The sequence below is a fragment of the Elgaria multicarinata genome, chromosome 5 (genome assembly GCF_023053635.1).
Source record: "Elgaria multicarinata webbii isolate HBS135686 ecotype San Diego chromosome 5, rElgMul1.1.pri, whole genome shotgun sequence".
NCBI lineage: Eukaryota > Metazoa > Chordata > Lepidosauria > Squamata > Anguidae > Elgaria > Elgaria multicarinata.
This window is the reverse complement of record NC_086175.1, coordinates 8,706,179-8,778,267: the sequence shown is the minus strand read 5'-3', so window position 1 is coordinate 8,778,267 and position 72,089 is coordinate 8,706,179. Positions and strand designations below refer to the sequence as shown.

The 72,089-nt window shown below is 43.3% G+C and overlaps 1 protein-coding gene across 1 annotated transcript; it reads right to left on the bottom strand.

Moving 5' to 3' along the window:
• Positions 1-33,414: 33,414 nt before the first annotated feature.
• OLFM4 (olfactomedin 4) lies at positions 33,415-66,723 on the bottom strand. The gene is made up of 6 exons (XM_063127379.1): positions 66,619-66,723; positions 63,715-63,777; positions 58,888-59,040; positions 52,495-52,707; positions 51,091-51,244; positions 33,415-34,223 (listed from the first exon to the last, which is right to left on the bottom strand). Exons 1-6 carry the CDS (start codon positions 66,706-66,708, stop codon positions 33,415-33,417), a joined length of 1,482 nt encoding a protein of 493 aa, XP_062983449.1. The 5' UTR covers positions 66,709-66,723.
• Positions 66,724-72,089: the final 5,366 nt, after the last annotated feature.

Here is a 72,089-nt window from a genome sequence, read left to right as displayed (position 1 = left end):
TCAACTGAGCCTGAGGACTGAAACAGCTGCAGCCTGGTCTTCCAGTTTGAGTCCTTGGGCTCAGTTGAAGCCGCCGCTGGACTGCGACAGAGGCAGGTAAGCCCCCTCTCTCTGCCCCCTTACCTGGCTCTGCTGCCGTTGCTGCACAGACTGCAGCAGTGCCAGGTAAGCCCCCACTTACCTTTTTTTCGGAGCTCCAGATCAAGGCGAAGGATCCGCTTGGTCTCGATCCTCTTCGCCTCAATCCGCAGCTCCCCTGACCCGCTTCGTCTCCACCTTTGTCGGAGGCGAATCAGGCCGCCTCGCTATTGCTTCTACACTCCGATGCGAAGCGGAGCACAGCCCTACCTAAAAGCACTATTTAGGAGTGAGGTAACATTTGAACCAGGGACTCACATTTACTGCCTTGCAAAATATCCTTATTCACCTAGCAAAACAGATAGCTTTGGAAGTAAAGCCCACTGGATTTCAATGAAATGTGCTGTTGAGTAAGCACGCCTAGGGTCACAGCATAAATATGGATTGTAATGAAAAGTTTAATCTTGCACGCAGATCTTGTTTTCATCACTTTCTCTTCATTTACTTTCTTTTCTTTTTGCAATTGTGCCAAATATTAAATCACCATCTTGCTTATGACATCTTATGTATTCATTATTCATCACAGAATCCAGTTTACATTAGGCTAAGGTTTAGGGTCAGCCAGCAGACACATGGGTAGCCTTAATGCCACAAATGTAAGAGGAAGCGCCACTTGTGTCCCATAAACAGTATCAGCCGAAGCATCTAGCCACAAATTGAACCCACAGAAGCCAGCAGGGAGCTGTTCATTTAATAGCAGGGCCTCACAAGGCTTCAATTTCAGTAGATAAAGAAAAATCCCTAACCCTCTCTTCAATGCAGATGTTGAACTGGAATATTGGTTAATTGGTAATTAACAAAATAGCCAATTTATCTGCTGATGAAACAGCTAAGTTTGTATTTCAAGTGGATTAAAAGTAATTCAAATATAAATGTTTCATCAGCATGTGAAATTGTACTGCCAGAGTAATTCTCTATTAATTACTTGCAAATGAGTTATTTTTTCCCCATCTGAAACCTCAACAAATAGTTTTAATGAATTAACTTATAATGAATATCTTTCAAAAAGCAAATCAGATACCCATTTAACGTTCTTCAGCTGCTGGCCCCTGCAATCCGTTCCATTACCTGTTGAAGGGAAAGGCTGGGAACAGCGATTTCTCCCGACTTTTCCTGTGTCTCCTTCTCTTGCCATCAGTCCAAGCGAGGTAGATGAGTGATGTGTCTATATTGTTCAAAGGTGAGTAGTTTGCCATTGATTTCAGGGGGAGAATGAGAAGTTGAAATCAATAGAGACTATTTTCATTCCATCCTTCCTTCAGGAAGCCTACTTTATCTTCATAGGAAGAAAACCTTGCAAGCTCGGTTAAGCTGAGAGTGACTAGAGGAAAGACACATCGTGAGCTTAATGACTGAGCAGGTATCTGAACCCCAGTCCCCCCTATCCAAATACAATTTGCACTCTATATCATTCTACTGCTCTGGATTAAAATTGCTGGTTTTCGGATGGATTATGCTGTACGTAAGTACACGCTGGGTGATTCTCAGAACCATTCGATCCATTATTGCTTCACACCACTATAGGACTCTGGAGTATTTTTAATCCACTTAAAAATCTTTCAGAATTAAATTATATTAGGCTAATTACTAGGGGTGTGCAAAGTGGGTATTCTCTGCCTCGAAATTTCCGGGTGGAGCTTCATTGAGGCAATTCTCTGCCCCCAGTTTCTGGAGCGGGTCCCTCTCTCTCTACCCCGTTGAATTGAAGAACCGTTCTGTTTTGGGGTAACTGCTACATTATTGTCCTTGGGAATTAACAGAAATGCTTGCTTACAGCTCCCTCAGTTTTAAAGATAAACTCATTAGAATTGGCACCATGACAGCTCTTAAAGATGGCTTTAGGCATGCTAAGTTTGGAGCAGATCCCTGCATGCAGTGATTGATAGGGAATTTTTGAAGTCCAAACTCAGATGTCCTCTCAGGCACCTCTCTTGGCTTGATCTGTATGGTGAGGCAGAGGGAAATAAGGCAGTGGGATAAGCGCTTAGCGCAATAATGAATAAGTAAATATAAATTAAATGCCACAACAGCAGCATACAACTTGCCTATCCTCAGAGAGGACAGGAAGAGGCACCCTTCCCCCACTGTCAGTCGGGCACATTGGAGCGAGTTGAATCAAGACAACAAAGGCCTGAAGGAGGGGGAGGAGGAGAAGCCCTCCCTGCACTGGAAGCTCAGCCAACCAATAGGAGTAATAGTTTAACTGAAATAAAGAGGTGTAGAAGCTTACTCACTGATGATGCCACCCCAGCAGCACTTTCACACTGTGGATGACTTCTATGAGTCTGAGCAGAAACGTGCAACCAACCAGCCCTGCACTCCCCCTCTCCCCACATGGCTAGAACCAGCAGCAATAGTGTTTCCCATGCCTCATGGAATGTGATCAAAGTGTGCTTTATTAATTGTGTACTACTTGCATGCACTGCACAACCCTAAAACACACAAACATACAAGTACAAGAAGATTTTTTTAATGGGGGAAGTAAATCAAACAACAGTCACACAGACAGTGGGCTGGCTTGAAGGATTTCAATTGAAACGGCTTCTCGTTTTCTGATTTTTAAGTTAAAGAGCACAACAGACACATGCACACAGCTGCCTTGAATGGACCTAAAAGAATATTTGAAGGAACAATTCAAAGGAAAGGCTTTTTAAAAGGATTTTTAAAGATTTTTGGATGCGCACACACTGGGGGTGGGTCAGCAAAAACAGCCAAATGAAAAAAACAACAGATTCCCCCCTCTCTCTGTCTCTCCTAAATAAATTCAATTTGCAACAAAAGCTAAACAAATGGTATCTTTGCTATCTATCTATCTGACCAAATTGAACTCCACCAGACTGAGAATCCCAATGTGCATGGAAAAATGATTGGCGTTCCCTCCCCCAAACACTGTGATTTGAGGAGAACATGGACAGTGCTGTGGTAATTCCTAATTGGTTAGCCAATATCAATTATAAAAACTACCCCACCCCATCACCTCATGCTCCTTATTGGAAGGTTTTCAATTTAGACATTCCACACACACATTAAATGGTCAAATAATTTCAGAGACATTAGAAGCTCTGATTGGGCTCCACTCTGAAATTATTTGATGGGTTTAGAAGCAGCCAATCTCCACTTTGGAAGTTCAAATGCCCCATGGATATTTGAAGTTGCCAGAACTTTCCAGTGCGGAGCACATACCCCTACTAATTACTGATCGGAAGGATTTTACCGTTAGCTCCTGTTGGCCCTATTGATGGCACTCTAGTGTAAACAAAAGCTTGTGCAATCTAAGTAACACAATTCGCAAAACTGGTGATTTCCCCCTGAAATTCAGAGCCAGTGCTGAATTTTGCTGGCACCACTGAATGTTGGTGGTGAATAGAGCCTTTTTCCTGTTGCGCTAGTTATGTTGCACAAGCATTAGTTTACACCAGCACATAATTAATAGCACTAGCTGGAGTGTACTACTGGATCCTTCTCCAAAGATGCAACCTTCTTAAATTAAAATTAGTCAAATGCTAACCACTGCACCCTGAAATAGATGCCAAACAGATGTCATCTGACTTCAGACAACATGTATTTATCCAGAAGTGGAATTGTCAGTGGAACATCAAAAGGAAGGGCCTTTTCTTCTTCACCTGGATGAGTGTTGGTTCATATTTGTCAAACCTTGGGGGGCAAGTATAATATTCATTTGATTTAAGTGCCCAAGGAGGAGTTGGTGGTAGGCTGGTTTACCACCGCCTAGTTTTAAATTCTCTAAGGTCGCAAATTGGAACAGGGCTTTTTTTTAAAAAAAGGACAGCCTTTGTGCTCATAAAAAGGCCAAGTTAAATCTGTACAGTAACCTACGTTTGCACACAGAAATAAGCAACAATATTTTTCTTTAAGAAAAGTCAACACCAGTTGTCTCTGTTTCCTTTGCAGCTGCTTCAGATTGTGGTGTACCAAAGGCTATTTTAGTTTCCTCATTCTTTATTACAAATACATGAAAATTTGTCATAAAACTACTACTGGGGCCATAGCTAGACCTAAGGTTTATCCCTGGATCGTCAAGGGGTCAAACCTGTTCATCTAGGTGACACAGAGGGGATCCAGTGCTCAGGTAGGGGCGAACCCTGGATGATCCCAGGATAAACCTTAGGTCTAGCTGTGGCCTAAGTTTTACCTGGTATGCCTGCTTCATCTTATTGGCATCTGCTCTTGTAGTTAGGTCATTTAAAGCTTCTCCCATCTCCAGTGACTTCCATGAAGCTAAGAATATGTCTAAAGGGCACCCAGGTAAAAGGACAACTGTGAAAGAGATGGAAACATGGCATTCCAGGTAATGGGCAGTAACCAACGGTTTCATTCCACAAGCTCAAATAGTATTTTATTTATTTTATTTTATTTTTATTGAGATCCTAGTGATATAGGGCAAGATACAAATGTTTTAAATAAATAAATAAATAAATAATAGTTATTACATTTTTATACAGCTCAATAGACAAGGCGCTCTGGGCAGTTCACAATTAAAACCATAAAATACAAGTCACCAAAAGTTTCCTTTGCACAAGCACTTGCTCATTATCCTAGCTCAAGCAGTTGTTCAGGCAATGGTTGCACCTGTGCAAACATAACTTTAGTTGAATCCTCCCTTGCGCATGGTTCAAAACCTAATTTCCACTAGCATGAATTTGTGCTACTGGCATAACACATTTGGATGATGCGGAGGTGGAAGGTTCTAGGATTTTGAGAGGGGAGGGAGAGAGAGAGAGAGGGAGGTAGGCAGGCCATGACTAGGTCTATCTCACGAGCTTGTTCCCTGAGAGCCAGGAACTCATTACACTGAGCACACAACCATGTTTCTATCCAGCTGGCAGATTGTCATACATGTGGCACTAAATGCAATATATTGAATAACCCCCCACAACCCCTGCTGGCTTTCAGCCTTCATAACTGTTTCTTTTGTAGGGAGGGGGGTATACCTGGAAAGCTAAGTTATTTACAAGAAGGTGCAGAATTTATGTATAGTTATTTATTTATAGTTATTTATTGTTACTTACTGTGACAACCTGTTCATACGTCACGTTAACCCATAGTGGCTTATGCATAGTAGCTTATTTGGCAAATAACCTACAGTGCCCCAACAGACAATCGAACAAATCAGCTACACAGTGTAGTTTGGGGTTTTCTCCCCCCTTGCCCTTCCTCACCTGATAGTCCTCCCGCCCAGCCAGAGAGGTATCCTAGCTTTCTTTGTGGATTTTTAAGCCTTTGCCAGGTTCCCTTTCTCCAACTGTGTGTGAGGTTGTGGGCTCTCCCACACTAGAGGCCTTCAAGAGGCAGCTGGACAACCATCTGTCAGGGATGCTTTAGGGTGGATTCCTGCATTGAGCAGGGGGTTGGACTCGATGGCCTTGTAGGCCCCTTCCAACTCTGCTATTCTATGGTTCTATGAAAAAAGGGGGAGCTCTAACTCCCTGAAAGTTTGAAGAAATTGAATTAAATGAGCCACCACATGCACTACCAGATAAATGTGGGACTTTACATTTTCAGGGGGAAGTTTGGAAACCATGGGAGGTGAACTTGTTTGGACTCAGAGACACAGTTGAATGTGGCAAGAAAACAAGTTTGCTCAGATATCACTTGAAAGGAGTAGAGCATTGGCAGCTGAGTGGAGCTGTAGCCAGTCTCCTAACCCATGCTGGCATGACAGATGTCATGATACCCTACCATAGGTAAAGTAACCCTTACAGCAGACAGTGGGTTTTCAGGGTGGCTTATTTGGGGGAAAGAACCCACCATGAATGGAAAAAGAGCTCACAGATGACACGCTAAGCATTATGGTTTATTTAACCCATCATGGGTTTACGTGTCATCTGAACCCACTCCCAGAAGGCAAGGGAGAATCAACTGCCCTGGCCTCCGCACCATGTTGCTAAACTCTCATGGGTGCTTAACTAGCTTGTGTGCCGACGCTTTGTCACTGGGGCTGAATGCTTCGCCACTGGACCTTTATTGTTTGTTGTTCAAAGCCCATATGACTTCTGCTTTGACCTCAATTGTGCATTCCAAACAGCAGCAAGAAGTTATTTGCTAGTCGCAAGCAAATCAACCAGGGTTAAATGCAGCCTATCCTGCACATTTCATGGAGACTTGCAGGGCAACAACAAAAATGTCTTCACACCACACCATGAACCTCATCTAGTGGCCACCATCTTCTTTATTTCTTTGTATATTTCACTTTCTAATATAATCAGACATCCCAGTGACTCTCACAAGGCTTTCTTGAGGCCTATTACTATGCACACTTTTATGATCTGTGGGGGAAATTGCTATCACTGGTGTTGCTAAGAGAACATTTTATAGATTCTCAACATCCCTTTATTGCCTTAAACAATAATGTGTGTGCGTGTGTGTATGATTTTTTAAAAAAGAATTATGCAGCCACTATTTGCCTCAAAAGGACCCCAGGTACTATGTGAGAAATGAAAAGCACTGAATATGAGAAGCACTGAATTGCCAATAATGAACACTGAGTGCAAAAGCAAATTAAAAACCCTATGCTACGAGAGACCATTAGGAGCAATTTGGCATTTATTGAACAGCAGATGGTGATTAAAAGCATAAAACCTAGAGTGTCATGCTAAGAAGAAAAATAACGGACTCATTCCATTTTCAGAAGTCTAACATTTCAATTATCAACACCCCCAACACTAAGGATGGCTCTGGCTAGGACACAGTTGTGGAGAAAACAGGAAGCTCTCGTACTTCATGTTTCCTGTTCTTCTGTGACTGAGGCCACAGCTAGACCTAAGGTTTATCCTGGGATCATCCAGGGTTCGCCCCTGCCTGAGTACTGGATCCCCTGTGTGTCACCTAGATGAACAGGTTTGACCCCTGGACGATCCAGGGATAAACCTTAGGTCTAGCTATGGCCTATGTGAATGAAGGCAATTGTTTACCAAGCAGTAACTTATAAGGTTGATTCCAATATTTATAAGGATAGTAAATAACAAATATAGTAGTTGTATGTGTAGAGGAGTATGTAGAAATATGTTTTCTTCTCTCATGACAGTAGAACACAGGATCAACCAGTGGAATTCATTGGCAGTAGAGACAAATATTTCTTCATGCAAGGCATAATTAACTTCATAGAGTCATAGAATAGCATAGTTGGAAGGGGCCTCCAAGGCCATCGAGTCCCGCCCCCTGCTCAATGCAGGAATCCACCCTAAAGCATCCCCGACAGATGGTTGTCCAGCTGCCTCTTGAATGCCTCTAGTGTGGGAGAGCCCACAACCTCCCTAGGTAACTGATTCTATTGTCATACTGCTCTAACAGTCAGGAACTTTTTCCTGATGTCCAGCTGGAATCTGGCTTCCTTTAACTTGAGCACCCACTAGCTTGGATGACATTAAATGGGAACTACACGAGTTCCTGGAAGATTCATCAATGTAAGGCTTATTAGCCTGGAAAACTAGATGACACCTCCAGGTTTAGGTGCAGCAAACTTCTGAATACTGGTTGCTGAAGGATGAACAATGTGAGAAGGAAATTGCCTTCATGCCCTGGTTGTGGGCATACAAAGCACATCTTGGGGTCCATGGTGACATCTTGAATGCTGGACAGCTGGTTGGCCACTGTGTGAACAGAGTGCTGGACTAGACGGACCCTTGGTCTGATCCAACATGGCTATTCTTATGTTCTTATGACTAGAGGGAACAGGAATATGTGCTGTAGGACCACCTCCACCACCCATGGTCTTTCAGCGTTTCTGAAAGGTGCTGAAACAAATGTAACTGAGTTCAAGTGAATATGGTCATAGAGCTTTGGACAATGGGGAAGCCGGCATAATCAAGGTTCCCAGGTGCCCAAAGCTCTGTAACCATGTTCACTCAAATATGATCACAGACCTTCCAAGTAAACACAGGATGAGGGGGCAGCCCCATATCACATCTCCTTGCTCCCCTCCATGATTACACCTTTGGAGCAACTGAATAGGGTTTTAGAATTAATGAAATCTTAGCACAGGAGCTTGTTTTGAGTATCAGAATTCAAACAGTCTTTCCATACAAACCCCCAGTCCTGATTACCTCAAGCTTTGTTCATTTCAGCAGTATAATTTAGGATGCCAAGGGTGCGGGGAGTAGAGAGTCATTTTGATGCTATGGTTGTCAAACTGTATCTACTTTCAGTTTTGTTGCAGAATTGAGAACCAAGCACTACATGTGATGCTCTTTCTTTCCTGCTGTTCTGCCACATAACCTCTAGATGGCAGTGTGGTACAGTGGAATAGCACAATTACACAAGAGGAAATCACACTTTTTCATTTCACAATTAAATGCCTAATTTTCTCTGCTCTGAAATTATTTATTTATTTATTTATTTATTACATTTTTATACCGCCCAATAGCCGAAGCTCTCTTCGGCGAATAACCCTCCCCAAAAGTGCTGGTTAGACACAGAGAGGAAACTGGAGGGACACAATGTTGTCTAATGACCCCATAACCAACCATGAGTAGGAACTGATGCATGCATGATAAATGTCTCATGTAGAAAAACCCTGAAAGTCAGAAATCTTTGCTGTTCTATTGCAAACCTACCCAAAATCTAGATTTACCTTCTGGCCATCCCTGCTATACATGATCCTCCTTGCACAGTAACAAGCAAAAAAAAAAAAAAAGAGTCAGGCCCTTGCCTTGTGAGGCTGAGAAGTTCAGTTTAAGTACTCAGGAAGACAAAAGAAGGAGGGGGACAGAGTAGGGTGACCATATGAAAAGGAGGACAGGGCTCCTGTATCTTTAACAGTTGTATTGAAAAGGAAATTTCAGCAGGTGTCATTTGTATATATGGAGAACCTGGTGAAATTTCCTCTTCATCACAACAGTTAAAGCTGCAGGAGCTATACTAGAGTGACCAGATTTAAAAGAGGGCAGGGCACCTGCAGCTTTAACTGTTGTGATGAAGAGGGAATTTCACCAGGTTCTCCATATGTACAAATGACCCCTGCTGAAATTTCCTTTTCTATGCAACTGTTAAAGATACAGGAGCCCGGTCCTCCTTTTCGTATGGTCACCCTAGGACAGAGTGAAAGACCAGGATGACAAGAGAAATGAGGGTATGTCATAGCTCTTTTTCTTTCTCTCTGTCCCCTGGCTTGATGCAGCCTCTATAATGGAACAACACCCCTGAAAGTATCCTACTGTGTGCCAGCAAATGTTCTGGCAATGCTGTGACTGTTCCCACGAGGCACTCAGTCCAATATCAAGGTTGCACCAATCCAAGTAAGTCACACCATCACGGGAGTATTCTCAAGATGGAGACATGTAAAACCTCAGCAGCAATCTGCCAGCCTTAATCACTTCTTGAATCTGTGCAGAGTGGCTCTCAGGAAGTGCTGAGAGACCCACTTTCCAGGCACTTGTGCGTGACAATGGAAACTTTCATTGTTAGCATCCTAGTTTCAATTTTCTTAGTATTCCCATTTGTACGCAGGAGGTGCTGTTCCATGAGTGGCAACCCACTTAAAAGGCCAAAAGGAACAAAACTTCTTGCCAAAATTGGATAGAGTACAAGTAAGATGTGAACTGATTGTGCACTGGAATGAAACAACTGCTAAATTACATGTAATTAAATAAAAAAAAATGGCAATAAGGTAGACTGAAGTCAGAGGTTCTCTGAACAATGAAAAAAGCAACAGAAAAGTATTGCAGCATTAACATAGTTTTGTAAATCATTAAATTGTCATGTAAAGTAAACAAGTCTGCGATAAGCTGGTGCTGGTGACCAATGCAAACGGTGCATTATCAAGGGAAATAAAAAGCAACAGACCGCTGCCCCAGGGAAAACTCAGCAGAGTAGGAGATGTCAGAGGGAAAAACATAGAGAGGTCGACAGAAGCAAATATAACAAGGAGAGAATAATGGCAAATGCAGTTATATGCACTAAGTCTTAGAAGCAAACTACATACGATGGCCTTAGACCTTAAAGAATGGGGAAATGGAATCCTGTTGTAAGGGTAAATTAAGTATGTAAATAAGATAGGGAGACCATATGAAAAGGAGGGCAGGGCTCCTGCATCTTTAATTGTTGTGATAAAGAGGGAATTTCACCAGGTGCTGCATGCTTACAAACAACACTTGCTGAAATTCCCTTTTCCATGCAACTGTTAAAGATACAGGAGTGCTGTCCACCTTTCCATATGGTCACCCAAACACACACACACCTCCGATTCTGCGCAGGGGTGGATTAAGGTAGAATCAGAGGGGTGGGGGTGGGGGTGGGGGTGGGGGTGGGGGTGTTCAATAGAGCTTGTTTATTGCCCAGGTTTGATTCTCTTATGTTTACATCCTAGTCATACTAAAATCCCATGCATGCTTACCTTTGAGTAAACCCTGTTGAATAGAGAGAGACTTACTTCTGAGTAAACAGAAGTAAGACCTCAGAAGTAAGCATAGAGTTGCAGAGCACTTCTTTCCAGTTTGCTGTTTTACACTTTTTAAAAAAGTTTCTGAGTGACCACACTATTAAAAGTCAGTTCTATACATGTTTAAACAGAAGTAAGTCACTCTCAATATTTGGAAAAGGCTGAGTGGGATGAGGGGTAGCTTTGATATTGACATATGTGGCTGACCAAAATGCTTACATCTGCATAATTTTTAAAGATCATAGAGTCATAGAATAGTAGAGTTGGAAGGGACCTATAAGGCCATCAAGTCCAAGATAAAGAGATCAAACTTGGCACTGTGATAGCTCTTAAGAAGGGCTTTAGCCATGCCAAGTTTGAATGAGATCTGTTCATGCCTTGATTTTTAGGGGGGTTTTTTATTTCCCCCCCCCATAAAAAACCATTCTCCTAATACTCCACCAATGTGGAATTCCACCTGTTTGCATTTGTTGGAGGTTCAGTTTTCCTTTACTTTGATAATGCACAGCTATCCATTTCCAGTTCATAAAAATAGAGATCGGTCTAGGATCCTCAGGGATGTGGGCAATTTCCCCTCTTGCACTGGCTTTGTTGTCTAGCAATTTACTGATTTAACATTTCATCAGCTGGGCTCCATTACTGTGGGCAATGAGGGTGAGGTTGGAGCAGTAGAAAGTCCATTCAACAAAATAAGCACAAGTCCATTCGTTCAACATGGCGAGCTGGAGGAGGAGAACTGCCCCACCCTCTGCTTTCATCAGCAAGACTCCATTCAAAGCAAATGCCCCCAACAAAGGAAAAAAATGACAGGAAAGCAATACATGGAGTCTTAAGGGCACATTAAATCTGCTTGGGGAAAATAATCCATACTTTCCCTGCACCAAAATAATATGCAAAGCAAAGAAAAAGAGGCGAGATGGGTGCAGGACAGGGACAACGTTATATGAGTCCCACACTGCAATACCAGATACCAGATGAGTGAGAGTGAATTAAACTACTCGTGTGAAATGATACCTCCTGAAATTCTCTTTTCTATGCAACTGTTAAAGATACAGGAGCCCTGTCCTCCTTTCCATATGGTCACCCTAGTGTGTGTTAATGGGAAGGAATGACTGGGGGGTGGGGTTACGTAGGGTGACCATATGAAAAGGAGAACAGGGCTCCTGTATCTTTAACAGTTGTATTGAAAAGGGAATTTCAGCAGGTGCTATTTGTATATGTGCAGAACCTGGTGAAATTCCCTCTTCATCACAAAACTTAAGCTGCAGGTGCCCTGCCTTCTTTTAAATCTGGTCACTCTAGTATAGCTCCTGCACTTTAACTGTTGTGATGAAAAGGGAATTTCACCAGGTTCTCCATATATACAAATGACACCTGCTGAAATTCCCTTTTCTATGCAACTGTTAAAGATACAGGAGCCCTGTCCTCCTTTTCATAGGGTCACCCTAGGTTACGAATTCCTAAAAAAATCAAGAGATGAACCAATTTCATTGAAACTTGGCATGGCTAAAGCCCTACTTAAGAACTCTCACAGTCCCATATTTCATCTCTTTATCTTTAAAAATGAGGGAGCTGTAAGCATTTTAGTTAATTCTCATAGGAACTCTAATGAGCGAGTGGGGAAGGCTGCCACTTGATCACAATGTCCATCAATGAAAAGTACCAATGAACTGGAGGGGGAAAGAGAAGGGGCAGGGTGGGCACAGTAGCTGCGGGTGTGCAAACAAGTGAAAAGAGAGTTCACTGGTATAGCGACAATCGTGAAAGGGAGGAACGCTTGCCGCACTTATGGAACGGAAGGAAACCAGGGGGCGGAAATAGATGTGATGGCGCTCAAAGATACTGTAGCCCTGTCCTTCTTTTCATATGGTCACCCTATCTAGCAACCACCTCCACTCAAGCTTGGTCTTGAGATGGAGAAAGAGATTGGGGAGGCAATCAAGAGAAAAAATATGATAACAGGCATCTTCAATTATGGTCACATTGGCTGGGTTAACGTACACTCAGATAATAAGAAGAGGAAAAATTTATAGATATGATTAATGTTTGCATCTTAGAACAGTTAGCCATGGAGCCAATATGAGTGGAGGCAATCCTTGATTTAATACAGAGCAGTGCCCAGAACTTGGTTAGTGATCTAAGCATTGACAAATGGCTTAGGAATAGTGGCTGCAAGACTATCAGATTCAACATAGATGGGAAATGGCCTAGAAAATCCAACAAAGTCAGATTTAATTTCAGAAAGGGGAATTTCTCAATTGGTTAAAAGGATAAGGAAGATCCATTCCCTTCAGGGTGCTTGAAAGGTATTTACACACTATAACAGAGGCTCAAAGTAGAAAAAGTACAAACAAGTCCAAGATGATGCCAGCTAGTCAAATCACAGTGTCAGGGAAGCCATAAAAGGCTAGAACACTTCCTTTAAAAAGTGCAAGTTTTTCCCCAATGAAAGACAACAAACTCTAGCAAAACGTAAAGTGAATTGATGATAAGACAAGCAATTTGAGGTGGAAATTGCTGAAGGCATAAAACAAACAACAAACAGCCAGTGAGGTAGCAGGACATAGAATCATAGAATAGCAGAGTTGGAAGGGGCCTCCAAGGCCATCGAGTCCAACCCCCTGCTCAAGGCAGGAATCCTCCCTTAAGCATCCCTGACAGATGGCTGTCCAGCTGCCTCTTGAAGGCCTCTAGTGTGGGAGAGCCCACAACCTCCCTAGGTAACTGATTCCATTGTCGTACTGCTCTAACAGTCAGGAAGTTTTTCCTGATGTCCAGCCGGAATCTGGTTTCCTTTAACTTGAGCCCGTTATTCCGTGTCCTGCACTCTGGGAGGATCGAGAAGAGATCCTGGCCCTCCTCTGTGTGACAACCTTTTAAGTATTTGAAGAGTGCTCTCATGTCTCCCCTCAATCTTCTCCCGGCTAAACATGGCCAGTTCTTTCAGTCTCTCTTCATAGGGCTTTGTTTCCAGACCCCTGATCATTCTGGTTGCCCTCCTCTGAACACGCTCCAGCTTGTTCATGTTAAATGAGTGAATGATGTACAGAAGGACAGGGAGATTACAGAAAAGCTAAATATATTAATTGCATCAGTTTTCACTGTGGAAGATGTTGAAGATTTGGCATTTTTTTGCAGATGCATTAAATAGAGATGACAAACAAAAAACGTTTTAGAGCTACAAATTAAGCAAGTGGCACTGGATGGTACTATTTAGCAAAAAAATGTTAAAAGAACTCAAATGTGAAATTTTGGGACTTTAAAGAGAAATATGCAGAATTAGATCAGCCGGTGCTCAAGTTACAAGGGGACATGGCCCTCCTAGGTATTCTGACAGCCCCACCCTAAAAGGCTACAGAAGGCACGATTTGGCTAAATTTGCTGGATTCAAGGGATGGGGCTTGTGGATTTCATTAAGAGCTACTTCCCTGTGCCTGTTTGCATTCTCTTTCCCTCCTTATTGTTTACTACAACTCTATTAGATTGTAAGCCTATGCGGCAGGGTCTTGCTATTTACTGTGTTATCTGTACAGCACCATGTACATTGATGGTGCTATATAAATAAATAATAATAATAATAATACCTTTCCCTCATAATTCATATACTGTACTCAGCCTCTTTGCCAGAAGATCGGAAAGTAGCCAGTGTAGCCACATTTTTTTCCTATAGGAATCCAAAGGTAATTCTGGAAAATTACAAAGCTGACAACCTATCTTCTGTCCCAGGTAAATTAGTAAAAAGGATTGTAAAACTAGAAATGTTGAAAAATAGAGCAGAGGAAGCCTTGCTGAGAAATGAGCATGGCTTTTGCAAACAAATGTCCTGGCTCATTAACCCTTTAAAGCATTTTGACAGTGTCAGTGATATGTAGACAACGGCAATCTAGCAGATATTATGTACTTGCATTTCTAAGAAGCTTTTCAGAAAATCTCTTACAAATACTTCTGAGCAGACATGGGAGAAGAGGAGAAGCCCTGCTATGGATTAATAACTATTTTTAAAAAAGAGGAAGCAGTACGTAGGAATACATGGATAGTTCTGTTAGGGAAAGAACAACTTCAAAACCAGTCCAGACACAGAGACTCTTTATTTACTACGCGTGTAGGAGAAAGCAAATGGCGAAGACTCTCTGCCTATCATCCACATCAGCATACTTTTATACTCATCAAAGTTGCTCTGTTGAAGTTATACTTTTCCCTCCTCCCTCCTGTGACTGATCGCAAGTCCCATACATGTTCCATAAACAGAAACCCATTCTTACATAAACAATGCCATATTTTGGCAGCCTATGACCGGTACAAAATGTTGCATTCTGTTCTTTGATATGCACCTCAAGGAGAAGTAATAAGTCCAGAGTATGCTCTGACCCTTCAGAAATGCCTAGTGAGAAAGCTTTCGACGGTAAATAGATGACACGATGCACCTTTAAGTCTATGTTGCTCAGCCTGGTTCCTAAACACAAGCAGACATGTCTTTCGAAAAGTAACATGTAACCCTGGCAGATAAGGAGCCATGAGATCAAGGCAGCCTTGAGGCTTTCTGTGCCTCTCTGTTTTTAGAGGTACGAAGGTGGGAGCTAGAAGGAAAGTGTCAGGAGTGTGTTTGAGCAATTTATTCACATCAAATTGAGGGGCTTCAACAGGGGCATTTTCAGGTTTCCCTGTCAGTTCTCACAGTAGATAAACAGTAGATTCCTCCATTTTGACTAGTGAGTTAGCTTGCTTATTCATAAATCATGAATAATTATCATAAATAATTATTCATAAATTATTCATAAATTCATAATTTTTGTGAACCGCCCAGGGAGCTCCGGCTATCGGGCGGTATAGAAATGTAATAAATAAATAAATAATAAATAAATGGGGGGAGAAAAATAGAAGTCAATTTGCAGATGACTCTAAATTACTCAGAATGGTAAAATCCAAAGCAGACTTAAATAAGTCCAAACATATCTTGCTGGCTACTGATGTAAGCAACAAACTGGATGGGGCAACCCAGGGGATTCCTCTAGCAATTCAAGATGGCTCAGATGTTTAATAACACTGCGACACAGAAGCAGGACAGTGTGGAGGTATCTTTTTTGGTTCTAGTGCTCCATCCTCCCCATCTGGATATTAGACTGAAAGACACAGGGAAAGTCTTGGAAGGTAAATTGAAAGCAAGCACAACTTGTGACATTGTACAGAATCCTTGCGGGTGTTAGCAATGTCTGTTAGCTTCCAATTTCATGGCTTTGCAGAGCTTGAGCCAACATGAAACAGCCTTAGGAAAGGAAAGGAACCTCTCGTGCAAGCACTGAGTCATTACTGACTCTTGGAGGGACACCAGCTTTCGCTGACATTTTCTTGGCAGGCCTTATAGCAGGGTGGTCTGCCGTTGCCTTCCCCGGCCGTTATTCCCTTTCCCCCAGCTAACTGGGTACTCATTTTACCAACCTCGGGAGGATGGAAGGCTGAGTCGACCCGAGCCGGCTGCCTGAATCCAGCTTCCGCTGGGATCGAACTCAGGCCGTGGGGAGAGTTTCAGTTGCAGAAACTGCTGCTTTACCGCTCTGCGCCACACGAGGCTTAGCCTTAACTCAGGTCTTAAACCAGCCAGGGTTTTTTTTTATAGTTGAATTTCACTGGCTTTTTAAAGGGAAATGTATCATTACAGTGTTCTGAAGAGAACAAAACATACAAAGGAATAATTAACTGGTTAGATGTGTACAAATGTTCAAAAAGGCTTACTTCTGAATAAACTGCCCAAGATTACAGCATACCTTTTTCATTTCCCTCCCTCTCTTCATCAATGAACAGTGAAAAAGAGTGACTCCCTCAGTCCTTAAACAGTCAACTGAGAAACTATTTTCTCATTTAACCATTTCTTGCCTCCTAGAATGCTAATGGGCGAACTGCACATGATAAGAAAATTCCATTGACTTGAATGGATGGGGCCACATAACAACTAATAAAGCAGAAAACCTGAGTTAATCTAGCCTCTTTACTGGCTAAGCTCTATAACATTTATCTCCAAAACCCCAGACTTCAGCACACGCACACACAAAGAGCTTAGGGTTAAATACAACATTGGTCCTATTTTGATTAGACCTGTTAAAATGAATGGGACTTCAGTTTGATTAACATTGGACACAGCTCTTAGTATTTATTATGGAGAAACTCCTATGGCAATATACATTTGCCATACATGATGTTTTATTTATTGTCTTGCTAGTTACCAGAAGTGGAAGGAAGCAAAGCAACCTGTGTGGTTTGCTGCTTCTCTTGCTCTGTACATGCATTCTGATTTAATAGCTCCTTTTCAGAACACTGAGGAACTCTATTGGGCAACCTAGATTTTAAAGGAATAATTATGGACCAGGAGCTATTAAGTACAGGACAAAAACAAATGTGTCAAGTATGCAGACAATAAACTCATTCTAAAACTTATATTTTTATCCCACATTTCTTCCTCAAGGAAAACTCCTCAAGGCACCTTACATGATTCTCATCCTTTCCCTGTTTATCTTCACAATAACCCAGTGGTGTAGGAGAAGCTGATAGAACAGCGATGTTCATACATGCAATCATGGAATCATAGAATAGTAGAGTTGGAAGGCCATCGAGTCGAACCCCCTGCTCAATGCAGGGATCCACCTTAAAGCATCCCTGACAGATGGCTCTCCAGCTGCCTCTTGTGTGGAAGAGACCATGACCTCCCTATGTAACTGGTTCCATTGTCATACTGCTCTAACAGTCAGGAAGTTTTTCCTGATGTCCAGCTGGAATCTGGCTTCCTGTAACTTGAGCCCTTTATTCCGTGTTCCACACTCTGGGATTATCGAGAAGAGATCCTGGCCCTCCTCTATGTGACAACCTTTTAAGTATTTGAAGAGTGCTATAATGTCTCCCCTCAATCTCCTCTTCTCCAGGCTAAACATGCCCAGTTCTTTCAGTCTCTCTTCATAGGCCTTTGTTTCCAGGCCCTTGATCATCCAAGTTGCCCTCCTCTGAACATGCTCCAGCTTGTCTGCATCCTTCTTGAAGTGTGGTGCCCAAAACAGGATGCAATACTCAAGATGAGGCCTAACCACGGCCAAATAGAGGGGAACCAGTACCTCGTGCAATTTGGAAGCTCTACTTCTATTAATGCAGCCCAAAATAGCAGTTGCTTTTTTTGTAGCCACATCACACTGTTGGCTCAGATTCAGCTTGTGTTCTACAATGATTCCAAGTTCCTTCACATTTGTAGTATTGCTGAGCCAAGTATCCCCCATCTTGTAACTGTTCATTTTGTTTCTTTTTCCTAGATATAGAACTTGGCAATTTAATTTCATTCTGCTCTTAGGAAGGGCTTTAGTCATACCAAATTTGAAACAGATCCGTTCATCCATTGATTTTTTAGGATTTTTTTTAAAATTGAGGTTTTAAAATTATTATTTTTAAAATTGTCATTTTTAAAGATAAAGAGATGAAACTTTGCACCATGAAAGGATTTAGGTAGAGCTTTAGCCACACCAAATTTGAAACAGATCTGTTCATCCATTGATTTTTTTAGGAATTTTTTAGAAATTGATGTTTTAAAATTATTATTTTTAAAATTGTAATTTTTAAAGATAAGGAGATGAAACTTTGTACCCTGATAGGATTTTGGTAGAGCTTTAGCCACACCAAATTTGAAACAGATCCATTCATCCATTGATTTTTTAGGATTTTTTTTAAAAAAATGAGGTTTGAAAATTATTTTTTTAAACTGTCATTTTTAAAGATAAAGAGCTGAAAGTTGGCACCATGATAACTTTTAGGTAGAGCTTTAGCCATACCAAATTTGAAACAGATTTGGGGCCAGTAGCAAACCCTGTTAACAATAACAGCAGCTTGCAATGAGTGAAGATGCAGTCAGAAAAGATATTTGAGGGAAGGGGAGAATGTAACACACAGAGTATAGCAAAAGCTTCAAAGTACAGCAAAACCTACAAAAGTAGGAGTGAGTGAAGTTAATTTCAGATACACTGAATCTCTCACTTGTTCTTTATTTCAGTGATTTTAACATTAAGATGTTATGTAGAACAGATTTGTCTTAAATGTGTGCTGTAAAATCAGACATGTGTCCAAGGCTATGTTTGGGTGGGCACGCCCCCTTGGTGCTGGACATGCCCCCTTGGGGGCCGACCATGTTGTCCTCCTTTTTGGTTTCCAAAATATGGTCACCCTGGCTAAATAAATAAATAATAATAATAATAATAATAATAATAATAATAATAACAACAACAACAACAACAACAACAACAACAACAACAACAATAACCATGCAAGCTTCTTGATTAACAAACAATAGAAACAAGAAGTTTGGGGGTCTTGAGTAAATGGGTTACTTCTTTAATTCAAGTACTGCTAGTGGGGATTGTTGTTTAGTTGGGATTGCATTGGATTGTCTCCAATGGAAAAGTTACTAGTCCTGTCCAAACCATTATAAATATAAGTAATCCGGGGGCGGGGGGGTTGTGCATGTGTATAACATTTTTGTTTAACCACAAAAATCACCAATATGAAACTTTGAAAATTTAATTAAAAAATACTAAGGAAAAACTGATGAAATCCACAGTCACAGAATTTGACTGATGGCCACTACCTTAAATAGCTTTTCAAAAGAATTAGACTTAAAACAGTGGGAGTTTTAAGGGCGTGGAGACAGACAAATTAGTGGAGGACAGATCTGTCAAAGGATAGATCTATCACCAGCCATGATAACTTCCCAGTGAGACTTCTATGTTTGAAGGCAAAGTATCTCTGAATATCAGACACCAATGGAGGTGGGAGTTAAAAACTAAAAGCAAACCCCCTGTGTGTGGGAAGGTGCATGGAATTAATGTGGCATGTAGTTTGATCCTGACTGTATAATTCTGACAAGGAATATTCTACAGCTCGGGGAAAGTGAGGAGCACAGGATCTTGCTTTCATCACAATTCCCTCCACTCAGTGCCATAACTGTGATTCAACTCTCCATAAGCACACAGGACTCTTTCTCCTTCCTCTTCCATTGCCAGTTATAGAGCCCTGGAGCTTCAAAAACTATTCTCTGCACAGTTGGCAACCAAGTAGTTAATGCGATGAGGACTGGGAAATGGACTCGCACAGATCCCAACGAAAATTGCCATTTTGTACCTGACACTTTCACAATTCAGTGTTCATTTGTGGCCGCATTGTGCTATCAATCCGTGTGCATTCCGTGGAGTTTCAGCTGCATGACTCCTATTAATTTTAATAGAAGTCAGGAGAATAAAATGCTGAGCAAAGCACTTTGAAAATGTGCTCCCTTCTAGAGAATGTATTGCTCAGCTTTGTGCAGTGGGACATCTATAGAAAACAGAGCTGAATGCTGCATCATTTCAATAGCACAGGCTTTTTGTGCTGACTGTTAACAGTGTGGATCCCTGGCTAGTCTACACTACCATGGACAATAGTCCTCATTACTGAATAAATGACTTCAGAATTTATCGACCTGGAGCAGACAAAAATCAGGAGATAATCACGTTATAACATTTGCATGTGTATAGGTTATTCGGGGTGGGGGGAGTATATAGGAAAGTGGAAGTGTGACAATGTACTCCTGAGTAATCCTAAACATATCGGTACAATTTCTGTGATTTACCAAGTCTTGTAGACAGTGGCCACTGGGGCAATTCAGTGAACAAATCTCCTGTTGACTGGTAGGTATATGAGACAGAATTAAATTTGAACAGTCTGTCTTTAACCTGAAGGAGGCACCATGACATCAGTTGCTGGTCAACCCCACCAGCCCCTGAGCTAGTTCATATACGTACATACATGTGCATCCAAAACTGTGCTAAGTTGTCGTGAAGTCTGGGTTTCACTGCAAAAAGGGTGTGTGTGTGTTTTGCAAGGGGTAAAAACGTTCACCAATGACCATCTTCTCCTCCCAGCCATTTCAGCCCAGCACTACGTGCATCCCTTGATTTCACTACATTTGATTACTGTGCACTTGAACAGGCTTCACACATGTATGGGCATCACTTGATGACTGAAACATCAAGTGGTGATTTGCAGGTATGAATGGACCATCACAGACAGCAGACTGCACAGACACAACTTTTGTGTCTCATGGCAGAGCCGAGAAATCCTGTGATGGACATGTAGATGTGAACTAGGTTTTCATGAGCTATAGATGAATGTGAGAATGGAATCCTTTGAAAAGCATGACATATGACACAAAGTAACCATTATTTTTGTGGTCAAAGTCTACCTCATTGTTTCAACTCCCCAGATGCTTTGCCAGAGGGAAAGAAAACATGTCTGGGTTATGCAAAATAATAATTATAGATGCTCTCTAGCTTCTGTGTCATTCCTACAAAAACAGTGAGGGCTAACTCTAGTTGCAAGATTGTACCCTTCCGTTTGTACCTCAGAACAAGCTTACCTGGGAGGCAAAAGCATAACTCTAGAACTGATCTACAAGGAGAGGATCCAAGAGACAAGTATGGGATACTAGCAGGCACCCATAGGGTCAGGTATGAAGCTAATGACTTCGGTGGATGTACATGGCTATTGACATGTCACACTAGAATTCTCTCAGAGCAAATCAGACATTACTTTCAATGTGTATCTAGCAGCTGTGTCTTCTTTTCATTTTTAACCCAGATAGGATAAAAGCCCCCCAATCCCTGAAATAGGGATCCCATAAAGATCAGGGACCCTGCACCAACTCTAGAGTAAAAACGGGAAGGAGAAGAAAAACAGATGTAGCTGCAAGATATGAATTTAAAGTCAATAGTCTTTTAGTCCTTATGAGACTAATCCTTCTCACATGACCTCTTAGCAAGTGTGAGACATAGGGGGCCTCCCTAAATACTGTCTTTTATGTTTCTGTCTTTAGCTACATTTCCCTCAAACTGTGCTATCCACAGGGTGTAACTGAACCCTGCCAAGGCTCCCACTTACTATTTTATGCTGACTGCTTGTGCACTTCAAGTCTTACTCATACATTCAGACAAATGGGAGTCAGAGCAAATGCTCGGATGGCAGACTTTGCCACCATCCTGCTTCCTCTAAGCACGTCCTTTCTTCTCTTGCAAGGGTTAGGGTTAGGAGACCCAGCCCTCATCTATACGACAACAGGATTGCTCCTCATTAAATATAAACCCGAATTTTTGTTGATTCAAATGTAGGTAAAGAGCATCACACTGCAGCAGCCACATTCATTATTTATTATAATGAGTTATAAATGCGCACATGTGCATTATTGCATTACCACATATAGGAAGCTACAGAGGTGAGAGGAGAGAAGCTATAAATTTTATATGCGGAGCTCCGCAGATTCACAGAACACACAAACTGGGAGAGGAAGAGGGAGAAGGAACGAGGCTACAGAGGGAAAGGAACGAGGCAGCAGAACACGTCTCCTTCATCTGGGTGCCCATTTCCGCCTCTTTGTTTTTGTGAACCGCCCAGTGGTAGCCAATTGGTGGGAAATCAGCCAATCATGTTGTCCTACCCTCAAAGCTCCACCAACATGTCAAAATCCAATTTAACTCCCCCAAAGACAGATAGCCATAATGCGGTGCAAACTCAAATGTTGATCAAAAGTCACTGCAAATGGACGGCTGCATCATGTAACCTAAAATGCGGATGTGCGCATTTAGGTTGGGGTAAACAAACCGTATAGACATGCCCTCAGAAAGGGATAGAAATTACAAAAGGGTGATGTGCAGGGGTGCAGGGGCTGCTCAGACTTTGGTTTCCTTCAGGTTTTTCTGTACCTTACCAGTAAAAAACATGCTGCCCTAAACTATGGAAGAGGCTTTCCTTCTTTCTTTCCTTCTTACTTTCTTTCTTTCTTTCTTTCTTTCTTTCTTTCTTTCTTTCCTTCCTTCCTTCCTTCCTTCCTTCCTTCCTTCCTTCCTTCCTCCCTCCCTTCATCTCCCATCCCCTCTCATATATAATTAAATAAGTATTTATTGCATTTTATTGCATTTTTGTGAGAAGGTTCCACCCTTTAAAGATGGCCTAAAATTATTTGGAAATAAATATAAGTGTGTGTGTGTGTGTGTGTGTGTGTGTGTGTGTGTTTGTAAAATTTGGTTGCTCCTTAAAATGAGCATGGAGACAGAGCCTGGAAAGCATTTAGAATGCTAAGAATAACCCGTTCCCATGAGCCTCTCGCTCTTCCACCAGATAAACAATAATTCTTCACAATCACAATGCTTTCTGAGCATTCCATGCTCACATTTATTCACACTAACACATATGGTAGCTGCGCTATTGATAAAAATGTTTTTTTGTTTGTTTGTTTTTGTTTGTTTCCCGGCTTTATCTCGGGGATTTGGAGGAAATTGAGGCAATCTGCATTACAATGCATTGTTACTACAGCGAGGGATCACACAGATATTTTCTCACATTCAGTCTTTCTTAGCATAGCTCATGCAAGAGAGTCAACGTTTGAGCATCATTTGAGTTAATAGCACATTCTTCCTTCTGAATGTGTGTAGGGGGGACATGTTTGGGGGGCCAGGCCTATAGGCTGCAGTCAAGGCTCAAACCTGACCTTCAATTAAAGTCTGAAAACTCAGGTGACAACCTACTTTATTTCTTTTTTGCTTTTGCTTTTTTTAAATACATTTACATCCCACCTTTCCTCCAAGGAACATGAGTAGGATATATCCATCCCCCACCCCTAAGTTTTATCCTCACAAAAATCCTATAGGGTAGGATAGACTGAGAGACAGTGGCCATAGCTAGACCTAAGGTTTATCCCTGGATCATCCAGGGGTCAAACCTGTTCATCTAGGTGACACACAGGGGATCCAGTGTTCAGGCAGGGACGAACCCTGGATGATCCTAGGATAAACCTTAGGTCTAGCTGTGGCCAGTGACTGGTCCATGGTTGAGTGGGGATTTGAACCTGGTTCTCCCTAATCCAGCACTCTAGGCACCTGACCACATTCTTGACGTAACAGAAAATTGTCTTCGTCTAGTGGCACGTTCCACCCTGGATTATCTGGGAGGGCAGGGAGCCTGGGGGGTGCCAAGGGAGTGCCCTGTCTTGGACAGGCATCTTTTTAAGACTCAAACTATGCTATGCTTTTGCTATGATCCCCAGAATATTACCAAAAGGGAGAACCCCTTTTGTCACACAACTACCACCTCTATTTCAGCACTGCGTTACTCACCACATCAGACCTATTATGCTAATAGGCTATAGCTAGTGAGAATCAATTTCACAGGGCAGATATGAGCATCTTCTTTTTACTGCTGGTAATATTTGGCTGGGCATATGAGTCACAAATAAAGATGGTAAATTCAAGGTTTAAAAGGGAGGAGGAGGAGGAGGAGGAGGAGGAGGAGGAGGAGGAGGAGGAGGAAGTTCCTCTTTCAAGCAGGCATTACACACCATGGCTTTTTACAAAGAAGCCTTAGAAAGCACAAAGATAGGCTTGGTTTGTACCAATTCTACCCTGATGCACCACAAAGCTGGGTGCAGACGCTCTTCTTCTGTTGCATTAGTCTTCTGTGCTAAACTGCACTGTATGAAAGTCCTGTGGACTTAAGCCATGAAAAAGAAGAACAAAATCGATTATGTAGATGTGCTAGAAAAGACTTCTCATCTATATTTTAAATTTAAGGAATTTAAACCTCACATTATGCGACAATAACTATTGAAAATGCCATTTCCAGCAGAATGTTTACCCAGTTGTCTGTGAGCGTATTGTTTGCCCACCGTCCAAATAATTTTTCCCCATTCTACCCACGTAGCAGCAAGCAGAAAAATCCGCACAAAAACCACAGATGCCCCAAAACTCAGAGCCTGCTTCTGCTGTTGCTTGCTGTTTGATTTAAAAACAGGACTTGAGGGGTTCTATCTGAGGAGACCAGTTGTGATGGATGATAGGAACTGATAGAAAGCATGCAAACCCTACCATCATCGTGTGCTAAGGGATAAATATATTTAAGAGCTAATCAGAAATAATGAGAAGAGGAAGGAGGCTGGTAAAACTAATGGGAATATTACACATCAGCCTCGAAAATAGGACTGAATTCTATGGATCCATAGATCCACCAATTTCCATAAGACTGAGAGCTCAAATTATTATGGATTATCATTTCCATATACAGATGGAGAAAATGAAAGGAATCCATCCAAGTCCACATTGGGAGGATGGCCACTCATGGATCACCAAAAAAGAGGACCAAAATGGGCAGCAATTTGCATATGTGTATAGATGCTCATTTAGAAATAATTGTTATAATTTCATTAGAAATACACTACGTTTCACTATAGTATGGACAGCTGTGACCAGGTGGCCTTGGTGCCTATCTGTTCAGTCTGCTGTCCAGGTGCTAACTGTCGATGGGCAAGAGTGTTATCATTCTCTATTTTTTTTTAAATAATTTTTTATTTTCTACAATACTTAAACATACACATTACATTCACATAAAAAAAACAGCAACAACAACATACTACATAATGTTCAATTTTGAATACAAAATATCTTATCTTAATAACATAATCAAATAAAACCTACAAGTGCACCCCCCACCTCGGGATCTCATTCCTGATTCCAGAATCTCATACTTTCTTCTGCTGGTGGTTCCCCACTTCCCTTAGAAAACACAAACACTAGGAACTGTTTCCAAATTCCTTCAAAATCATTTGATTTAGCTATACCTCTTCTCCGTTTAATATTACTTGTTAATTTATCATTAATAGCTATATCCCATACTTCTTTATACCATTCTTCAATAAAATATTCCCCTTGAATCTTCCAGTTCCTAGCTACAATTAATCTTGCTGCAATCAACAAATTCGTTATCAGTTCCTTAATTTCCTTTTTACATTTAAAATCTTCTTCAAATAGTGATAGCAATGCAACTTTTGGTGTTCTTTCTATCTTCATTTCCACAATTTCTTCAATCTCCAAAAACACCATCTTCCACATCATTCTCTATTTTTAACCAGCCTTGGACTGGACAGCCCATCAAAACGAGGACACTTCCAAATCGAGAATGGTCCTGTGTTAGTCCAAACAGGAGATGGTCCACTGTAAAAGCGGGCATATGACTGTACTATCGAGAGAGCAGTGGACAGTAGGGGTGAGCAAGCCAACACCAAGGGCCTAACTCCCTCTCCAGCTGTATGGCTGTCTGCTGACAAAGTTCTCCCCCTCTCCCTTGTGATATGTAGAGACATTTACACCCATGTCATTTTGAGCTTCCACATCAGTGACAAAAAAAATCAAAATGTGTTAGCATTCCAGCTTACGTGTTATGGGGGGAAATGCAAGAAGACAACAGAAGTTGCCATTCTCAATGGAATCCCCCTGGTGAACATGAAATGTAGTTCCACTTTTAGAGGGCATTCCGTCCAAGGTGTCTTGTAGCAGATGGCTTAAAAACAATTGGATGATGTGATGCCCAACCCGTCAGGGTAGAGAAAAGCAGGTCTGATGCATAGAACACAGAACTTGTTCAGCCTCATAAGCTAGGAAAAGCTAGGAAAAGAAGGAAATCGATAAGGGCAGTAAGACTGGAAAGCAGCTAGGATCAGCAAACCAGTGCTGACATCATCAGACCATGCCTAGGCTATGGGCAACTCAGTGTATAAGGCTCCACTCTTGACTGTTGGTCAAGAAGCTCTGGAGACAGGAGTGGCAGGGAAGCGAGATAGAAGCAGCATCTTTTCACACACCTATCCTTCCAGTTTGAGGCACCTGCCCTGAAGCCTAAGCCCCTGTGAGTCAGAGGGAAGAGGTCAGCCAAGCTTCTGGCCTTTGGCTAAGTCTTTATTCCCTAGGTCAGGGGTGTGGAAGCTGTGGTCCTCCAAATCTTGTTAGACTACAACTCCCAATATCCCTGACCTTTGGTCAAACTAGCTGGTGCCTATGAGAGTTGAAAAGCAACTGGAGGGCCACAGGTTCCCTGCCTGGGTGTTCTCGTTAAACATATAAAATCCATAGATCCCTAATAATAGCCTTTCTTTAACCCAAAACAGGACCTTCCTTGTAACCTGGTTTGTCACAGGGCTCAGATTCACATCTACCACCACTCTAGAGCGGGAGACAAAGGCCACTATCCCCCTGGAACCAGCTTTTGGTTCCCTTTCCAAGGCTAGCAGTTGATGTGCTGAACCACAACCAGATGGCAGCCTCTAGTTTTCAACATTCTTCTTCCCCACTTGTCGATCTTATCTGAAACCATAGCTGCAGGATACTTTGCACTGTTGTAATGCACCATGCGTCATTCTAGATATTTGTCATGCAGAGTGTTTCTCTCTGGGCTTCAAGTTCACAAGAACATTCACATATTGCTAACTTTTCTGTTTGAGGGCTGACCCATGTAGCGGTGACTATATCCATGGAGGTCCTGGTTTCTTTATACACACACACACACACACACACAGGGCGTTGCTAGACCTACCGGGTGTTCCGTCGTTGAGGAGCGGTGAAAGCGGCTTTTCCCGTTCAGCCGTGACGCCTCATGCTCCACACCTGCCTTCGATTTGTGGCGGAAGTTTGCGCCGGTTGTGCTGCTGCCGCCGCGAGAACGGTTGCGCAGCCACACCGGCCTGATTGCCGCGGCTTTTTTTTTCGCTCGCTGCACGGTTTGCGCACGTCCGAAAGACCGCAAACTTGCGCAGCCGTCAGCGATGCCGCCGCCGGCCCTGGCGGCGGCAGCGGCGGCAGTGCCAGTGCCAGCTGAAGTGCTGCTGGTGCTGTTGAGGGTCAACATTGATGCGCTCACTTCCTGATGGGGGTCGTGGCGGGTGTCATATGACCCGAGGTCAATCGTCTGCATGGCCACTCTGTGCCTACATCTCCCATCATGCCTCTGAGGTGTCGGCGGCGATGATCGCCTCTGTGCCCTCTGCCCCATCCCAAGGAGCCAACCCACATCTGGCCGTAGCCATGGCAGCAGCCCACAAACAGCTCTGCCCTCTGCCAGCCTGGTACCCACACTAACAGGCAGCGTACAGCACCGCCATTATGCGGCCACGGTAGCTGCCCACCGCAAGGAGTCACCAGCCACTTTTCCGTTCCTCCGGTCCTGCGCAAACTGTCACTGGGGAAATAAAAAAAAAAAGCCGCTCCGCCGCGCTGCCCCAGCTGGCGGACTGCGCGCAAATGGCGGAGGCGGCTTGACCGAAGCCGCTGACCACTCCCCCTTAGCACGCCTTTTCCTGACCAGTGCCGACCGCAGTGACCTCACATCCTCCCACACGTACTCCGAATTACCGCGGGACAGCAGGAAAAGGCGCCCTAAAACTCACTTTTTTAAAGTCGGGAGAAAGAGGCTTCACCGCGGGATAACGGCGGATCCTCGTGAACGTCATCTGGAAGCCTCGACGTGACTGCGGAAGGTAACGCGCGCTAGAGCCTCGTCTAGTAACGCCCACACACACACATTCTAGGGACTCTCATGGAACATCACACAAAATCAAATTTGGCTGTGTGTAACCTGGCCCCTAGATGTGGTGCACAAGAATATAGTCACCTGGGAGTCATTCATCAGCGGACTCTTGTCTGCATATATTTGGCAAGTATAGCTGCTTCAGCTATGAGCAGGAAAGAAGATGTAATTTTCCTACGATTGGAATAGAAGATGCTGTTTTCCTATCATTAGTTTTCTTCCTGTGTGCTCAGAACCCAAAATAGAATGTGCATTATTTATTTATTTATTTATTTATTTATTGTATTTCTATACCGCCCAATAGCTGAAGCTCAGAACTCTACCTCACACAGTTTTGGAGAGGATAAAAGAGACCATTTATTTATGTAGCATTTATTTAAGCACATTTGGAGGATCCAGGGTACTTCACATACATTTATTTTATCTATTTTATTTATTTGTTCCATTTCTATACCACCCAATAACCAAAGCTCTCTTGGGGGGTTAACTACAATTCACAAGATAAACTATAGCATAAAAAAATTAAATATGCAACATTTAAAAACAGCTAAAAACAATTTAAATAAAATAATAGATCTGTTCAAACTGTTCATAAATGTCCCATCATATGCCATTAAATGCCCAGCGGTAGAGGACAATCTTAACCTGGCACCAACGCGAAGACAATGTAGGCTCCAGGCAAGCCTCAGAGGGGAGATCTTTTTATAATCGGAGGCCACCACTCACTGTAAAGGTCCTCTGCCTTGTCGCCACCTTGGAGGTGGCACTCAGGCAAAGGCTGCACGTGTTGATCATGGTGTCTTTCATACGCATTTGCCCTCTGCAGGCATTCAAAGAATTCACGTGAGCATAAAGCATGGAACAAGGGTGGAATGGGTATGCCAGCTGCACCCCAACATTTCTGCCTGTGCCAGAGCCACCTGCCTGAAGGGGGATTCTAAGCACTTCCGGGTGAAAATCTCACCTGTGGTTTTGGGAAGGTGGCAGGTGGACCCAGCAGGAATGGGAAGGTCGATTGATGTTATTGTCTCTGCACCCCTCTTTGCTTTACACCCACATGGATGCTCTTTGCATGCTTGCACAGAGCTATTCATGTGTTGCAGTCCTGTCAGGTGGGTCCCCTAATTGCAGAAGTGGGATTGAGGCTGAGGAGACAGCGGTTTGCCTAAAACCGCCTTAATGAATTTGCAATCCTTAGCTCCAGTATGATGCAGTACATAGAAGAGCTTTCCCCAACTTGGCACCCTCCAGATGTGTTGGAGACTCTAATGACTGGGGATGATGGGAGGTGCAGTCTTTGGAGGACAACAGATGAGGGAAGGATGGCGCAGAATGACTGACTAGAACCAGGAATCCCTGGGTTCATATCCCTGCTCCCCCAGGCCATTTCCTGTGTCACCATCTCTCATAACTCTCCCTCACACAGTTTTTGGGAGGATAAAAGAGACCATGGGTAAGGGGTTACACCATGGCCTCATCTACACCAAGCAGGATGTAGCGGTATGAAAGTGGTCTATGGTCTGTGTCAATGGGGCCCAACAGTTGTCAGTGGACCTCAATACCGCTATAAAGCAGTCATAGATCATAGAATCATAGAATAGCAGAGTTGGAAGGGGCCTACAAGGCCATCGAGTCCAACCCCCTGCTCAGTGCAGTAATCCACCCTAAAGCATCACTGACAGATGGTTGTCAAGCTGACTCTGGAAGGCCTCTAGTGTGGGGGAGCCCACAACCTCCCTAGGTAACTGGTTACATTGTCGTACTGCTCTAACAGTCAGGAAGTTTTTCCTGATGTCCAGCTGGAATCTGGCTTCCTTTAACTTGAGCCCGTTATTCCGTGTCCTGCCCTCTGGGAGGATCGAGAAGAGATCCTGGCCCTCCTCTGTGTGACAACCTTTTAAGTATTTGAAGAGTGCTATCATGTCTCCCCTCAATCTTCTCTTCTCCAGGCTAAACATGCCCAGTTCTTTCAGTCTCTCTTCATAGGGCAGTCGTGTGGCTCCTGCCTTTTATATACTGCTTTCATACCGCTTTCATAGTGCTAAATCCTGCTTGATGTAGATTAGGGCCCTTTCTGTAGAGGGAGGGAGGGAGGGGGGAGGATCGCGTACTGGCCTCCTTCCGCAATCCTCTCTGGGCATCCAAATGGACCCATGACGTCCCAGAAGGGAAGAGGGACGTCACGCCCATGATTTTTTTTAAAGAGGTAGCAGCCAGGAGCACAATTGCACTCCAACAAAACGTGAGTAAAAAAAGGGGGGCCTACCCTGCTCCCCACCTCACTCTTGATGCCCCTAGATTCCCCCCAGCCCGGCTCCTTCCCTCTGCTGAGCCCCGCTACTCGCAGGGAGGAGGGAAGAAGCCAGGACGTGCGCTCACACCGCCAGCAGTCCTCGGGATCGTCCCAGGACCACAGGTAAAATTGAGATAAATGAGGTCTCGGTTATCCCACGAAATGCACAGGGGATCCCGGGAGCAGACAGGGATGACCCCTCACTTGGATGCACAGGGACAACCCAGGGATGACTCCAGGGAAAATCCATGGTGTATAAAGGCCTAGACCTAGGTATGAAGGAAGGGCATTTTATTAATAATAAAAAGGTAACAATAGTTGAGAGACTTGAATCTTGAATTCGCACACGCTGTGTTCATAGCCGTAAGAACTATGATTTTCTTAAGAGCAGTCCTGAATGAAGCAAATGATACAACAGCCCATTTCAGATTAGTTCCATGGGTTTTTAGTAAATATACGATGAGGGTCAGTGCCTCCCTATCCATATTAAGCAAAGCTCTCACTGAGGTAAACCTGTGCCTAAGCTGTACCATTTCAGATCGAGCAGGTAGGGGCTCAGATAGATTAAATCATGCTGTTTCATGCAGAAATACTCCCTCATGATAAGAAGGTTAACCTAGAACTCTTCCCCCAACATCTAATTTGCAGTGTGGAAGAGGATTTTTGGATGGAAGAGCCCGTGAGCCTTCACCCTCAGTCCAGACACAGATTTACACCTCAGTGAGAGAACTTAGGCCCAAATTACCAGCTGAACAGGCCTTCCCAAGATGCCCATGCAGGATTCAGGTGGAACATATTCATCAAATTAGCTAACAGATTGCACTGTGTATGTGCTGACAGGTGGCTACACATCCATCTGTGGGTTGTTGTTTTTTTCCAGGAGTCACTTTAGCAGCTATGGCCAGAGGTGTGTAAGCATCAGTGCTTCAAACACAATTTGGCCAAGCTGGCTGCCTGTTATTTCCCAGACCAGCTGTCAGAAACAACTTCACCTGTTCAAGAATTCCATTTCACATTTTTTTTCCTTCTAAAAATAGTTTATTGCAAAACAGAGAAAGAAAAACCTGACCAGTAGTATAGCTATTCATTTCCTATAACACAGAAATCCACATTCAGTGCCAAATAAATACAAAAAACTGCATTCAACATGAATTATGCAAAGCATTACATTTTATGCAAATGCACTTACATTTCCCAAGCTGACACAACTTCTGTGTTATATTATGAATCCACTTTTGAATTTTGATTTATTTTTTATTTTTTAAAAAACCATTCAGTATTTGGAATATCTGTTAAACGGAAGTGTGCTGGAAGGAGCAATGGAAGGGAGGAAAGAGAGGTAATGGTGGTGTATTAAATAAAGGCATATAACCAGAGGTCATCCAGAAAGGACAGGTGGCCATTCAGGGATGCAGTCTACCCACAAAACAGTAGAAACTTTTGCAAACTCTGTGTGTACCTGTACAAAAATATCTCTACAGAAATGAAAGGTCAGAATGCACTGGTTTGAAAAAGAAAGCAGAGTACAACTAGAGTACAATCTCTGTGCTAGGTAACTGCTTTTGTGCAAAATTCCAAGCCCTGTTCAACACTGGTGGTATTCTTGGGTAGTTCCCATTTGTTTAATTGGGACTTTCACAGGAAAACTTCCAGGACTGAGTCTGAAGTGAACTGGCAAAGCAACATGCCCTAACTGCATGTTTCCTTTGTGATCCTTCCACAAAGTTCTGAGCACTACTGCCACACATCCTATTTCCAAAGGATGTGGGAGTGCTGCCCTGGTCCAGGCCTTGTTGCCTGTGCCCTCTCTTACATCTCAAATAAAAGGAGGGGCGGGCTCCAGGGCTGGAGAGAGGTAGTGTAAAGGCCTTTTCACAACACCATGAGGAAGGTTTGTAAGTTTCATTCTTTACTATACAAACCAGTTCAAGGGAAGTGAAATTGACATGCTCAAAAGAAGCCTACCATACCATACACACAAAAATTCTCTCTCTCTCTCTCTCTCTCTCTCACACACACACACACACACTTGAGGTAAAACCACATTTCCCAGCAATGAATTATTGAAATTTGAATGTTGGGGAAATGCAATAATAGGTGATGCCTTAACAGAAGTTTTAAACCTGTACAGCAAATTTGCATTTTTTGTGCCCCATTCCACCGAAAATGGACAGAAACCTCCTTAGGGAGATATGAATGTATTTTTTTCTTTTTTCCAATACTTCTGGACTAGTAATAAATGTACACCCCAGATACAGAAAGAACATTGATCTAGATCAGGGTTTGACAACCTTTTTGGACCCATGGGCACATTTGAAAATGTGAGGAGCTGTTGTGGGCACCACCACAAAATGGCTCCCATGGGGAAACATCAAGGCTGCCACGGGGGCATGGCTCGTCAAAAGTGAACTAAAGGGGTGGGGAGAATTTGAGGCTAGGGGTTGAGAGGGAGGAGGCATAGCAAGATGGAGTAGAGGGGTGAGAAAGAGGGAGGATAGAGGCGCGGAGGGGAGACCAGGTGAAGAGGTGTAGAGAGGGAGTGGGAAAGTGCAAGGCAAGAAGGAAGGCTGCCCTAGCATTTTTCAAGGAGGGAAGAGCTCATGAGCACCACTTGAGGTCCCCTGCAGGCACTACATTGGGGATCCCTGATCTAGGCAGACAATTGGTCTGATGCAATGAGCCATGCTGATGGGTACAATCTAGCCAGACTTAAGCACTTTCAAGTCTTATTGGTTTCAATGAAGGAGTTAAAACATAGGTGTAATTATCTATTATTACAACCACTGGAATTTAAAAATGCTTAATTTTGCTTGTTACTCCAAGTCTTCAAAAGTGATTAGCAAGGATAGAACCTGCATCATGTAATTAATGCTAAATCTCCCCAAAATGCGCCATTAGAGAACCCTTACAGTCAGACACATTGGGCCTGTTCAGATATGCCACTAACCCTTTTGCAGCAAATGGTTAGTGGGTGTGTTTGAACCATGATTATGGATCCAGCATGGTTAGGAATGGTTCGCATGGCCCACTAAGCCATAATGTTTAGATAAAAATGCTTAAATATTGTGGCTTAGCTTGGCATCTGAACATGGTCTACACTATGATTTATAGATGGATCGGCTCTCTGCTTGCCTGCCTCCCTGTGTCCCAACATCCCAGTCTGGTGGTTTCAAAACACCAGGGAAAACTATACTTGTGGGGAAAGAGGCTTGAAAGTCAGATCATATCGAAGAAGGTAGCCATCATTGTACACATACAATTTCCGGTCAATGGGGCAGTAGTTGATACTCTGAACGGTTTCGAGCATTTTGTCCATAATGATGCTTATTCTGCCTGCCTTTCCAGTGTTTGTGTCAAAAATGTAGAAGATTTCCTCTTTCCGTGTATTGACAGGCCTTGTGGCATACAGCACCCCACATACGATGAAAGCATTGGACACGGATGGCTTGTACTGCCGTGTTTCCCATGTACTGAGCACCTCGAGAGATGTTTCATTAAGTTTGCTGATCACTATGTTCCCTGTGCTGGCTTCTGTGGAGTAAATGACCCACATCCCACTCTCATCCACCGCAAAATCAAAATCCTGCCATGATATACCCGCATATGAGAAGCGATTGTTGAAAACGGCGCCTGAGAGAGTTTTCCTCAGAACCATTTGGTTTGTGCTTAAATCTATCTTACCCATATCTCTCGAACTATATACATTATAATACATGTAGTTGTTGTAAACAACGGTGCCGCTGCCCTCACCGTATTGAATTCTATACTCCTTTGAGTACTTGAAGAGTAATAAATCATCATAGGAGCCATGAAGTCTATAATATTCCAAGAATCTTCCTTCAGGATTCAGTGGTGCAACCCAGTAGAGCTCCTTTTCAGGGGCAAGGGGAGAGGAATATCTTCCCCAGGCACCATATTTGTAGGAAAATCCTCTCCAGTTCAGCTGAATCATGTAGGGCTGACTGATGTTCGCAATTTCACCATGACCACAGTAACCTGTAATCAACCAAAATAGAGTGTTTACATGTATTCAGGAGGCACTCAAAGATTATAAATATCTCAGGAAAAGAAAGAACTGTTGCCTCCAAAACATTCACCACTCACTAAACTTCTCTTCAGTCTTGAGACCTCAGTCACTCACCACTTCTTCACCCTTTTCCCCAACACTCCTCCAAATATTGGCTAGCTCCTCCTGCCAGTCCTCATAGGACCTTCTCTTTAGACCAGGTATCTGGCTAACGCATCAGCCTGCTTGTATTGAGAGAAGCTATTGCAAGACGGTTTTCTTTTCCACAGATTAAATTAGTAATTCTAAGTGAAACTCACAAAGAGTGTCACGTCCAGAATAGAAATCGATGTAGAAGAATCTCTATTGTCCTTTTTGTGTCATCCAGTAGATTGGCTAATAAAGGAAGAATTTCTTTATTAGCCAACGTTGTTATCTTTTCGGTGCCAGGTCAAGACTTTTCTCTTCTCCCAGGCATTTTAACAGCATTTAACAACGTTAAGTTTGTTTTTAATGGACCCCAGAATTGTTGTTTTTAACTGGATACTGTTGTTTTTATACTGTTTTTATATTTTTTAAATTTTTGTATACTTTTAATGTTTACTATTTTTAATTGTTGTAAACTGCCCAGAGAGCTTCGGCTGTGGGGTGGTATATAAATATAATTAAATAATAAATAAATAAATAAATAAATAAATAAATAAATAAAATATGGCTATCGTTTCATAACTCTTCTTGTGACCTGTTCATAAGGCGAATTTCTGACACAAGATGAATATGAAACAAATGTGCCTTGGTTTTAAAATCAGGACAGTACTTATTGCACAGTTTGATTTGTTTGAGTGTTTGTTTTGAGGATTTATAGCCTCCTTTTCTGTGAAATAGTTAGAAGTCCACACCTTCTTCCAAGAGCGTCATCACACAGGGAAAAATCGTGTTTCCTTACCGTTGCTTCCTCTATCAAAAGAGGAAGTAAACAACATGCAGGTGGCCCATTCAGTGGGGCATTTTCATCACGCTGCTTCTCCTGCACACAACAGGAGATAGCAGCAACACCCATCTCGAAAAATAAGTCAGACTTACTGGGATGTTTTTGTTGTTGTTGTGCAAAGAAGGCTAGAAGGGGAGGAAGGCACCTGGGAGGCAGACGACGTCGTGACAGGGACCTGCAAAAATCTGTGAGTGCCCAGCAACGAGCACGCAATAAAACGCTTGCTTGTCTGATGATGCCCCAAGTCACAGTATTGCTCATTCTAGCCCCCTGGTCAGCAACCAACTCTAACAGAAAGCCACTTGAAATGGAGAGTTGTGAGTTAAGCTCCAAAGTAGAAGGGCCATGGCTCAAAAGTACAGCATTCAGTCCTCAGCATCTCCAGGTAGGGCAGGAAAAAACCCTGCCTGAAACCCTGGATATCATTTGCCAGTCGGTGACCAGGTTTGCATGATTGGCAGGTAATTAACAAGCCGCAGTAACTCCGGTGGTCACATGTCGGGGGAACTTGCATAATTTCTCTCGGCAGCATTGCTTGTCATGTCATACAAACCTGGCCAGGGTTGCTTGTTGCCATTGGTTCTGGGTGGCTTGTTACCCATGGCAACAAGCCCCCTGACTGGGTTTGCATGACACAGCAAGCCATGCTGCTGAGGGTAATTATGCAAATCCTCCCCCAGCATACAACTGGCATGTGCAGTGTAGTAAATGCCTGCCAATCATGTGAACCAGCTCAGTGACAACAATACTGGGCTGGATGGATCAAGGGTCTGACTGAGTATGAGGCAGCTTCCTATGTCCCTAGTCGGCTGGCAAATCCTTTGACTGCAACTAGCACTCCATCTAGATAAACCTCTTTCTTCTGGGTTGACATTTGACAGAGAAATAGATGAAGAAATAAACCTCAGAAAGCTAAATGCTCAAGGCCTACCAGTGGCCTAGCCCTATTCTAGCCCAATAGTATCAACTCCAACTGGCACCAGGTCTCAAATTCAGTTGTCCGAGTCTCAAAGAGAACTACATTTTCAGGCCTGCTACCTAAGATCCCTCAACTGGGAATGCTGGAGTTCAAGTCTAGGACTTCATATCTGGCATCCATGTACTCTTCTCCTGAGCTGCAACCTTACCCTAATATCAAGGGGAAAGCACAACTGTATGGCTGCTCTTTATCCGTGATCACCTGGGCTCATTCAGGATGTCAAATTGCTTAAAGCCACAGATATCCAAAACTGAGCCTGAACTGGAGTGGACTTTCACCCATCTGTGCAGCCGAGGAGGCTAAAAGCAAGCATATTGAAATGGTCCTGGTACAGTGCTGGGATAGAGTTCTCCTGTGCCACAAGTTATCGCAATTTCTAGGCAACTTGCCCCATACATTAAAATGCCTGTCAGGAGAAGAAGCTCTCAGATAGATGTTCTCTGGCACTACAGAAGGAAACATGGGCAGCTTTGACTTACATATCAAAATGACAAGTACATTGTTGGCATTTTATTGTTTTTGCATACATCATAAATAAGACTGTCAATTTTTATCCTCAAGGTTTGCAAGTTTGAGGTTCTACGGCAATTAAGAAACAGACTTTTTGCATTGATCAGAACTGACCCCTAGGAAGAATGGAAGTTAAAAGCACACACCCAGTCAATGGGTTTTGTAGTAAGTTGCTTTTGAAGTAAGCAACTGAACAGCAATTTCTGAACAGCAATGAAAGCTGGGCTGGGCTGCATTGTAGGTACAGAAGCCAACAGGTACATTCCAGAATTACTGGCATGGAAAAGTCATCAATGAATTATTGAGGAATTAGCTGAAGGGTTTTCTCCATTTCTAGTAAGTATCAGGTCAGTTTATCATACTATGTTTAACAGATATCTATCTTAGCTTAAAGGGTTAGGAAACCAAATGCAAACGCACTTTCAGAAAGGTTTATGTCTCTGTACTCAGAACAGGGAGACAGATATATAATCTAAACTATGTTGCATTCTGAGGGTCAAATTACACGTGATATTTAATATGTAGCCTGCAGCTATGTCTCCACTGTTTCTGTATTTAACTAGATATGTGGTATGGCCAAGGCCATAGCTAGACCTAAGGTTTATCCCTGGATCGTCCAGGGGTCAAACCTGTTCATCTAGTTGACACACAGGGGATCCAGTGCTCAGGCAGGGGCGGACCCTGGATGATGCCAGGATAAGCCTTAGGTCTAGCTGTGGCCCTAGTCTTATCTACAACACAAGAGGCAGGAAGGGAAAGCTTATCCTTGCCTCCCCAACTTCTTGGCCCCAAAATCCCCCCATGCATGTTAGAACTATTTCTCCCATCAGCATGCCTCATTTTTCCTAACATATTAGCTAAATAAAAAGTGGAGATGTGCTGCAAGTGTGGAGTTTATCCTTGAGTCTCCCCTTCTTGTCATTGTGAACAGTCAAGAGACACAATTTGACAGAACCCAATTTTTAATTTTCTCTCAGGGCCCTATTGAAAGCAAGGGGAAAGGCCAGATATATACAGCAAGCTAACTTGTTTTGTTTTCCATGTTTCTGTGTTAGTTTGCTTTGTTCAATGTATGTTTGTTATGTAGTTATCACTTTCTTTCCTGACTTCCATCTTTGGTATCAATCCCACACCAGCATTTATCATGAATGATTTGCCAGTCTGGGGAGAGGAAGCATCTTGTGTCAATTCAGCTCCACTCTTTACTCCTATTAATCATTAAAATGGGTAAGAAAGAGCATGTTGGTTGGCAGCTATAGGCCTGGTAATCTGGAACTCATATTCATCACACTCTGCCCTTCATCATAAACTGGAGGTCAATTTCAACAATGGTCCCAAGCTAGGGTGACCACATGAAAAGGAGGATAGGGCTCCTGTATCTTTAACAGTTGCATAGAAAAGAGAATTTCAGCAGGTGTCATTTGTATATATGGAGAACCTGGTGAAATTCCCTCTTCATCACAACAGTTAAAGATGCAGGAGCTATACTAGACTGACAAGATTTAAAAGAGGGCAGGGCACCTGCAGCTTTAACTATTGTTCTGAAGAGGGAATTTCACCAGGTTCTCCATAAATACAAATGACACCTGCTGAAATTCCCTTTTCAATACAACTATTAAAGATACAGGAGCCCTGTCCTCCTTGTCATACGGTTACCCTATTTTCACCCCACAATGCTTAATATGGTCACCCTATCCCAAGCAAGCAATTTGCAGACAAGGACACATTGCTAGAGGAGGAAACTCCTTCCTAGATGAAGCACACTATGGCCCTTTCTACACCTAAAAGTTATCCCAGGAAAATGGAGGGATCATCCCTGCCTGCTCCTGGGATCCCCTGTGTGGCATTTGGATCCACAGGAACAATCCAGGGATGATCTTGGGGGGAAAGGCAGATGTAGAAATGGCCAATGAAGCAATGGCTATTAACACAACTACTACAACAATGTTCATTTCTATAGCACTCTTAACAAAATATCATCATGTACCACAACTGTTTCCAGACTAGATTATACTTTTTCAGACTTCATTTGAAGGAACTGCATCATGATTGATTGCGCTACCACAAAAGGGAAGAAAGAGAGAGAGAGAGAGAGAGAGAGAGAGAGAGAGAGAGAGAGAGAGAGAGAGAGAGAGAGAGAGAGAGAGAGAGAGAGAAGAGGGAAACTAGCATGTCAGGTAGAAAGCTAGATTAGAACCCTTCTCCTTGATATATAGGGAAACATTTAATATGCAGTCCTACACCTGCAGTATGGCGTTGTACCATTCAACCACACAATTATCTGATGGTCTAGAGAGCCTGTAAGAATGTACAAAGTGCTTAATGTCCATTGTCCCAGTCATCGTTACAACAGCCCTGAAAGTCAGGACAGTTTTAATTGTTCCCATATTACTGATGGGAGGCCAAGGCCTCAGCTAGACAAGGGGATCAGAGGGAGGCGATCTCGTGATTTTATGATTGCGAGATCGTCACCCTGGTTGACACACGGCACACAACATTGCGTCCGCCATTTTTTGTTTGTTTGTTACAGGAGAAAGAGCGCACGAGTGCTCGGGCACAAATGACGAGGTGTTGTTGTTGTTGTTTTAAAAAACCAACAACCTCGCCCTCCCCCCCCCACTCCTGAGGAGCTCTGTGCCCCGTGCCTGGCTCCCAGCTCCCGGTTACTCACGAGGAGCTGGGACAAACCACGACACCCACTCACACGTTCCATGATCAGCCCGAGACCGCAGAAAAAGTGGGGTAGAAATGTAGGGCAAGATCCCGGGGAAAGTGAGGGATCATCCCTCCCTGCTCCTGGGATCCCCTGTGCATCATGTGAACACACAGGGACAATCCCGGGGTGATCCCCAGGATATCGCCCCATCTAGCTATGGCCTAAGAGAATAGTGGTTTCCTAAGGCCACCCAGTGAGTTCATGGATAGATCTGATCTGGGGCCTTCCCAATCCCAGCTGACACTCCGAATCACTATCCAATCGACATTATTTCAGCTTTTGGCATACATACACTTCAGTACTTAGAGTTACATATACATCTATAAGCACAACACAAGAAAGCCAATACTGATTACAATGGTTTTATGAGCCAGGTTTACTACTAAATGCCTTGCAGCTTATCAGCTCTCTAAATCAATGGGAGCTCTTTACACAGTGGGGATGTAAGGTAATGTTGCACTGTAATTTATTGTTTGTCCTTAACTGTCAACACATTGACTGAGTTAGTACACCTAAATCAGTAATGTTAGCTTCAAATTAAATGCTTATTAATGGCTTGCATAAATCTGCCATTTATTTATTTATTTATTTTAAAAACTGTAACAAACTATAAAGGTATAAAAGTGTCACAGCAAGTCACATAGATTTAGCCTGAAATAATTTGTCATGTTATTACGCCAAGCACCGATCTAGCTCCATTTTAATAATAAATGCATTGTTTCATAATTTTTTTAAAAAAAACAATCATGTATTCAGCCAAGAGGGTTTTTTTTATTGTACAAAAGAAATAAGAAATTCATATATTTTTTCCCTTAAAAAAATCTTTCTCCTGAACACTTGTTTGTTTTTTATTTATGAAGTAATCCATGAATTATTAAAGTTAGAAGTGGGTTTGGCTAATAATATCAAAAAAACATTTGAGGTTCAATATCCCATATAGGCTTTTTTTTTATAAAGGAAAATTAAAAATATCTCTATGAAATACAGTTTTTAACATACACAAAACAACAGAACAGTACTCAGGGTGGATTATCCGTTTCCTGTAGAAGTTCTAAAGATTGTACTAACGTTGGGTTTGTTTAATGTAAACGTGCTGACTGAAAGATGGCGGGGTGGAGGGGAATAAAAGGAAACGAAGCATTGTCTCATTTTGTAAACATCAGAAGGCACATAGAATAAATGTACTTATTCGGGCTGTTACTTCTTATCACTATGTAAGCCCCTGCTTTTTGTAGCTCCACCCTTGATAGCATGCTCTGCCAGGCTCAAAGCTTGATTATGAGATTGCTTGAATGTTAATACAGGGGTGTAAGGAATCTTCATACACCAGAGGAAGTAGCAGTCAGTGCCTCTGTACTATATACTTAAGAACATAAGAAGAGCCATGTTGGATCAGACCAAGGGTCCATCTCGTCCAGCATTCTATACACAGAGAGGCCAACCAGCTGTCAATCAGGAACCCACATGCAGGACATGAATGCAACAGCACCCTCCCAGCCATGTTCCCCAACAACTGCTATACGAAGGCATACTGCCTCTGATAATGGAGGAAGCATATAGCCATGATCAGGAGTAGGGATGGTGTTCCCTTTTACCCTGCTTCACTGCCCCCTACAGGTTAGAGGGCCAAGGTCTGAAGCAGGAAGCCCTGCTCTGTGTGTAGAGGCTCCCAAGTGATTTAGAACCCTGTGCAACCAACGTGTGTCAAGTGGCACACACGAACCACCATCGCTGTACATTTTCACCCTCCCATGCATGGAGGAGGTTGGGGAGGATGGCAGGATCAATGTGCCTGTCCTCACACCCCCTGTTGCCACCAACTCCCTGCTGTCACCATGGGACTTTTCCCCGGAGCTGCAAATTTAAAAACTTGGGGGACTTACTCAGACTTTGTTGTGGACTCTCCCACACTAGAGGCCTTCAAGAGGAAGCTGGACAACCACCTGTCAGGGATGCTCTAAGGTGGATTCCTGCACTGAGTGAGGGATTGGACTCTTATAGGCCCCTTCCAACTCTACTCTTCTATGATTCTTTTGCTTTGAAGCGAGGTCACCACAGTCCTTCCACCAGGTGACCTCACTTCAGCGTTGAGCTAGGGGCTTTCCAGGGCAGATGGCGACCACCGATAGCTCGGGCAAGGGGCAGGCCCAACGAGCTGAATGGCCGCCAAAACACCTGTGCTTCATGGAGATTTTCCACCCCCACCCCACAGCAGCGATACCGTGGGGTTTCAAGAGGAAGGAATGGCAAAGCAGCACCATGAAAACTCCCTCCTTAAGGCTGGGGGCAGTCTGATCTAGGAAGGGGCTTTCACTACAGCCTGACTAAAGAAATCTATGAAGACCCAGAGGCAAAGACAGAGGAGTGGAGACCAGCCTGTCAGATGCCACTAGCGTATTCTACCACCTTATGCAACAGCTTTCGAGAAATAGGGCAGAGACTACCCCTGTAGTAAAGGCATAGGACAGGACCATTCTGATCCCCGCTGAGCCTCAAAGCTCACTGGCTGATCTTGGGAAATTCACAGGTAAGCATCAATAAAATAAGCATCGTTTAATATTGGAAAATGTTTTTTAGATTAGAAAATGCTATAGATAAACAAACAACCCAAAACCCATAGCAGCCCTCAGCTTACCCTGCAACCTTATCTAGGGCTAAGTTTGCCTGTGCAAACTAGCACCAACGTGGGTCTGCAGGACCCTCCCCTTTCTCCAGTTGGTACACTTGTCTGTGGCATTGTCATTGTGTTTATTCAGTGCAGATGCTAGAGGTCAAATGCAGATCAAATCTGCCTCTATTTAGCACTGGTCTCCAATGAAGTAATTATAGAGACAAGGCAAAAGATTATTTGGAGGCAAGGGGAGGCTGGGTGAATGGTTAAACAGATGGAAACAATATCAATGGGTTGCCAAAAGGTTCTTCAGAAAATGAGAATGCAATTCGGTGTGTGCCAAATGCTTTTTCCACCTCAGAATGAACACTGAGCTAGAAATTTGCAGGCAAAATGGAGGACGTATTTTTGCTTGAACGTTGCTGCAAACTAGGCTAATCCACGCTATTGAGCACAGCCACAGGAGAAGCTTTACAACAGAGCATCTCACGATGTGACTTTCTAAAGCTCTGCCGTAGCTGTTAACTTTATATATTCTCATTAGATTCATAAGCTTAGACAGCCCTGGGATTTCCTTGGCACTCTTCACGCCCACCACAAAATTTCAAGGAAAGAAAGAGAGAAAGCGAGGAGCAAAAGAAGAGTCTGGAAACAGGACAAAAAAGAAAGGGGAAAAAGAAAAAGAAAAACCACCCCGAGTTTAATACAAACATTATAAATATAATATGAACCCAAAGCAAATGGAAGCCAAATGGGCTGGCAAGAGTGCAGGTGCAGCTATGGCTGTTGGGAGAATGTACTTAACTTTCTGCTCACCTGCTTAAATGAACATTAAGGATCTGTAAGCTGTCCAAAGCACCTACTTAGATATTCAGGAGCAATCCCTCCACATCCCTTTCTCTACTCACACTAAAAAAAAAGATACTAATTCAGTGGTGATTGTTGAAAGGAACTTTAGGCAACAGAAGGGAATAAATATGCTGAATATTTTACTTGGACTCTCTGGTATGGTGCTGGAATGAGCAAGCTAGTATACCATACCTTCTCTGCGCAATCTAGCCATGACATGGAATGTGGGGGTGGGGGGAGTCAACAATTCAGAGCAATGAAAATAGATGAGTAGGTGGGTTCACACCAACCAACCCCCCATGCTGAAAGAATACACAAGGGGTGTGTGCAAGCCAACACTTCCACCATCACCCACAGAGGAAATTCTTTGCAGCAGTCTCTACTTTTGGCAATCATTGGAAAAGGCTCTCCACATGGGCTGATGTACGTCCATAGAGCATCTCAACATGAGGAGAGACTCTGGCCTAATCAGGATCCTTCTTCCCATGGAGTTGCTCTACATGCATATATTACTATGTGGGGAGAGTCCTCGCCTATGCCGATCCGAATGCATTAGTCACTAATGCATTCAGTCGGCATGGACAAAGATTAGTGGAAGAGAAGCATTTCCATTCAGGACAGTGGGGAGCAGAGGTGGGACTAGTCTGTGCACCCCCACATCCCCTCACACATAGTTTCAATTCAGGGGGTGTTCATGTGAACCCCCCATGTCTTCAACAAACAATAGGAACCCCCGTGCCCATGCAGAACACAGCAGGGAGTTAGAACGAGCACCCAAAAGTGCAAGGCTGTGCATGCATGTATATTTAGCCTTGGTCATGCCACCAGGGAAGACCAACCACACCCATAACCTATCCTTGCCAGGTTTAGATGAAATGATCATCCATGGCAACCGCTCACTGTGGCTTGAATATTCAAAATGGCCACCAGCACTCACCACAACCCACTGTGGCACCCTCACCTCACACAAATACACGACTCGCAAAACCGCAGCCTGCTAAAGCTGCTTTTCATTCACCTGTTAGGGATTCATTGCGTTCATTTTCATGTAACGTCTAGTTTATCCAAGAGAAACTAGCTTGACAAGTCCTGCTTCTCTCTCACCATCATCATTTCTGAAGAACTAATTGCTAATATTAATGTTGAAGTACTTTTGAAACTGAAAGAGATGCTTCAGAAGAAATAGGAGGTCTCTTTTGGCACTCTGTCACCCCCAATAAATCAAAAGATGGCTTTCAAATACTTCTTAGCTATTCCTGAAAGAGTGCAATGCCCTTTCTAAGGTTGAGAGGTGTTGTTTCTGGTCTCGAGCTCTTCTTTTTAAAGTCTCTTCCCCCCGCCCCCATTTGACCAGACAGACAAAAGGTTTCTTATTCTTCAGAGAAAAAATACAACAGCTGTCTGCATGGCAAGAAAGTTCAAGGAGCTGTTTGAACAAGGAAACTTTGTCTTCCACCATTTCATTTATCCTTTTAGTAAAGAACCTGAAGTCACTGAAAAGAAGGTTGTGACAAATAGATGCTGGCAGATAATAGAATCTAGGGGGGGATCCGCACGTCGCTCCCAGAGCGCTTCTATGCGATCCCAGTGCACCCCGAAAACGATAGTCTGACTTCCCTGTAAAAGAAACGAGGAAGAGCCGTCCATGCCGCCGCCACCGACGAGGAGAGCTCTCCCCCGGCAAGGAGAGCTCGGCAAAAGAAGGAGAGGTGAAGAGCGGAAGAAGCCTCCTCGTCGTCATCCGCGACATGCGGATCCCCCCCTAGATTCTATTATCTGCCAGCATCTATTTGTCACAACCTTCTTTTCAGTGACTTCAGATTCTTTACTAAAAGGATAAATGAAATGGTGGAAGACAAAGTTTCCTTGTTCAAACAGCTCCTTGAACTTTCTTGCCATGCAGCGCCGATGACGACGAGGAGAGCTTCTTCCGCTCTTCACCTCTCCTTCTTTTGCCGAGCTCTCCTCGCCGGGGGAGAGCTCTCCTCGTCGGTGGCGGCGGCATGGACGGCTCTTCCTCGTTTCTTTTACAGGGAAGTCAGACTATCGTTTTCGGGGTGCACTGGGATCGCATAGAAGCGCTCTGGGAGCGATGTCACCATAGAATCATAGAATAGCAGAGTTGGAAGGGGCCTACAAGGCCATCAAGTCCAACCCCCTGCTCAATGCAGGAATCCACCCTAAAGCATCCCTGACAGATGCCCGTCCAGCTGCCTCTTGAAGGCCTCTAGTGTGGGAGAGCCCACAACCTCCCTAGGTAACTGGTTCCACCATCGCACTGCTCTGACAGTCAGGAAGTTTTTCCTGATGTCCAGCTGGAATCTGGCTTCCTTTAACTTGAGTCCATTATTCCGTGTCCTGCACTCTGGGAGGATCGAGAAGAGATCCTGGCCCTCCTCTGTGTGACAACCTTTTAAGTATTTGATGATTGCTATCATGTCTCCCCTCAATCTTCTCTTCTCCAGGCTAAACATGCCCAGTTCTTTCAGTCTCTCTTCATAGGGCTTTGTTTCCAGACCCCTGATCATCCTGGTTGCCCTCCTCTGAACACGCTCCAGCTTGTCTGCGTCCTTCTTGGATTGTGGAGCCCAGAACTGGACGCAATACTCTAGATGAGGCCTAACCAGGGCCGAATAGAGAGGAACCAGTACCTCACGTGATTTGGAAGCTATACTTCTATTAATGCAGCCCAAAATAGCATTTGCCTTTCTTGCAGCCAAATCGCACTGTTGGCTCATATTCAGCTTGCGATCTACAACAATTCCAAGATCCTTCTCGTTTGTAGTATTGCTGAGCCAAGTATCCCCCATCTTGTAACTGTGCCTTTGGTTTCTATTTCCTAAATGTAGTTTTTATTTCCTAAATACTTCCTAGGTAAATACTCTTTCATACTATGGTTTCTCCAAAACATGTCCATTTTGTTCTGACTCACCTCTTAACTTATAAACATCTAATTACCAGAGGTAGCCCCATCATAATGGCAACAGCCATGTCAGGCAGCAGAGTTTGAGCCTTACAAGGGGCAGCAGAGTAGGAGACATACTGATCAGGCCCATGATATGAAGTGTTTCAAGACGTTATCCTAAACCAGCCCCACTGAAATGAAGAGAATCACAGAAAAGCATAGTAGGAGGTATCTACACTACATGGTGGATTAGGTTCAAGTGCAAGGGAGGCACCATTTTGATTTTCCATCCCTGACATTGAAATGTTTGCTGTTGTCCCTCATGATTATGCAAGACTGCTTTCTAAAATTTCCCCTATGACCTAAAATTTCCTCTGTGACCCATATCTTCAGCATACCATAAACATACTGATTGTACAGGATAGCTTCCACAAAGGTAATCCGTGTCTCCCTTATATTTTAGAGTTCTTTGATAATATCACTAAACATATGGACAAGGGTGATCTGGTAGACATTGTTTATTTGGACTTTAAGCAAATTTAGCAGACATGGGAGGAGAGGAGAGGTCCTTTTATAGATTGGTAACTGGATAAAGAACAGGAAGAATAGATTAGGAGTAAATAGACAGTTCCCTCAATGGGGAGAAAATGTAAACAGTGCAGCCACCCAATGATCTGCAGTTAGGCATGAGCAGTAAAGTGGCCAGATTTGTGTTTAGAGCCTTGTGTGGCGCAGAGCAGTAAAGCAGCAGTTACTGCAGCTGAAACTCTCCCCATGGCCTGAGTTCGATCCCAGCGGAAGCTGGTTCTCAGGCAGCCGGCTCGGGTCGACTCAGCCTTCCATCCTCTCAAGGTCGGTAAAATGAGTACCCAGTTAGCTGGGGGAAAGGCAATCACGGCCAGGGAAGGCAACAGCAAACCACCCCGCTACAAGGCCTGCCAATAAAATGTCAGCGAAAGCTGGCATCCCTCCAAGAGTTAGTAATGACTCAGTGCTTGCACGAGAGGTTCCTTTCCTTTCCTTAAATTATTTAGGGTGGTTAAAACAAAAAGGGACACTGAAGAGCTCCAAAGGGATCGCCCCAAACTGAGGAAACAGGCCCCAAAATGGCAAATGTGGTTTAATATATGTGTAAGGTGATGAAACAGTTGACCCCATGTGCAGCTATTGTGAAAAGGCAAATCCATGTTGGGAATCCTTAGAAAGTAAATAGAAAACAAAACTGCCAATATCGTAATGCCTATGCAACAAATATACACTGCGATCACACTTGAAATGCTATGCCATTTCTGGCTGCCACTCTTGAAAAGGAGCATGGTAGGTCTGGAAAAGGTACAGAATTATCAAGGGGGTGGAGCAACTCCCCTATGAGGAGCAGTTACAATATTGGGGGCTTTCTAGCTTAGGGGCGGGGAAAGGCAAGTAAGGAGGGACATGATAGAATTGTATAAAATTACACATGGTGTGGAGAAGATGGAGAGGCCTTTCCTCTTGTCTCATAATACTAGAAGCCAAAGTCATCCAGTGAAGCTACTGTAAATGGTTGGAGAAGAAAGTACTTCTTCACACAGCACATCCTTAAATTATGGAATTCACTTTCACAAGATGTGGTGATAGCCACCAACTGGGATGTCTTTATACAGACAAATTCATGGAGGATAAGGCTATTAATGCCTGGTAGACGTGATGGTTGTATATTAACTCTAGTATGCATTTCCTAGTAGGTATTGCCTCCAGGAAGAAGGATGTATATCAATACCGGTTGCTGGGGAACATGAATGGGAAAGTGCTTTTGCAGGAGCTTGTGAGCTTCCCATAGGCATATGGATGGCAATTATGGGAACAGAATGCTGGACTAGATAGACTCTTGGTCTGATCCAACAGGATTCCTGTTACGTTCTTATCGCTAGTTTCAGGAGGATCAGGTTGAAGGATCTGTGATTTCTTTCATTATGTTAAAGGGTTATAATTTGAATGTGTTAAAGCAGTACAACAATGGAACTAATCACGTAGGGAAGTCGTGGGCTCTCCCACACTAGAGGCCTTCAAGAGGCAGCTGGACAACCACCTGTCAGGGATGCTTTAGGGTGGATTCCTGCATTGAGCAGGGGGTTGGACTCGATGGCCTTGTAGGCCCCTTCCAACTCTACTACTCTATGATTCTATGATTCTGACATCAATCAAACACTGCAGCGAGACATTACTAATCATTGGCTCTTATAACTCCTAACAAATGTGTCCAACAACATCCTCCCAAATTAGGAGCCAAGCAGGAAGATTTGGATAATTTTAACACAGGGAATGTCTATACCATACCTTATCACAGGGATTGCCCCAGGATCATATCTGTGCATCTACATGACGCACAGGGGATCCCAGGGGCAGGAAGGGATGATCCTTCCATTTCCCTGGGATAACAGGGATAGCTTTTAGCCCAGTTTTTCCCACGGTCTTGGGATGGTCCCGAGACCATGGGATGTGTGGGCGGTCGTCCCAGCATCTCGCAAGTAAATGCAAGGAGCAGGGAACCAGGCACAGGACATGGAGCTCTTCAAGCACTCTGCGCCCATCAGGGGTTGGGAGGGGAGCAGGGTTGGGGCTTTAAAAAAAAACAACCTTACTTTTGCACTGGAGCGTAGGCGCGCTCCAGTGCAAAAGTACTTTAAAAAAATGGAGGGCACAACGTCCTCCTTCCTCCATGGACGTCGTGCGTCGCATGTGAATGCAGGGGGAGGATCTCGTGATCAGCATATCGCGATATCCTCCCCCCTCGGCCAAGAGGTGTAGCCATGCCAAAAGACTGAAGCTTCCCCTGCAGAGAACTTCATTGGGGTATGGAAAGGAGTCTCCATCAGGAACCAAGGGAACTGTCTGGCAATCTGTTTTACCAGAAAGTATTTGGTTTTCTTATGGAAGATGTACTCCTAAAAGCCATCAGATGGAGTTGGATACATGTCAGGTGCTGTATAAGGACTAGAAAGTCCCAGCAATTAGATGACTGGCAAGGCATGTCTCCAATCCTCTGAGACATCAGCCCTAGCCATGCTGGTACTGGTGTCTGCCTTTTATAACTACTGGTTACTAGCCAGACTTACATTCTGCCTATATCTCTAGTTACTGCTCTTTCCTATTGCCCATTTGACAGATCTGGGCCCTTGGTAATGGGCCATGCAAAGCACTTTATCATTTGATAGTTGCTCTGTTGTCTCCCCTACGCAGATTTGATTCAGCTGAGCATGCTCAGAAATCACTTGTGTTCAATACACAGAAGGCAGAGTTCTGGAAAATTATTTGTCCTTTTGTAGAGCAGGGGAATTGTTTTGTCCTAACATATTTTCTGCACATTTTACATTCTGCACAGTTCCATTTAAATCCCAAGCCAAGTCTCAGTGAACTTGATGAGTGTTTTAGCATTGTGTTCACACTCAGCCTGGCAAGTTCAGTGATGTTTGTATTCCAGAAATGGCATCTAACACTAGTTCCAAGCATTCCGGAGGAACATTGTGGATATTTCTTAGATTTAAAATAGTCATTTCTTTACTTCCACGAAGAAATAAAGATTGTCTGTTCCCATATGAACCTGCTTGTTTATTAAGGTCTTTAACTCCTCTAGATGCCCCCCAGCTTCTGAGGGACAGAGCGTTCTCAGTGGGAGCATCCAGGTTGTACGACACTCACCCCAGGTATATTTGCCAGGTTCTGTCACTATTGTCTTTCAGGCACTGGCTAGAAAGACAGTAGAACTTAGGAGAAACAGTTTTGTTAAAAGGTTCTTCTCCCAACTTTGGTTCTCCAAATCATTACACTAATTTTGGGTCACGCTCTGCTGAACTTAATGAGGCTTACTTCGGATTAGTTGTGCATGGAATTTCACACTCCCCCTTTCCTGCAAAAACATTGCATGTGACACCTTTTAAACCTTTGGGTCTGTTTTTGAATAAAGGATATTGGGAGTTTTGCAAGACATTCTTATTTTTTAAAAAGAGACAAAACGTTAAAAAAAGTTTTTCCTAGTATTTCAGGCTTAAAAATAGCGTAGTGTGGAATGGCATACTGTGACTTTATATTTTTAACAAGACTGCTTCAATCACAGGCCTTTCTTTGGAGGGATATTTAACACAGCACTTCTCACAAAACATGAGCTGCTGGAGAATGATCCGACCACTATGAAAAAATATGTGCTTTTCTGTAGATATTCAACTCCTCTGCACTATAATTGTGTCCCCCAGTGAGTGGCAAAGGAAGCAACCATTTTTAACGGTAGCAGCCATTTTGAATTTCCCAAAGTTCAAAAGAGCACCTCAGAACAGGGATTTCTGTTGAAAATAAAATGGTGGCCATTCCAGTTCTGACTGAAGACTTGTTTGTTTGTTCAGCCTTTTGATAACACTTTATGCGTGACGATTTGTTATATTGTGTTTGCTATATTGTTTTAGTGGTTTTGATTATTTTTTTTAAGATATTGTGGTTTTTGGTAGTATTGTATGCTGATTTGGGGGTCATTCTTTTATTGAAAGGTGAGAGATAAATCTTTTAAAGGAATAAAAATAGTAGTATTCTGATCCTTTACGCTCGTTTTCTCATTCACTTCAAACAAGTATAGAGAGGGCCACAGCGAGACATGTTAAGGGAATAGGAGAGGTTAATAATATAGATCATTTCTGCATGTATATATAAAACAATGCAAAGCAGTTCTTAGGAAGAAGCATTAGATCTATTTACTCTGCACTCTAAGAAAGGGAAAACATTAAGCTGTGATTTCCCCCACTCACTCACTCACTGCTACATACATAGGGTGACCATATGAAAAGGAGGACAGGGCTCCAGTATCTTTAACAGTTGTGTTGAAAAGGAAATTTCAGCAGGTTTCACTTGTATATATGGGGAACCTGGTGAAATTTCCTCTTCATCACAACAGTTAAAGCTGCAGGTGCCCTGCCCTCTTTTAAATCTGGTCACTCTAGTATAGCTCCTGCAGCTTTAACTGTTGTGATGAAGAGGCAGCTGGACAGCCATCTGTCAGGGATGCTTTAGGGTGGATTCCTGCATTGAGCAGGGGTTTGGACTCGATGGCCTTGTAGGCCCCTTCCAACTCTGCTATTCTATAATTCTATAAGATTCTATGATTCTGCTATTCTATGATTCTATAAATTACACCAGGTTCTCCTTATATACAAATGACACCTGCTGAAATTCCCTTTTCTATGCAACTGTTAAAGATACAGGAGCCCTGTCCTCCTTTTCATAGCGTCACCTTAACATACATTTCCACTTAACTAATAAAAGAAGTGCTTACCAGGTGGGAAGTAGTGGCTGGTGGCACTCTGGTTTCTATTTGCTTCACACTCCTGCAATTTACTCTGTAGAGCCACAATTTCTCGGCGGACTGCAAGGACATTATGCTTGTCCAGAGATTCCAGTTCATTCACCATGAGACTCAGATTCTTAATCTAGGAAAACAAAATGGTACAACTGATGCTTGGTTACATTCAAGTTGGTTTTGCAAACTCATGTTTGCTGAGTTTTTCATTTTAGCCAAGAAGGCTACCAAGAGTACAGTGTGCTTTTTGAAATAGTGAATTTCTAAGAATACGTTTCCTGCCATCACCATCTATGTGGAGAGAGGTCTGGCAGTGCTCCGTGTCGCAGAGGCATAACTGGGTTGGCAATGGCTATTGTTATTAATAGGATGGTGTTTACTGGTTTTTAAAGTGTGGTTTTATTGTTTTACTAATCTCTTGTGTTCAGATTGTGATGTGCCTTGAATACGGATGGAAGAATCAGTCTATTTCTGGTCTATGTCAGTGTTGGACATGTTCATTTATAAGTCCATTCTGTACCATTTCCACACCAATTTGAGAATTCCAAAAATGCATGAAAATTGCACTATTGCACTTTTGCATTTTTATATGCACGTTGGTGCATTTCTTAAGCTGAGAATGGTATCACAAAATTCAGAGAAGTGCAAAAAATGAATGATAACTGGAATCCAATCTGAGTATTAGTCCAGGAAATGCAAACCAGTTTGCTTCACTTAAAAACGCAAACTGAACAAAACCCTCAAGCATTCCTAGGCCAGATCTACACCAAGCAGGATATGACACTTTGAAAACGGTTTGAAAACTGTATATGTTGTGTGTCCTGGGCCCCAACAGTTGTCACTTCTGTTATAAACCATTTTAAAGCAGTAGTGTAGATCCTGCCTAAGTCTTGAACAAATTGTATAAGATGGGATATAAATTTATGGGGTTTAATATATACATTTTTCCCTTTCCAGGAGCAGTTACTGATTTCCTGCACAGTAGCCCACTAATGGAGCTTTTGATTGGCCCAAGATGGCCTCTGATCCATTTGGTAATGACGTCATAGCATTGGGGTATGGCTTCTGACACACTGTTTGTAAAAAATGAAAGTCCTTAATCCTGCTTCCTGCTTTTGGATTTGGAGCCAGCTCCTAGCGCATGACCCAGTTATTAATTCCCGCCCCATTGTTCCATTCCTCTATTCCTCTTTTCACTGCCTTTACCCAGGCATGTTATCCACAGCCTTTATCTTCACTGAGGCCAGTACAGACAGAAAGAAAAGAAAGGGCTCAGTTCTCTCCTTGGTTACGTTTGAGCCATTTTAGGGCAAACACATTAAAGCTACTGGAGATTTGGATCAGGGAGAACTACACAACTGAACAATTTTTTTACCATACCTCTTCATACAACTGTTCAACAACCACATTGCTTCCAGTTAGTGTCAACTTCAACTGAGTGACCAGTTTCTCCATTTCACTGATTTCCAGTCTCATCAGCTGGAAGTCCAGTTCAGTGTAAGATACACTGGTCTTCTCCATGTGCTCAATCTTGATGCTTAGGTTCAGAATCCTTTTTTCATACGCATCAATTTCTTTGGTGTACTGGCTAACCTATAAATATACAGAAGAATGCATTCCGTTTTAGCAAGTGCATTTAAGATACCTTTTTCAAAGATAAGTTTTGCCTCATTGCACCTCTGCAATCTCACTGAGATCAAAATATGTTTACGTGGCTACAACTGAGCGCAGAAGCTTATCTAACTTTGTCTTTATTTTTAGACCAGAATACATAGCAAAGATTACAGATAAATGACATAGATAAAGTGAAATGTCTCCAGGATAGGAAAAGTGTAATCGCTGATCAGCTATATTCTTCTCAATGGTTTTTTTATTGAGTTCAACAGAAAAGTGCATCAGACTGCAGCAGAAGGACACAGAGGATCCTTATCCATACTTTTTTTTAAAAAAAAAATCTGATTAAATCTTCCCAGAATTATTCTTAATGAAGTGCAATGAATTAGGAGAGCTTTTACTCAGAACTACATCTGCATAGTAACCTCACCAGATATGTGGCCATGGTGTCTAGAGTTCTGCAGGTCAGGGTCCTTGAGGTCAGTGGCTTGATCTGTACAGCAAGAGACTGCTGTGTTGACCAAGCAAAAGCAAAAAAACCCCATATGACATTTATACCAAGCCTGGCCAACCAAGAGACTTCATACTACCTGCTAACCACAGGGGCTAATGTTGCAGGCATACTCATATTCCTTTCTGTGCCTGAAGAAGGTTTTGAGGCCACAGTGCCCATAGGAGTTAAATCCAAGCTAAATCCTAGTCTCAGACCCCAAAGTTCCTGGTGCAAGCCCCAGAGTCCCTAGCAGAATGGGGACACAAACTAAATGGCTCTATAGGATACAGCTGCAGTACAAAGTGCAGTTGATTTCATACCAGTTTAACAACCATGATGTCACCTACCACAGGGATGGGCAGAAAGTAAGTTATGGTGGCCCACTTAGTGCCTATTCATTGCTGAAATTTTTGCAAAGTGTGCTAGACTTGACTAAATGGATGTTTACAATGTTTACTCTTGAAAAACTGAAATTGGAAAGTGGGGTTGGGTTAGGCGGGCATGCCCATTTGCAATGGGTGAAGTGGACACAGGGAGTATGGTGCCACGGTTTTTAAAAAAATGAAAAATGTTTCACACTTATGGCCATTTTATTTGATTTAGCGTAAGCGCTAACGATAATCAAGCAAACTGAAGTTAGCCATATCTACATCTATCCTTCTTAATATCTTAAAATTTCAGGCAACTCTGTTACTGAACTTTCTGAATACACTGAGCTCAACGACTCGCAAAGTAGTGTGTTCATTAAACTGCTAGTCAAGAACCTGAACCAAAACAAAACACTTCTTTTTTCTTAGTTTTCAGCTCCCTTCAGCCTCCAGTTAACCCTTCAGTCTGCAGAAGCAAACTATAGAAACTGAAGTGTATTAATGGACTGTTGTGTCAAGACAACAAACTGCATAAAGCAAACCCTCAGAAAAAGTCCCCAGGGACAGATACAAAAGGAACCTATCCCTGTAAGAACGTTTCAAGCAGATGCCTGGGAGTACAGTGGTGATCGGGCACCTAGCTTCCTTTGTCTCCAAACCATTTCCGTGAACAGTAATGCTTTTACAAGAGCTATCAATCATTTGACACTGAAAATAATAAGAATGGCTGATGGCCTGAACACTGTGTTTATACGGAACAATTGCATATGGAGCTGTATTTGTCTTATGTCTCTCTACCAAATGACCTCAGTTCTGAAATACGAAGGACATTCCTGACAACGCTCATATTTTTCCTTCTATAAACAATTGTCATAACTAAGTCAGTATCTTTAACACCCCTGTAGTGAAGCTTTGTTTTCATATCTGACGTGATGTGCTATCTGCCAAGATCATGTTGGAGGATGTGTCATCCCGTATCTAGCTTGACGCTTTGCCGCTCTGTTAGGCTGAACTGCCCAGATGCACCACAGTGAAACAAAGATTTGGGTTAGGGCTGCAGGGGGCGGGGGTCCTTTTCTAGTATCCATCACTTGAATTAGACACTGGTTCAAAGGGGAGCATCATGGGCTGATTTCAGTGGAGTCATCGTTTTAAGCGATATATTGTCAAGCAGCCTTCGGCTGAGGAGCAACCTTTTCTGTAGTCGCTTCTTTCACTTAATAGCTAAACATGATTCCTCCGTTGGTGCAAAATTAATGGCTTTTCGATAGCTGCTAGGCAACTAAAAGTCAAGTTACACGACCCTGTTAAAGTTATTCAAAGGCAATACAATTTTGTTAAATTATACTTTCCTTTCCCTCCAAGCAGGCCCAGCCATGCAGTGACGTGGCTGCCTGCAGGCGCATCAGGCGGCGCGGAATGGGAAGGGCGGCGAATCGCACCACTCTCGCCACCCAGAAGGCCCACTGCTGTGCTACAGGGCCAGCCACTCCAAGCCCCATGAAGAGAGACTGGGAGAACTGGGCATGTTGAGCCTGGAGAAGAGAAGGCTGAGGGGAGACATGATAGCACTCTTCAACTACTTGAAAGGTGGTCACACAGAGGAGGGCCAGGATCTCTTCTCGATCCTCCCAGAGTGCATGACACGGAATAACAGGCTCAAGTTAAAGAAAGCCAGATTCCAACTGGACATCAGGAAAATGTTAGTCATACTGTCAAAATGTAGTCAAAATGTTGTCATACTGTTAGAGCAGTATGACAATGGAATCAGTTACCTAGGGAGGTTGTGGGCTCTCCCACACTGGAGGCCTTCAAGAGGCAGCTGGACGACCATCTGTCAGGGATGCTTTAGGGTGGATTCCTGCATTGAGCAGGGGGTTGGACTCGATGGCCTTGTAGGCCCCTTCCAACTCTACTATTCTATGATTCTACGATTCTATGATTCTCCTGCCTGCCTGCCTGCCTGCCTGCCTGCCTGCCTGCCTGCCTGCCTGCCTGCCTGCTGTGCTACTGTGCCACTGCTGCCACCGCCTCCTCCTCCTACAACGTCTGCCTGCCCACCTCCCTTCTTGTCAGCCAGCGTCCTGGCCAGCCTCTTTCATCTTCTTCCCTGGCCACAGAGGTCCCTTGACAGGGTCAGCCAGAATAACACACAAGATCCTCCCCCCAGAGGCCCTTGCGGCCAATGAGCAAGCAGGGAGGGGAGGAGGAGCTGCCACTGCCACCTCTGTCCCCCTCACTTCTTCCTGGCTGCCCAGCCACTCTCCCATTGTGCCCCAGCTGCAAGGCTCTTGTGCATGGTCACCCCCTCCACACCACCAGCAACAGAAATGGAGGCACAGCACAAGTCCCTAGAAGGGCAGTACTAGCTCCAGGAGAATCCCGTTCCCACCCAGCACGCGAGACAGCAACGCGGTGCTGCTGCTTGCACCAACTGCCAAGGCAGGCACACCCAGGCAGGGCAAGAGGAGCTTGGGGGGTGCGGGCAGTGGTGGGGGCTGCAGCTGCAACAGAGGAGGAGCGAGTGAAGGAGCCACTGGCCAATTGACCAACCTGAGGGAGCAAGCGTGGGTGGGTGGGTGGGTGGCACACCGCCTCGCTTGAGGCAGCAATAATTATTTGGCCTGGTCTGCCTCAAAGTGATGAAGTAAGTGTAGGCAAAATCATTTTATATGCACTCCCTAGCATCTGCAACAAATGAATCATTGGGGGGGGGGGGTGCATAGGTGGGGGTAGCTCCCTCCACACACACACAAACACAATTATTGAATTACGGGGGATAGATTGTGCTAAGAGGAAGCTTCCTTTAGGCTCAATCACTCCTTCCAAGGGATGAAGGCAATAGCCAGACTTCCCTTCCACCCCAAAGCAACACTGGGGAAGGGATTTGGCATGGAGAGCGCAGTATCAAAGGGGACCCCAGTCTCTTAGACCACGTCCTCCACCAGCGGTTCTTTTGAAGGCTCTAAGACACAGCCATGACCTGTCCAGAGTCACCTCTCCTGCTGCGTCCTTCTGTTGGCCCACTTTCTGCAGAGCCAACATAATTCCCCTGTATGTTGCCCTACGCAGCCTCGGGATGTCCCCCAGCCGCATGAGGGAACCCAGCATGTGTAACCCTCAACCCAGGCCGTTTTGGGTGTCTGAGGGAGGAGGAAGGGAGTGTGCGCCTATCCCTTCTATTATTATTTTTTCTGCAAGGGCTGGGGGGCTTTGCGTGTCATAGTGCCATTTACTTCAAAGAACATTGTTTAAACAAAAACAAATGTTTCCAGAGGACTGTCTCTGCCTCTCCCACTACCTCCCTGTTGTAGGGTTTGTTATGCGTAAACTTCTTATCTCGCCCCGATTATACTGTGAGAAAGTTTATGAATATTTATGGTGAGAATTTATAATTTAGTGCTCTGTCTTTCCTCCTGATTAATTCAAGGACACTTCATTTGTTACGACGTCTGGTTCCTGGAGCAGTCAAACCATTTCTCCTGGACACCTAATTGAAACCCTGCATATTTTTCATCAAGCAACCAATGTCAAATGCTGGTTCTTGGCTGTGCAAACATTTTTTTCAGCTTCCTGGAGATTACAGAAGTTGAGGCTTATTTATGGGTGTTTTCTTGAATTTTTCAAGGGAAATGGGAGCTGGATTCCTATAGCAAACAACCCAAACAGCAGAAGGCTAAGGAGCTTTACTTTAATTAGGATGCATCATGGCATCACGAAAACATTTCACTGTCACACAGCTTTATATATTAGAAAGAACTGTTGATTTTTTTCCCCTCTTAAAATATTTTTAGCAAGAAAAGGGGAGCATCAAGCTATTCTTGCCCTTCTCTTCAATGTGAGTTGATCACCTTTTTGACCGCTTGTCATTTGGTTTTGCCCATAAGCCATCTGTCTGCCATAATAACAGAAGTTTCCCCTGAGGTTACAGTAAAAGTAAGACTATTTCGGAATCCACCGACCGCCCCACCCCACCCCCGCAAAAAACCTGCTTTTTCTCACAAATAATTTCAGCTACAGTATGTACCTAAAGTAGGACTGTCGGCCAATTAAAAAAGGTGGAAGCATCATCTGCTTTTTAACCACTTAATTTAGCAATGATATTTAAATAAATATGCCTTGGAAGAAACCCTTTAGATAGGCATCTTGTTGAGATTTTGAATGAAGTGTAAATTTGTTTACAGTGTGATGAGCCAACGCAATCATGCATTCTTTGAAGGAAAAAGCGACTTTAATGTTGTAATAAGATGGGGAGGAGGGACCATGATGGCCTTTCATGGATCCCTTACAGCCAAATGATTCTAGCCCTATCGGGTGGTATTTAAACTTGTTAGCTCAATATGGGATCAGGGATGTCCCAAGTACCTCCACGTCCCCATATTCCATGTGCCAAGTAGCTCTGCCCCTAGGCGTCAATGCATATGGTGTGAATGTCTTCAGGAAGAGGCTTTTGCCCATACAACTATGCAAATGGCAGCTTCCAAATGAGCTGGAACCCTGCGTTACCAAGGTTCCTGCTCATGTGTACAGACAAATCCCCACTGTGTTAGGCCAATGGCTCTTAATGGCCAATAAACATCTAAAGAGATGCCTCTTACCCCCATTTTCTCCCTCTCCTCAAAGAAATGTGCCCATTCAGCCTGGCAAAATGCAAGAGGTTTGGGAGAGTTGTGGCTGAAACAGACTCAGGCAAAATCAGGAGAGGAGAAAGCTTAGCTGGAGCATGTTTAGCGCACAATAAGCCCAGCTAGAAATCTAATGGGGAGAGCTGTAGCTGTTGGAGTGTTAATACTATGAATGCGCATCTATGCTCAACCTGAATATATGTGTGAATAAATGACCACATACCACACAGAAACACCATGGAGCCTCCAGTGCTGCGTTCCAAGGAAAACAAACCTGGGTGAGCGCTTGCACCCCCAGAGTTCTCACCACTCAGAGAATTGGGGTGCAAGGATGAAACCTTTTTTTTCCCCATTTCCAATTATCTTAACACACTAGAACCAAAATAGCCTCAACCAATAAACAACTTGCAGCCCTGCTAATTAAGGCTGGCCCTTGCAGATTAATCAACCAAAGCTTTAGGTGCTTAATCAAACCTATCTGATTGAAGCTTGTAGTCCTAACACAAAGTTTCCAATTAGCCCAGAAAAAAGGACAAGAGACTGTGTAAAGTCATTGGGGGGGGAATCCACTTAGAAGTGTTCCTGCACACCCTCCATTAAAATGAATGGGAGCTGGGCTATTTGTTCTTTGGACTTGGTAACAATATTTCATTTTTTTAAAAAAATCACTTACTTTGGAAAGTTCACTGTCAAATTTCTTTGAGAGCTGCTGGGCTATTATTTCAAGCCTCTCCATCCTCTGCACAGGAAATGCGGTATCTGGCAGATACACTGAGCACTGGCACACTCTATGGTCATCCAAAGCGCCGGTCACATTGGCAAAGGGCTGTAAGAAGATTGAAGTTGGGGAAATTTCAGTAAGCCCCCTGGAAGGCGGCATTTCTCCCTTACCATACTTGAAGTACAAACAATATAACATTCTTCAGACATAAACAAAGAGCTATTTGTGCAGTCTTGAGAGGACAAGCAGACAGGATGTTACATTGTGAACAATTTTCGATTTGAACCCATGTTCAAAGACTAAAGCATTTTAGGCGGAGGAGGAAGAGGAAGAAGAAGAAGAAGAAGAAGAAGAAGAAGAAGAAGAAGAAGAAGAAGAAGAAGAAGAAGAAGAAGAAGATTCTCCTAAATTGATTCGTATATCAAAAATTACCAATTAAATCTATTTCCTCAACTGAAAAATTATAATGGAAATAAAAAACTGATATTTGTTGATAGTTCAAAATAAACTTGTACGTTCCTCAGTGCTGGAAATCTCGCCTTTTAGTAGATAGCACATTTATGCCTTATAAGGCTGTGTTCTAATAGTCTGTGATTTTATGTATTAGACCTAATATTTACAATACATTTACTTCTTTGGTGGATAGAAGGCCCCTAGTCCTCTCCTGGTGTATTAGAGGACACAAACCTCAGCTCAGTGCCCACTCATGGGCCAGTGAGCTTTTCTAAACATGGCTATTAATTTGCTGTTATCTAATTTTGGTTTCATCATACCATTGAAATCCACACTCTACATGAAGAGCATTTCCTTTACATAACCCCTAGGTGGCATTATGGTATAGCAAAATAGCACAAATGGGCAAGAGGAACAAGTGTTTTCTTTCACTTTCACAATTAAATGCCACATTTCCCCGGATCAAAAACAAAACAAAAAACCTCCTTAGCGCAGTGCTCTTTAGACACAGAAGTGAAACTGGAGGGTCATGATGGCATCTGAGAACCCTGGACAAGCACATAATAAATGCCTCATATAGAAAAGCCCAAGTCTGTGACCATTTCAGCAGAGGTTGAACCTGGCTACACATTAACGGGAGAGATTCCTTCTTAGTAGAAGCTTCCCTGCCTGTTGCCTTCACCACCACCCTCCCCTGCTCTACACAACCTCCAGTGATCCTTCCTTCCCAAGAAAGCTAAACCTGAGTAAGTGTTTCACCCCTGAAACATATTGTGGCTCAGAGAAGTGAGGCACACAGAACAGTACTATAGGCTTCTCAAAAGACATGCAGAGAAAGCTGTAGAGATGGCAAAGCCTCTGGCCATCATTCTCCTTCAATGGTTTGGCCCTGCTTATCTTATCTTCCCATCACAGCTAATTGCATCTACTCCACAATTAGACCTAAAATAGGCACAAGTAAACAACGGACTGAGAAAGGCACGATACTTTCCAGCGTTCTCGGCCAAGGGGAATCTCCAGAATTCTCAATGGTCAGAGCCCGGCTTACCTGGGTCTACTTGTCACATGGTGACTATTAATGTGTAGCCAGGTTCTAAATCTGTGGTAGCGAAGTCAGCCAATGTCAGGGGTGGAGTGTACACCACTAGCACCTTGTTCAAAATTGCAGGTGCAACTCTTACTTTCACCCCATCAGGGAATACACCCGAAAAAGAAAAGGGCTGTTCTCAGAGACACTATTAGAGGTAGGGCCTAATCCTCCAGGTAATCCCAGCCATTAAGACTCAAGCCTACTTCTCTCCTCACAGCCCCATCCTGGAGTCTATATCCTGGGCCGGATCTACTGCTTTAAAGCGCTTTATAACAGTAGTGACAACTGTTGGGGCCCAGGACACACAACATATACAGTTTTCAAACCGTTTTCAAAGTGTCATAGCCTGATGGTGTAGATCTGGCCTAGGAATGCTTGAGGGTTTTGTTCAGTTTGCGTTTTTAAGTGAAGCAAACTGGTTTGCATTTCCTGGACTAATACTCAGATTGGATTCCAGTTATCATTCATTTTTTGCACTTCTCTGAATTTTGTGATACCATTCTCAGCTTAAGAAATGCACCAACGTATATACTGGTTTCAAAACGTTTTCAAAGCGCTTTAAAAGCAGTAGTGTAGATCCTCCCTGGCCACGCTTAAGTGTGACAGAATGTTGTGCACCATGATGGTCAAGGCTAGATTAGAATGGAAGGTTGTTTTTCCCTCCCTGCTTTTTAAGCAACAGATTACATTTATTATTAAACAAAATGTATTCTAAAGTTGGATATATATTTTAAAGCACCTGAGGAAAAATTCTCTACAAGTTCTGAAAACCTTGTGGTGAAGTAAGAAGCAAATAGAGCAGCAGGCACAGCAAAGCAGAGCAGCATGTAAACAGAACACAAGTCTTTTGCAAAGCAGCTGCATTCAGAATGAGCCAGAAGAATACTTTGAAGTGACATCAGTTGCTGTATACATATATATATACAAACTCCACAGATTTGTGAACTATGCAAACTGTTCATGTACATGCAAAAGAGAATTTATTCACTGGAGACTCCATCCCGCTTCTCATACATCTCCACAGGCAGGCAAAAGATGTAGATTATGCAAAGTGGCGAAGCTATGGACAGTCAATACAGAGAGCTCCATAGCAACACTTCCCGGTGAGAAGGAGGAGGCGTGCTGCAAATTAAACTGTCCCTGATACAGCACAGATGTGGGCTACTGTACAGATTGCTGGGATCAGCGTTTCCCAGCCCCCACGCAGGCCTTGTTGTACTCTGGTTGGCCCTGGCCATGAAGGTAGTGGCTGTAGTGGTGGCAGGCAGTGGCAGCACTTTGAATCAATGGGAGGTGGCTGGGAGCCACCATTTAACTTTCATACAATTCCTCTGATGAAGAATCACTCAAAGGCATCATGGGGAATTGAAATGATGCTGCCCAGTTTCCAGTGCTGGCTGAAGTCCACCAGCTAGATTATTTTTTCAAAGGTACAGCCATGACAGGCATCAGTGGTGGGCCCCACCAGGTACCTGAGGATGCCACATGGTGAAGCCGGGCCTGCAGATGGCACAGGTATGATTCTGCTGGGTGGACAAGGGAACATTTGGCTGTCATTTGGGGACTTCTGCGTAATGTGTGACATCTCCTTGTTTGAATGCCTTTAGAAATAAGATTAGGGAGATTCATGGAAGAAAGCTCGATCAAAGGCTTTCAGCCATGGTCCCTGAACAGAGCCTTGGTATTCAGAAGTAGCATCGCTCCAAATACCAGACACATGGGGCAAAGGGCAGTGGGAGGCAAAGGACCTTGATGCCCTGCTTGAGAGCTTCTTAAGGTATCTGGCTATTTGGTGAAGAATGCTGAACTTTTGACCCAAAAGCAATTTGCATCTTCCTAGATGTCTTCTGAGTACTTCAGAAGAACTCAAGACCTGCAAATCTACCCTTAACCCCCAAAAGTATCCTCCCAATATGATATTACTGATGGTGATCAACCCACTGCTGCCAACTCTATATCCACACCATTAGGTGAATCATTGTTATATTAGATTATTAGATTGGATATAAATACCCTTAGAGCTGGAACGCACTTGGTTGGATCACTCTAGCTGGGAGCACATCTTCAGCCTTTTTAAATAGAAAAAAAAACACCTAGTGGGCACTAAGTTTAATGTTCCATTAGTGTTGGGCTGTGGCTGCTGCTAGTACTGGGCTTTTGAAAATCTGCTTCTTCTTTTCTTATTCAGAAAGGTCCAGACTTGAGTTGATTGATTTCATCCAACTACAAGCTTAATTTACCAACGCTGCAATTACACCATTTCTCTACAGAAGTAATATCAAAGCATTTTACCTCAAGGTGACTGTGAGTGTTTGGCTCTAGAAGTCGGGAAGTTGAGTGGACGGGTGGAAGAGTAGCATCCTAGAAGAGAGATACAAGTGTTGTTATAAAAGAGTCCTTCACTGATAACGAGCCAAAAACCCATCTTGGAATAGCGGGGTGAGCGAGGAAGGAGAACTTCTCTCCTGCAAAATGGCTGAGGGGTGCAGTACATTTCTGCAGTCTGTGCAAAGATGCACATTGTATATATTAAGGTGTGTGGATGTGGGTGTGGGTGTGTACACATACACACAAACTCCCTCTGTTGTTAATGTCAGGGATGGAGGAAATTTCAAGAAATGTACAGATTTACATTAACGTGTGTGTGTGTGTGTGTGTGTGTGTAGCTTTCTTACTTGGACTAATGGACAAACAAATAAAAGAGAAGGGGGAACTTTGTTTTTGTACATGGTAACGGCAGCAAGATTGCTATTCGCACAGAACTGGAAGAATGAAACAACACCAATAATGGATGAATGGATGTTGACGATGTTGGAACTTGCAGAGATGGCAAAACTTACAGTGATAATGAGAGAAAGCAATGTGTATGTTGGAATGGAAACCTTTGATAGGATATTTGAAAGAGACAGAGAAAAATGATGGATTTGTTTGTGGATTTTAGTATTAAGATGGTGGGAAAGAGAGGAAAGAAGCATAACTCTGTGAATCCAATGTATAATTCTTAAATTATAAGAAAAATTGAATTGGATGGATATATACATGGTAATTAAGTAATTAGTGGGCATTTTTGGCATGAAGAGGGCAAAAAAATGTATCTTAACCTCACCCTTAAATGTTTTTAGTGTAATTGTAGTTGTTATACCTTTGTTTGGATGTATTATATGTGATGTCTGTCTAGATGCTGTTGGGAAAAAAATAAAAAAATAAAAATTAGAAGTAATATCAAAGCATTTTACCTCAAGGTGACTGTTTGGCTCTAGAAGTCGGGAAGTTGAGTGGACGGGTGGAAGAGTAGCATCCTAGAAGAGAGATACAAGTGCTGTTATAAAAGAGCCCTTCACTGATGACGAGCCAAACACCCATCTTGGAATAGCAGGGTGAGCGAGGAAGGAGAACTTCTCTCCTGCAAAATGGCTGAGGGGTGCAGTACATCTCTGCAGTCTGTGCAAAGATGCACATTGCATACATTAACATGTGTGTACACACACATACACACAAACCGGCTCTGTTGTTAATGTCAGGGATGGAGGAAATTTCAAGAAACGTACTGTTTTACATTTCCCTGTAGGAGTGAATGAGACTTTCATTTATATTAGGGAAAGTAACTGGGGCACAGTGGGGCACAACCACTGGGGCAGGACTAAGAGCTCCACCACACCTCCTTTTTTTCCACCTCCATTTCATTAGCACATCAAATGCTGGTCACTTCCACATGCGTGCACTGTTGCACTACTTTGCCTTGTTCACCTTTTCAACCATGCCGGCTCACACTTCCTGGTATTGCTGCCCCACCCTGCCTCTTCTCCTTTCCCTCCAGTTCATTGGTTCTTGTAGCTGATAGACATTCTGATGGATGTGGGCACCTCCCACCTCCACCCCGCTCTGGTTTTGTTGTCTAAAGTTTCGTGATTTAGCGTTTCATTGGCTGGGCACCTCTTACAGCAAAAAAAAAAAAAATGGAAGTTGAAATGCGTGGATGATAGAGCAATGAGAGTGCAGTTGGAGCAGCAAAAGTCCATTCGACCAACTCGGCACGCTGGAGGAGAACCGCCCCGCCCTCTTCTTTCATCAGTGAGATCGCCCTTCAACACACACACACACCAGAAGGGACATTCTGTGACATAGCGCAAGGACAGCAATACACGGGGACGGAAGGGTAGTTTTATCCCATTTGGAGAAAAGATACTGCACTTTCCCTGCCCCAGAAAAACACGGAAAATGGAGGAGAAGAGGCGCGATGACTGCAGGAGAAGGACAATGTCACGTGAGGATAATGAGGCAAAACGGTAAACAAGGCAAGACGAAAGCGCAATAAAACGCTAGTGTGATGGATCTCTAATGCTGCTCCCTGTCCCTGATGACTCAAGTTGTCCCTGATTACTCAACCATTGAGAATCTAGCTTTCTCCTATCTGCATAGCCCCACCTCTTCATCTGCATAACCTCTTCCTGGGTTTTCAGTGATGGGGTATAGAATGTTAGCTTTTATATCATCACATAAAATAAACCCACATTTCCTTTTAATAGTAAACTCAATGCTCCCGTTCCTATAGTAGTGAAGCCAAAACAAACAGCAAGCTTGGGAGAACCACAAGAGCTTCAGAAGTACAAAAAAAATACCAAAAGGGGGCATCCCCCTCCACCATCACCCCCAAAAGCCCAGCCCAATGAGGACTGAGCATGCCAAGAGTCACAGAACATTGAGTGTCAACTGGAAAAGAAAGATGGAAAAGTGAGCGGGGAAGAGTGAATGGCTTGAACCACTAACAGCTTATAGTTTGCCAGAAGAAGGCATAGCTAGCTGGCACCCCAAACAGGAGCACTCCAGTTAGGGGGCAAGGATACATTTTATTGCAGGAGCCACTTGTTCCTTCTAATAGCAGACTCTGGTGGTCAAGTATCTATCAGTCTGGAAGCAAGACAAGAATCTGAGAAATCCCTAGGTATGCAGAAGTTTATTCATCTGACATATAGCTATGCAATGTTCAGGTTTGGGTTTGACAGCTTTCTAGTGCTGTATACCACAGCACAGGAAGATGTTTGGAGGGGAGGAAGAAAAAAGATTCCCAAACCTGAATCTCCTTTTCCCCCTAAGAGAAAAGAATAGCACTATAAGACTCCAGGTTCAAGCTCACTGGAGCTCTGAACAGGAGCATTTGCCTTAGAGGGTGAAGAAACACTGCAACGTTATGTTTCATGCATTCATTTGGGTATATGTGACTGCGTAGAGCAGGAGTTCCCCTGGCACCTCCACCATCACCACCTGCAGTCTGACATGGTACAGTCCAATAGCAGTTAATGTTTCTGTGCAGAATCATCTGTGAGACAATTCTTACATATATGCTAAGAGGACTCCCAAATTCTGGCCCTATTAGCTTTAAACAGATACGCACGTGTAGCTGATATAAATGCATATTCTTCCCTTGTTAACTCCTGCTTCAGTTTTTGATTTACAGATTGTAAGGCCCTAGGGATGGGAGCCTGTCCTCCTGTACTTTTCAAAGCACAATGCATGAAATGGTAATAATAATAAAATAATCACAACACTGCCTCTGCGTCCCTCTTTCCTGATGTCCACTTCTACAGCATATGATTCCTGATGAGCTAGCAAATCATTTAGGGTAACCATACGGAAAGGAGGACAGGGCTCCTGCTTCTTAACAATTGTATTCCTTTGTATGCATGCAGCTCCTGGTGAAATTCCTTCGTCATCACAACAGTTAAAACTGCAGGAGCCCTGCCCTCTTTTGTAGAGTGACCAGATACAAAAGAGGGCAGGGCTCCTGCAACTTTAACAGTTGTAATGAAGGGGGATTTCACCAGGTGCTGCATGCATACAAATGACACCTGCTGAAATTCCCTTTTCCTGTACCACTGTTAAAGATACAGGAGCCCTGTCCTCCTTTCCATATGGTCGCCCTAACTGAGACCTTTGATCTCTCCTAAAATTAAAACCTCGTCTTGGCCATCTTTATCCTCTTTTGGAGAATGTTTCCTTATGAACCTAACGCTGCAATTCTACACGCAATTCCTTGGACAGAGGAGACACCTTTGAATAATGTCATCCAATTAAGCCTACCCAGAATGCAGAAAGAAGAGGGCTAAAATAGCTGAAGGCAATCCACTTGAGACATCTCTTACCTCCTCTTTTGGCCCTGATGGCGTAGTGGCACTTGCTGTGAGGGCACTTTGCAGAAGCAGCAGCAGCCCAACTGCCTCAATGAACTTCATCTTACCAGCCTAGACAGATGTGACGAAGAGCAGCGAGGGAAGCCTCTTTATACTGTGACCTGGGGATTTCCCTCTGAGGAAAGAGGAAAGAAAGAGGAACTTGGAGCAATTGCTATTGACTTTAGTGGTCACATAGATGGATGACAAAATCAGCAGAGTGAGTCATGTTCCACCAGCAACTGAACAGGAAATTTATTTCTTTGTTCAATGTTTCTTCTTACAAGAGCAGTCATTGTGGTTAGAAGCTGATCATAAAGATTAAAAGGTTATCAACTATCAGGGATGTAAAAGAAATGTGTTTCAGTTTGTTTTCAGTCAGGGTTTTACCCTGTTTGCACCTTCCTGACTGAGCACAGACTGTGATTTATTTCAAAATAAGTAACTTCCAAAAATGCACACAATTGATGCAAACATTTGACAAATATGCAAGAAAATAAGCACATTTTTTTTGCATAAAATTAAAATTAATTTTTTAAAAAAAATGCATAAAGGGGAAAAAAACCAAGGCTCTCAATCTGATATGCTCTCAAGTGGGGACAAACTTTGAGATGGAATTTGGAAAACTTCAGCAAGCTCCAGTCTGAAATTAGAATTAAACTATGGGAAAAGTGATGTTGTAGTCACTTCACCCCACTGACAGTCTGACAAGTTAAAGGTTACAACTAGGAGTAAACTGAATGACAATCCATTACAATTTTGGAAACAAAAAGGAAGATTTTAGACAATACAAAATGCCCCCTGCCCCACAATAAAGTACAGTGGACAGGCAGGACGTGTCCACATCAATCATCTATCCCTGACAGTTTGGGGAATGCTTATTTCCCCCAATATGGTGTAAAAATGGCATATACATAGCCAGCACACTGAATCCTAATTGGACACTGAATAAGCACCCACAGAGCAACTGCCTACTTCATTGTGGGATCACAAATTCTGTCAAATAATCCCATGTAACACAACATCCACCCCTCTTTCTAGAGTAAGTTTGAGTTAAGAAAACACAATCACCCAGAGCTTCTCTACACACAGGAAAAATCCTGCAGCCTTACCAGGGCTTTGGCTATGGGGCGGTATATAAATGTTATAAATAAATAAATAAATTTTGTCCTCACAGTCTTCCTACCATCGTGACACGCAACCACATGATTTTGAATTGAAAACTTCCCTTCTCAGAAAGACTCCATTATGTTTAATGAGGCAGCGCCTTTAGTGGCAAAGACATCCCATGATATCCCAGATAATACCACACTGACCCCGTTCAGACGAAATGCTAAACCATGCTGCTTAACCACAAAATGGTTAATGGAATCCTTAAACATGGTTTATGGTGTCATCTGACACACGTTTTCCCTAACCATCTAGCCCATTAACCACATTGTGGTTAATGGTTATGCTCACTAACCACGTTTTGCAACATGGTTAGCAGCACTAACCATGGCTAAAAGTGTCATCTGACACATGTCTGTGGTTAAGGGGCTGTGGTTAAGGGGTTAAGGCCTGATTAGAGCTTCCAGTACAGAGTTGCCTAACTAGGCGGGGCCACTCTAGCCAGTGGGCTCTATGGCTGCTCTAGACTGCTGATTTGATATGCTTGCTGCTGCTGCCATTTTGTGTTTCGCATTAGTTTTTTTGGAGTGATTTTTGCTCTTCTTAGCAGAGCAGGCCTACAGTAGAGCTTTTTAAATACGCCCTTGCAATTTCCCTGTGCAAAGCATCCATTTCTCCTATCTCGTTGAAGCGCCATTACACGCCTCAGGTTCTGATTACTGTGGCAGCGCTGCCTGATGACGCTGCTAGCATGGCCGTCCCGGAAGGCTTCCGCCTCCCCTGTGATGACTGTAGAGGTATAGCAGGCACGGCGATGGAGAAAGCAAAACGGGGTGATGCATGCTTGTAATTGCTGATTTCATTGGTGCCTGAAATGACGTCTGTAACTTCCAGTGTTCCTAGCTCTAGGGCTTTTGGGATACAGGGTGGATCAGTTGGAGGAATCAGGTGCTCCACTAACCACATTGTGGTTAGCTTGTGGTTAAGGAAAACTTAACCACAAAAGGGTTAAAAGTGTTGCCTGCAAGCATTCAATCTCAAATTACAGTTTGAGATTGATAAACAAATGGTCAAAGAACACCTAATTTCCTTGAATGAGTTCAAATCTCCAGGGCCCGATGAACTGCATCCTAGAGTAATGAAGGAGCTAGTGGAAGAACTCTCAGAACCTTTGTCTATTATTTTGCAAAATCATGGAAGACGGGTGAGGTGCCGGACGACTGGAGGAGGGCTAACGTTGTCCCTATCTTCAAAAAGGGCAAAAAGGAGGAACCTGGGAACTACAGACCAGTCAATCTGACATCCATCCCTGGGAAAATTCTGGAGCAGATTATAAAGAAGTCAATCTGTAAACACCTTGAAATCAATGCGGTGATCACTAGAAGCCAACATGGATTTGTCAAGAACAAGTCCTGTCAGACAAATTTGATCTCATTTTTTGATAAGGTAACCTCCCTTGTGGACCGTGGGAATGCTGTGGACATCATATATCTTGACTTCAGCAAAGCTTTTGACAAGGTACCACATGACATTCTGATTAACAAACTAGCTAAAAGTGAGCTAGATGGAACAACTATTAGGTGGATTCACAGTTGGCTACAGAATCAGACTCAAAGAGTACTTATCAATGAAACCTTCTCAAACTGGGGAGTGGCAACGAGTGGGGTACCGCAGGGCTCAGTCCTGGGCCCAGTGCTCTTCTACATTTTTATTAATGATTTGGACGAGGAGGTGCAGGGAACGCTTATCAAATTTGCAGATGACACCAAATTGGGTGGGATAGCTAATACCCTGGAAGACAGAAACAAACTTCAAAGTGATCTTGATAGGCTGGAGTGCTGGGCTGTAAACAACAGGATGAAATTTAATAGGGATAAATGCCAAGTTCTACATATAGGAAATAGAAACCAAATGCATAGTTACAAGATGGGGGATACTTGGCTCAGCAATACTACAAATGAGAAGGATCTTGGAATTGTTGTAGATCGTAAGCTGAATATGAGCCAACAGTGCGATATGGCTGCAAGAAAGGCCAATGCTATTTTGGGCTGCATTAATAGAAGTATAGCTTCCAAATTATGTGAGGTACTGATTCCTCTCTATTCGGCCCTGGTTAGGCCTCATCTAGAGTATTGCGTCCAGTTCCGGGCTCCACAATTCAAGAAGGACGCAGACAAGCTGGAGCGTGTTCGGAGGAGGGCAACCAGGATGATCAGGGCTCTGGAAACAAAGCCCTATGAAGAGAGACTGAAAGAACTGGGCATGTTTAGCCTGGAGAAGAGAAGATGGAGGGGAGACATGATAGCACTCTTCAAATACTTAAAAGGTTGTCACACAGAGGAGGGCCAGGATCTCTTCTCGATCCTCCCAGAGTGCAGGACACAGAATAACGGGCTCAAGTTAAAGGAAACCAGATTCCAGCTGGACATCAGGAAAAACTTCCTGACTGTTAGAGCAGTACGACAATGGAATCAGTTACCTAGGGAGGTTGTGGGCTCTCCCACACTAGAGGCCTTCAAGAGGCAGCTGGACAACCATCTGTCAGGGATGCTTTAGGGTGGATTCCTGCATTGAGCAGGGGGTTGGACTCGATGGCCTTGTAGGCCCCTTCCAACTCTGCTATTCTATGATTCTATGATTCATTCTGCGTGTGGTTAGTGTTAACCACATCTGAACACGGTTAAGCTAACCGCAAAGCCCAGAGTGTCGTCTGAACCAGGCCACTATCTCAATTTTTTAAAAAGTGAGATTCCCTGGGGATAGTGCGGGAGAGGACCTAGATCGTGTAATGAATCCACAAGCAGATCTGTGAGTGGCCAATCACAAGCATTTATAAAAGTTTCAAAATGTAGCAATGTCCAGCAAGAAAGGTTACGCAGCTGCAAACAAATGAAGACAGAATGTCCTGGAAGATTAGTTCACTCTTTGAGGAAAGAAGGAAGCCACAACATATACAACCTATTTCACATATTCAGATAATTAGAAAATTAAACATTAAAAATGTTTAATTAACAACATGTCTGGGGGATTCCCCCTACATTCCCCTTGGCCTGGCTTAGGGATTTCCCTCCTGCCTTTTCTTGATGCACCATAGAATCATACACAGAAACCTCCCAAACAGATCAACAATATCTATTCAACGACTTTTGACCGGGGCAGATGAAACCGTCTCAATGCCTTAAATTGTACTTTCAATCATAATTTATGAAGAACAAGTAAATAGTATGCACAGATGAGAAAAACAGGTAAGCAAAATGCACAGATGTCTAGTTTGAGGAGAATTGACAGTGCAGCCTCTTTTGTTTGTGAGGCACCTCAGAACTGCTGCTTTGTGGGCACATATTAATGAATACAGTGCAGGGTCTGCTGTGTTTAAAGTTTGAGCAAGTGCCACACATTGATGCATAGTGCTCTGATTAAAGGAGAATTACGAGGCATTTGAAAGGTCCTGGGAGTTTTATCACTTGTATTGATGGCATAAGCACATGCCACAAGTGACACACTGCTGCAATTGTGGGAGAGGGCAGAGGACAGGCTGCTGTTTCAGGTTGCGTTAAAGGGGGGAGCTGATAGCTGCATGCACACCTTCACAGCTGTGCAAGAATGCACTTTTTAAAATTAATTGCATGGATATTCACAGCTGTGCCTTTAAAAAATGATAGATTTCCTGTCCACAAATCCTACCCCCACCTGAGGCCGGTTCGGAGCAGAGGGCTTCATAGCAATCTTGAATTTTTGTGAACTGCCCAGAGAGCTTCAGCTACTGGGCAGTTTAAAAATGTAATAAATAAATAACCTGGACCCTCTTATTTTAGAAATTAGCACTTCATAGGCCTGAGGCAGATGGATCTATCACTGCCTTTCCCTTTCTGTCCCCACCCTCCACTTCCATTTCCCCCTCTTCAGTAGTGGCAGCTACAAAGGCCGCCTCATCTATCAGTAACTCAATCTGAGGGATATGGCCTCAGAGCATTTTGTGGAAGGTGGCCTCAGAGACCACCCTGTGCTGCTGTCACTTTGCCACAACGGTGCCACAGATTGTTGAAAGTTCCTTTAAAGTTTGAAGTAACTTTGAAGATTAAAATTACTTTAGGAAAAAAGGAGAAACAGGTTTTCAGGATGCAAATAATTTATTTTCACAAAGCCCGACGTGTTTCAGACTGTACTTTATTTAAAGGCCTTCCTCAGGGGGCTGTTAGAAGCTAGAGTCTGCAGAATTTCCTCTAGCAAGATAATTATTTCCTGTGATAAGGACCACATGCCCAATGCATTGCTCTGAGCGGTATTCAGAGCCCAAACAGCCCAGCAATGATGAAAGCAAAATGGCAGGCAGT

What these genes read in the sequence shown, in the direction of transcription:
- OLFM4 (XM_063127379.1), bottom strand. Translation starts at nt 66,708, where the DNA reads ATGAAGTTCATTGAGGCAGTTGGGCTGCTGCTGCTTCTGCAAAGTGCC. An exon ending in CATCAGGGCCAAAAGAGGAG is followed by an intron (nt 63,778 to 66,618) that starts GTAAGAGATGTC and finishes TCTCTCTTCTAG; the next exon opens with GATGCTACTCTTCCACCCGT. An exon ending in CAGCCACTACTTCCCACCTG is followed by an intron (nt 34,224 to 51,090) that starts GTAAGCACTTCT and finishes GGTTGATTACAG; the next exon opens with GTTACTGTGGTCATGGTGAA.